This window comes from Odocoileus virginianus, chromosome 21, assembly GCF_023699985.2.
Source record: "Odocoileus virginianus isolate 20LAN1187 ecotype Illinois chromosome 21, Ovbor_1.2, whole genome shotgun sequence".
Classification (NCBI taxonomy): domain Eukaryota; kingdom Metazoa; phylum Chordata; class Mammalia; order Artiodactyla; family Cervidae; genus Odocoileus; species Odocoileus virginianus.
In genome coordinates this window covers 31,324,792-31,396,880 of record NC_069694.1, presented here as the reverse complement: position 1 = coordinate 31,396,880, position 72,089 = coordinate 31,324,792, and positions in this window count along the sequence as shown.

The following is a 72,089-nucleotide window of genomic DNA, read 5'->3' as shown; positions in this document are numbered from 1 at the left end:
ACAGTGGTTTAGAGGCAGGGAACACTAAATTTCAGCTCGGCTTTTTCAATAACTCGAAGGGAAACGCTGAGTAAAATGCATTCTCTATGAGCCTGGGTTTACTAAATTACTAAGTGAGGGCATTCACAGATGATCACTTAGGTCCCTTCCATCCCTAACACTGTGTGATTAATATCTCTCAGGATATTATTTGGCTGATCAGTTTGACTTTTGCTCACCATCGTGGAAGTTGAATACAGGTCATCAATCAGACGAACACTCACAGTTTGCTTTTTTTCTGCCATTGTTGTCTTCACAAATAGATCAGATCAAACATTGAGGAATCCAATTTGATTTGTACTGCCCTGAATATAGTTCAGCAAAATGAACGTCATGATACCACCTCTGTCTATTCCTAAGCATACTGTTTGCAATGATTCCCATCCTGATTAGTGGTAAGCACATCCCTGATGGCCTGTGGAGGATTTGGATGAAATAAAGGTTTGAAAAATACATCTGAATGACATTCAAGTTAAAAAGCATTTCCTTAAGCTCAGGTGGTCACTAACATTAATGAAATATAATGTGCCACACCTGCTCATCTAATCTTGGCAAATATTATAGTAAATCTTTAGTAAATTCCACCAGCATTTAAGCAAGCAAGAAGGAAATTTGTTCCTTAAATCATATGACTGGATTTTCCCCTGAAATATCTCATTAGTCTTGAAAATATTCTCTCAAAAGATTTAATTTCTTAGTTTTCTGTGATTCAAATAAGCTGATTTAATACAAATTATTTTTTCAACAATAAATTGAAACTAGTCCCAATAAGTACATTTAAAAACAGTCAAACAATACATGTAAGACTTTTACAATAATGTGCTGTACTTTTATTGTTGTTTATTTAAAGTGCTTTGGCATGGAAATGAATTGGCTTATCTATTCCAGTTCACTATGGGGAACTACTTATTTGAAAAGCAGGATAATCTCAAAACTTTTGAATATAGCTGTTTTAGCATAGTCAAAAAAGGCCAATCTAAATATAAAAACAGTTCCAGTATTTCTCTGGAAATGTGGTATTATACCATATTTACAAAGTAAAGATTGAAATTACCTGTTTTTTTTTAAATTTTCTTTAACATTTCATTTAATTCATTTAATCTATTTGCTTACCTGCTCTGTTCATGACACTGAGCTAATTGTTTCAAGAGATTAAAAACAAAAACAAAAAAACACAACTCTCTCTGAGGGAAGTGGTGACAAGACAAATACAGAATAAAAACGTAGCTCCCTGTTAGCACATGACCTCTGGAAAATTAATTGAATATTTGAAACTTTATTTCCTATCCATAAAATGAGCATAATATTTATACTTAAATCACATGTTTGATATGAGAATTATTTGATGGATGTATCAAGAATATAGTCTAGCATTTCTTGGAACATAATGTTGTCAAATACATAAGAAGTTGTTGGTTTATATTTGGAGAAGATAATGAGCATACATTTATATAGATCTAGTATCCCAGTGAATCCCAGAATTCCCTTCACTCTCTTGCTTCTTTCTCAATAAGTTTTCTGTTTGAGCTCTCAGAATTTCAGGTGAGAAAACAGGGGCTTATTATTTTTTTTTTTTTATTAGTTGGAGGCTAATTACTTTACATCATTACAGTAGTTTTTGTCATACATTGAAATTAGCCATGGATTTACATGTATTCCCCATCCCAGTCCCCCCTCCCACCTCCCTCTCTACCCGATCCCCCCGGGTCTTCCCAGTGCACCAGGCCCGAGCACTTGTCTCATGTACCCAACCTGCGCAGGTTATCTGTTTCACCCTAGATAATATACATGTTTCAGTGCTGTTCTCTTGAAACATCCCACCCTCACCTTCTCCGAGAGTCCACAAGTCTGTTCTATACATCTGAGTCTCTTTTTCTGTTTTGCATATAGGGTTATCGTTATCATCTTTCTAAAGTCCATATATATGTGTTAGTATACTGTAATGGTCAATCCTGCTTTTTGGCCCACAGTTGAGGTAGACACCTGGTCCAAGCTCGATTAACCTAATGCCTTCTCACAGAACTTTGAAACGATAATAAAGAATTTCCAGTGACTTTCGGCAGTGCGCTGGAATGCAGGGAGAACTGGAGCTACAGAGAACCAGAAAGAGGCAGTCCGCAGGCAGAGGGATAGGTAAGCATTACAGCACCAAGACAGCAATCCCGGCTTCTGAACCCAGTTCTTCACCTCAGACCTTAGTGAGGGCCTCCTTTTTCCCCTACCCTCTGTGTTCTTCCGTAAATTTCGTTTTTTCTTTAGGTTTGTGAAGAGAATTTTGCTTATTTACCTAGACAATTCCCTACAATCCCTATGGCAAACGATAGCGCCATGACTTGGAGTTGGTGTGTGCTAAGTCACTTCAGTCATGTCTGACGCTTTGAGGCCTCAGGCACTGTAGCCCATCAGACTCCTCTGTCATGGGATTCTCCAGGTAGGGTGCCAGGCTCTCGCCAGGGCATCTTCCCGACCCAGGGGTTGAATCTGTAGCTCTTAAACGTCTCCTACATCAGAAGGTGGGTTCTTTCCCTCTAGGGCCACCTGGTTTGGTGTTTAAAGGCCTTTAAATTGTGGTACATTAATTTCAGGGAGGCTGTTTCAGCTTACACAGACAGCCGTGCCTCTTCAATGAGGTGATATTCCTAAGATCAAGTGTGATGAGCAGCCTGTGGAAATATGCTCTGAAGCAGTCACTGTAGATGGTCTTGCTCCCTACAACCGAAAATCTTTGTCCACTGGAACTTATACAACTTTATTTTGTTTCTGGGAGTAGGGAATTCGGAATGCAAAAAGGATCAGATCTATATCAGCCAGTATTTATTAATGACCTCATGTATCCAGGGCATAAGGGCTTCCCTGGGGGCTCAGATGGTAGAGTCTGCCTTATGTGGGAGACCTGGGTTCCGTCCCTGGGCTGGGAAGATCCCCTGGAGGAGAGTGTGGCAACCCATTCCAGTATTCTTGCCTGGAGAATTTCGTGGACAGAGGAGGCTGGCAGGCTGCAGTCTATAATGTTGCAAAGAGTTGGACACAACTGAGCAACTAACTTTTACTTTCATATGCAGGGCATGATGTTAGGCCCTGGGTGAAAAGTAGTGAATAATGAGTGTCTTTCCTCAAATTACTTTGTGTACATTTTGAAAAGCAGTGATCCTGGAAGAAATGGGAATGAATAGGAAGGGTGATATAAAAATGACTTTCAATGTTTATAAGGAAATTAAAGAAATATAGGTTCCAATGAGTCATCACACTGAAGAGCTCCAAACATCTAAGGGGTATTCTGATTCTATGAATTTGAGAGGAAGTGCCCAGTGACACAGGGAGAATAAACAGAGGGCTAGTGCATTTAGAATTCAGTAATTTATAATTATATCTACAGCTTGTTCTTATTAGCAATATCTCTCTTCTCCCTCCTGTAGGAATGCTCATTTCAAAACATTCTTTGCTAAAACATTTGACTTAATTTTTGCTTTTTAGCCCAACTCCAGGACAGATTGTGAATTATCAGAAGCCTAAAAAGGTAACAATGATACACAAACACTTGCATTCCACAGAGAAATATAGCTAGGGAAATAGGAAGACGTGTACAAGTTTAATCTCTTTTTATTGAATTCCATGAGAAACCGAGATTCCCACAGTGGTTTTAATCCATCAGAATAAAAACCTACTGCTATATTATAAATAAGACCTTTAAAAAAAAACACCAAAACACAAACTTTTAAACAAGGTAAAATATTTTCAAGCAATAACTTGGGGAAGGGATGAAGAACCTAAGAAAGGAAGGAAAAATATGGGAAAGAACTAATATTAAATATTCAGAATCATGCCTTCATTTGAGTAGCTGTGGCTGCAAGGAGAAAGATAAAAAACTATGGGAAGCAGACACTCTGTGGTTCTCTTCTTCTGATTTTAAGTGACCTCAGGTCCTGACATAACTTTGTATGACTGCAAAGAGGGATCTGTGTGAGGTTTTGTGTAGAGAAGAACATGACCAGGAGAAATCAGAATCTATTTTTTGTGGAATATAATTTTAAAACTTGTAAAAAACAAACAGAAAAAAACCTCCAGAATTCACTGGTGGTCCAGTGGGTAGGACTTGGTGTTTTCACTGCCAGGATCCCAGTTCAATCCCTGGTGTCAGAAAATTAAGATTCTGCAAGCCACACTGAATGGGCTAAATATAAAGGTAAAACAGATTGCCAGTTTTTCTTCCTTATAAAGTCTATTTCCTCCTATAGCCATTCTTGTTCTGCTCAATGTCCACTTTAAGAGGACTGAGTAGGTGAGGATGATGTTCTCATCCTTGGATCAGTCTCCTACTGCAGCAACTGGCTTCCCAGGTGGCACAGTGGTAAAGAAACTCTCTGCCAAGCAGGAGACACGGGTTCAATCCCTGGGTCAGAAAGATCCCCTGGAGGTGGAGATGGCAACCTGCTCCAGTATTCTTCCCTGGGAAATTCCTTGGCCAGAGGAACCTGGCAGACTACAGTCCAGGTGAACTACAGTCCATAGGGATGCAAAGAGTGGGACATGACCGAGGACACACACATGTCTACTGCAGCAGGTAAATAGTGGGCAGGCAGGGAGAAGTGGAAGGAGGGTTAAGTATACTTGTAGGTCATAGATATAATTTTTTGAAAAGCAATGCTTATCATTTAAAAATCACTCATAATGATTCCTAAAAATTATCTTTCCCTAAAATCTGTGAAGAATATTTTTAAAATATAGAAAATTATTTGTGCATGTATTTTTAATATATATAAAATATATATTGATGGACAAAACTGTTTTCAGAAGCGAAAAGATAAATGAATGCAATTTGCTTCATAGTCTTTAAAACCTGAAGTTGGGAGATCCTGGTCCTTGGGAACTGAAACACACTGAAAAAATTCATTAATAACATAGTCCTCATCACCCACTCCACCCATCATATCCCAAGCAGCTTGAAGGGAAGTGTGTTTATTCTTATACCCAAGGGCTTAGCACAATGCCTGGAAAAGAATTCATATTCCTGTAATCCTGAGAAAGAAGAATGGAACTGGAGGAATCAATCTGCCTGACTTCAGACTCTACTACAAATCCACAGTCATCAAGACAGTATGGTACTGGCACAAAGACAGAAATATAGATCAATGGAACAGAATAGAAAGCCCAGAGATAAGTCCACGAACCTATGGTCACCTTATCTTCGACAAAGGAGGCAAGGATATACAATGGAAAAAAGATAACCTCTTTAACAAGTGGTGCTGGGAAAACTGGTCAACCACCTGTAAAAGAATGAAACTAGAACACTTTCTAACACCATACACAAAAATAAACTCAAAATGGATTAAAGATCTAAATGTAAGACCAGAAACTATAAGACTCCTAGAGGAGAACATAGGCAAAACACTCTCCGACATAAATCACAGCAGGATCCTCTATGACCCACATCCCAGAATTTCAGAAATAAAAGCAAAAATAAACAAATGGGACCTAATGAAACTTAAAAGCTTTTGCACAACAAAGGAAACTATAAGCAAGGTGAAAAGACAGCCCTCAGATTGGGAGAAAATAATAGCAAATGAAGCAACAGACAAAGGATTAATCTCAAAAATATACAAGCAACTCCTCCAGCTCAACTCCAGAAAAATAAATGACCCAATCCAAAAATGGGCCAAAGAACTCAACAGAAATTTCTCCAAGGAAGACATACAGATGGCTAACAAACACATGAAAAGATGCTCAACATCACTCATTGTCAGAGAAATGCAAATCAAAACCACAATGAGGTACCATTACACGCCAGTCAGGATGGCTGCTATCCAAAAGTCTACAAGCAATAAATGCTGGAGAGGGTGTGGAGAAAAGGGAACCCTCTTACACTGTTGGTGGGAATGCAAATTAGTACAGCCACTATGGAAAACAGTGTGGAGATTTCTTAAAAAGCTGGAAATAGAACTGCCATATGACCCAGCAATCCCACTTCTGGGCATACACACCAAGGAAACCAGATCTGAAAGAGCCACATGCACCCCAATGTTCATCGCAGCACTGTTTATAATAGCCAGGACATGGAAGCAACCCAGATGCCCATCAGCAGACGAATGGATGAGGAAGCTGTGGTACATATACACCGTGGAATACTACTCAGCCATTAAAAAGAATTCATTTGAATCAGTTCTAATGAGATGGATGAAACTGGAGCCCATTATACAGAGCGAAGTAAGCCAGAAAGATAAAGACCATTACAGTATACTAACACATATATATGGACTTTAGAAAGATGGTAACGATAACCCTATATGCAAAACAGAAAAAGAGACTCAGATGTATGGAACAGACTTGTGGACTCTGGGAGAAGGAGAGGGTGGGATGTTTCAGGAGAACAGCATTGAAACATGTATATTATCTAGGGTGAAACGGATAACCAGCTCAGGTTGGGTGCATGAGACAAGTGCTCGGGCCTGGTGCACTGGGAAGACCCAGAGGGATCGGGTGGAGAGGGAGGTGGGAGGGGGGACTGGGATGGGGAATACATGTAAATCCATGGCTAATTCATATCAATGTATAACAAAAACTACTGTAATGATGTAAAGTAATTAGCCTCCAACTAATAAAAATTAAAAAAAAAAAAAAGAAAAAAAAAAAAGAATTCATATTCCTTATTTTATTTTTCTAGGATCAGAATTAAAATGAATTAAATTACTTAGCAGTTTTTCTTGTTATTGTTATGTTTACTACCTTAGGATTCAGGGATCTAAACAATTTTTTTTTTCATGAAATACTTAACTTTTATGTCAGATACTTGTTCCCCACACATTTCTCCTCTTTCAATCAGTATTAGTCAGCTTTTGCTCTATAGCAAGCCATCACAAAACCTAGTGATTTAAAATAGTAAACACTATATTTCACATGGTTCTGTGCATTGTCTGGGTGGTTCTTTTTGGCTAGGATAGTTCAAGGGGAAACTGCCGTGGGCAGGTGGCTTGATCTGGGTGGCCTCAGCTGGGCCTCTTTGCTCTAAGTGATCCCTTAACTTTTAGTAGCCTAGCTGGACTTCTCCACATAGTGTCTCTGATTTCCAAAAATGGGAAGAGAAAGTAAGCTCTGATGTGCAAGAAGTTTTAAAATCTTTGATTACATCACATTTACTTGGATAAAGTAAACTGTATGACCAAGATCAGATTCATTGTTAGTGAAAAATGCTTAAGAGTATGGATACAAGAGGCTATGAACCAAGTAGTTGCAAATAACTTCCTCTCATACTTGAACGTGGAGAAGGACATGGCAACCCACTCCAGTACTCTTGCCTGGAAAATCCCATGGATGGAGGGGCCAGTAGGCTACAGTCCCATGGGGTCGCGAAGAGTGGGACAGCACTGAGAGACTTCACTTTCACTTTTCACTTTCATGCATTGGAGAAGGAAGTGGCAACCCACTCCAGTGTTCTTGCCTGGAGAATCCCAGGGACAGGGGAGACTGGTGGGCTACCGTCTATGGGGTCCCACAGAGTCGGACACGACTGATAACGACTTAGCAGCAGCAGCAGCATACTTGAACATAGTCACACTTCAGAAGGTTCTCACTTGGCACCTTGAAAAACAGACATCTGATACATATACAGTTCTTTAATTTTAGGCCTATTTTATATTGTAATTAATGAACCATCATTGAGAAATTAGAGTTTGCCTTCTATGGTGTTTTATATTTTTAGTAAACACTTCCATAGTGTTTTATATTTTTAATCACATTTTAAGATTCATTTCCTAAGCTCATTCCTGTTGACAGCCCTCCTTCTGCTCCTGGCTCTTTCTCATTTTTCACTATGGCATCTTTATTATATAATATCTTCATATTAATTGCTAAATGTTTAGGAACATATGAGTACATATGCTTGAGTGCTTTCATTTAAGTCAAACAATGTACTTTCTGGTCACATTCCCAAGAACAGTCTTCCCAACATTTTCCAGTGCACATTCCTTCTCATGGTTCAGATTTCAGTTCAAGTGTCACCAGCTGAGAGCCTCAAACCTAAAGTAGTTCTTTTTGTTTTTTTTTTTTCATTTATTTTTATTAGTTTGAGGCTAATTACTTAACAACATTGCAGTGGGTTTTGTCATACATTGACATGAATCAACCATGGAGTAATTCTTGATCAGTCTCCCTTATGCCATTTTTGATGTTATGTTTTTGTTAAAGCAGCATGTTATCTTATTTATTCTGTATTCTGTATTACCTTTCTTCAACTGGTACACATTAGTAGGAGCAAACCAGTTCATAAAATAGTGAAATAATTTCATATAGTTTGGTAAATAGCCATTGCTCTGAAATCCTAAAACTCCCAGTTCACCCAGCTAATCCACTGTGGCACCCACTGTGCATCCCTTCCATTCAGAATCAAAGGGTTAATTCTGACTTAGCGGGGACTCTAAGCCTGCTCCTGCACTATGGCCAATGCCTTCTCTGAATGACCTGAGCCTGTGTTGTAACAGCTATTGAATATCTATAATGATTACTGCTTATACTATAGTTTCTAACTTGCCTCCAGCAATGAGCAGTGAACTTCCTTGATTTATTTTTAGAAGCAAACGGGTTATTTTTCTAGAACTCTGTGAACTAGATCATTTGGGCTTGGGCTTTGGTAAGCTGAAAAAATAGACAGAGGGTGGTTAGGCCTTACTTTCTCAAGATAATATTCTATTTTGTGCTTCAAGATCTTGCTTTCATATGCCAGAAGTAGAATATTACCTCATCTTTTTCTGTGTGTTAGCTCTGGTACAACTTCTAATCTCCCCCCTGACAGATGAATGTGTCAGAGCACTTATAAAAAGGTCAAATACTTAGCTGAAAAAAAAAAAAAAAAGACAGAGGGGAGGGAGGGAAGGGGGGAGAGAGAGAATCACAGATTTCCCCCCCCAAATATTGCGGCTTTAAGAATGTTGAATAAGTTGGATCTTAACATTAAAATGGCATCAAAATCATACTTTTAGTTGTAGAATTACAACTAAATTGTGACTAAGACACCTAACTTATCACTGTAAAAACCTTTTATGGGCACAAGATGTATGATATGTATGCTACTATTGTATTAAGGCTTATTAAAATTTATAATGCATTTTCATCAATAAAATAGATTTATGGAACTTGATGTCAGGCTAAATGGAAATGGTATCCACATCACTGGATACCTATAAGCATCAAATGAGATATCACACTTAAAAATGATTTGCAAGTATCTGTGCAGGGTGCAAAAATAGTCTTATTATATCAAGGAAAGGAAGCCTTATCCATTCTGGTAGCCCTCATTCCTGGTGCATTTTAGGTACATAGTAAATTGGTTCATTCTGAATTGAAGAAATGAAGATTGAAACTAATTTAATCTTCCAGTAATCTTGGTTCCCTTTCTTTACCTAGATGATTCAAACATCCTCATATATGCCAGCCACATAGTTTTTCATTTTTCATTTCTTCATAAGGGGATTTGCCTTCTATAATACCCAAAAGAGCAAATATCACTCTGGATAATTTTTAATGAGTTGAAAAAATTATTGGACTTAAAGTATCAGGCATTAACTAAGTATTTTTATTAAAAATAAACACTGACCGTAATATTAGCTGAAGTACTCACACATTCAAAAACATTATAAAGAAAAGAATAACTCTCAAAGCATTATGGAAAGGTTTTTGGATCATGGTACTTGTGAATGGCCCATGTGGGCAGTTCTTGATCAGGCTAGTGTTCTTAGCTCAGATTTCCCTGAACTTTTTATTTAAGTAGTTACCTTCACCATAACTTAAGAGAAGAATCCAAAGTGCTAAAGTCTCCAAGATATTCAGATTATTATTGAACTACATGGTATTTAGTGAAGGAAAGTCTCGCAGTAAGAAGTTTACAAAAGCTGGTATACATTTTAAGCTCCCATACATTATTATAAGGGTTTTCAAAAGGAATCTGATACTGATCTCCACTGTACTGAACATTAACAACATGGCTATTTTGCTTTTAATAATTCCGTACTTATTGTATTTACCTCTAAAACTCAAGGGAATTATCAAATCTAGAAATAGCATATGTCTCTGTTGTTAATATAAGTTTCTTAACAATAATGATATTATATTTTATTTCTGTAACAATTCTAGAAGAATAAAAAGTTGTGTGGGAATTAAGCTTACAAAATATCAGTTTTGAGGATATAGATGACATAAGAGACTAGGTTTATCTTTTGGGATTTAATCGAGGAAGGAAAGGGCAAGTGGGGCACTTGATCCCTGAATTGTTTTGGGTTAGGGTTAGATCAGATAGTGCCTTTGTAATGAGAGAGGAATAGGAATAGTTTACTCAAGATAACGTTGCTTGCTGCATAATTTTGGATTTGCCAAAACATCAGAACAGTGTTTTCAAAGAGTATTACAGGGGAATACATGTAAATCCATGGCTAATTCATTTCAATGTATGACAAAAACTACTGTAATGATGTAAAGTAATTAGCCTCCAACTAATAAAAATAAATGGGAAAAAATAAATAAAAAAAAAACAAAGAGTATTACAGAATTCACTTCAGTTCTGTGCAGTGGCTTATCGTTTACCTTTGGTGCATCACATGTCAATTCAGAAACAAGTAATCGCCTCCACTCTAACGTAGTTGCGTATTATGACAGTGAGGAAACAGTTCACTGCGCATTTAGCAGATCTGTTTGACATTGCTGTGATCATTCTTCCCTTTCACCCTGTGTCCTTCAGCTTCTCCCTTCAAACTAACCGCTGTGGCCACATACTTGGCAGCTGGTAGCCTAACCCCTCCAGGAGCCAAGCTCTTAAACAGACTTTCTAGGAGCAGGCTTGGGCTCTGTGATGTCTGCCTGCACACTCCCTCCTTGCTAGCTGGTTCCTTGGCAAGTTCTTTGATTCATGTGATTTTTGGCAGAGGAACTCCCCTGCTGACTATGAAGTCTCTGATTCTGTCAAATGCTTTAGTCAAGCTGATTGTTTATTTGACTGCCCCTTCCTATCACACCTAAAGATTTAAGTTTTCTAAGATCTATGTTTAATGTCATACAGAGCTAAATAAAAGAGGGTTCTGCATAGTTGAGTTGTATTGATATGAAGGATGAGAGCAATCCTTCACCCTGGGGCCAAACCCTCATTGATTCTAGCCTCTTTCCAACAAGAAGCTTATAACATAACACTGTGACCATTTCTTGGCAGAGATTACTTTTCCCACCTTATGGAGTGGCAAGTTACCAAGAGTCTCGAAGCAAATGCTTGGCCCAGATACAAGACACTCTCTTTCTTCCTCTCAATGGCGAAAATCTGGTCCATTATTTCCCTTTAATTTCTCTCTTTTATGGGTAAGGTTGCTGAAAGGATTCTGGAAAAGTTTGCTCTAGGTACTAATTGGAATTGGCCTTCTATCACTCAAAGACCTGAATTCTGATATGGTTAAAATTTTCAGCAGCATCTCATCTGATTAATTCTCTGTTATTCCACATGCATTTGAAAAATAACACAGGCAGAGATCTGTATGTAGTAGGAATTTTACAGAAGAAATTGAGAAGATTTTTTTATTTCTTTCAGAAAGTGTCTTTTTAAAAATCAATGCTTGTCATCATGCTATGCATGCTATAATTCACCTAGACCAGAAGAAGGATAGAATATACATCTCAGATAATAGCTATTAAATAATGACTTTACAAGTCAAGAGGATATGGACTCATTTCCTGCTTTGAGAGATGAATTGAAGCAAAGAGCTGCAACCCCTTTTCATCCTTGTATGAAATACATATACCAGTGCTACTCAAAATCTATTCTTTAAATACAGCTTGTTTTTATGGCATATTCAGCTAATTGTTTTAACCTTCCTATTTAGCTTTATTATTGAATGGTCTGTTATGAAGAAAAACATAATTGTGTCATAAATACAGCCTGAGCCTGAAATATGTATTCAGTGCTTATTATGTGTGATACATACCAATGGATGCTTGAGCTGTTTTCATATTATGGCTATTGGAAATAATGCTGCAACGAACATTTAGGTGCATACATCTTTTGGAGTTACTGTTTTCATTTTCTTCAGATAAATACCTAGAAGGAGAACTGCTAGATCCTATGGTAGTTCTATTTTTAATCTGTTTTGTGGAAATTCATACTGTTTTCCACAGTGACTGCATTGTTACATTCTCACCAATAGGGCACAAGGGTTTCCTTTTCTCTACATCCTCACCATCATTTGTTATTTCTTATCTTTTAATTGTATCCATTCTAACAGGTGTGAGGTGATATTTCATTGTGGGTTTGATTTGCATTTCCCTGATGATTAGTGACATTACGTATCTTTTCATGAACCTGTTAGCTATGAGTATGTCTTCTTTGGAAAAATGTCTATTCAGATCTGACCATTTTTAAATTGGATTATTTTTTTCCTTTGATCTATATGAGTTATTTATGTATCTTTCTTATCAACCCCTTATAAGATATATAATTTGCAAGCATTTCTCCCTTCCGTAGGGTGCCTTTTCATTTTGTTGATCATTTCCTTTGTTTTGCAGAAGTTTCTAAGTTTGATGTAGTCCCACTTGTTTAGTTTTGCATTTTTGCTTTTGGTACCAGGTTCAAAAAATCATCACGAAGACATATGTCTAGGAGCTAACTGCCTGTGTTTTATTCTAGGAGTGTTATGGTTTCAGGTCTTATGTTCAAATATTTAATCCATTTTGGTTTGATTTTTGTGTGTGGTGTAAGATAATCATTGAGTTTCATTCTTTTGTATGTGGCTGACCAGTTTTCCCAAAACCATTTCTTAAAGAAACTGTCCTTTTCCCATGATATATTCTTGGTTCCTTTGTTATAAATTATTTGACCATATAGGGCTTCTCTTGTGGTCCAGTAGTTAAGACTCTGTACTTCCACTGCAGGGGCATGGGTTTGATTTTTGGGAAATTAAGATCCTGCATGCCCCATGGTATGGTCAAAAATGAGAAAAAAAAATCCGTCACTGGAGTGGTAACAGAGATGGGTGAGTTGGAAGCTAAAAGAAAAAATTGACCATATATACATGAACTTATTCTTGGGCTTCTAATCTCTTCCAAAAATCCATGTGTCAGTTTTTCTGCCATTACCAAGCTGTTTTAAATACTATAACATTATAAAGTGGTTTGAAACCAGGTAGCATGGTTCTTCCAGCTTTGCTTTTCTTTCTCAAATTATTTTCACTATTCAAGGTCTTTTGTGATTCCACACAAATTTTAGTATTTTTTTCTATTTCTATCAAAAAAAAACATTGGAATTTTGACAGAGAAACCTTAGTTTAAATTGAATCCTCCACTATACATGCAATTTTAAACTCTCAATATGATCTATATTGAACTCACACACTGAATTGTAGTTTTGCAATTTGAAGTTCTGTAGTATATTTTGGTCTAAAATGGTATATCTGTTTGTATTTTTAAAAGGGGATTTTAAATTTGACAATAAAATATCCAGGTGCAATGGTGTGTGTGATTGAACACACAGACACTCATCACCCTTAAGTAACAGGCACTAGTTTTCTTACTGTAAATATACTTTTTCTTAACATTTATAGGTATTTAAACACAAGCAAGATCAAGCTTTTCACAAAGCACATTTTTAAAGAATAGTGCTTTTCCCTTCTTCATAGGACATTACTTTATTAAATAATCTACTCTTTAATAAAGTATAACATATAGTATTATCATCTCTTGTTGATACATATAGGAAGGTATTACTGACTTCTGTCATTTGAATGATTAGGATAAGCTAACTATAAATAAACTATCCATGTGTTTCCTACTCTCACATACACAGAGCTGTCATATGTAAGATCTAACTAATTAAAATCACACCTACAAACTGGCAGTACTTTAGTTTCTAAAAAGTATGCATGTGCATAATTTGTGAAATAGGAAATCCAGGTGCCGTGATTCAATATATGGCATTTTTAAGATATGTACAAATTGCTTTGGGGTAAATATTAGGCAATGATCCATTTTTAGGAGATGGTGGTAAAATGGACTGAATAAATAACTCATCAATAGAAAAAGGGAAGGCTAAGTAATAAGGATAGAATTTTTAGATATTTTTGAGAAAATTAAAATAGTAGAAATTTATCAATTATTGTGTACATTTTACAAAGTCTTGCAAAGCTTTTCATCTCAGGAGATCCAAAACTGCTAAGTAAAAAGCTGGCTAGAATTAGATGAGAAGATGAGATAGAGTTTATTTTTTTAATATTTTAAATTTAAAAGAGACAGATGGAATGATAAACTGATAACTCTGTGCTGGTGGTATAAAGCATACACTGCTGCAATTGTAAGTTACTAGGATCTGATACACTAGATTTATGTTATAATTAGTTCATCTGAATCCAAAACAGAGTCTATATATTCTAAGCAAACATACCTGAGCCAAGTGATACCACTACGACGCCTAGTACATTAAAGTGCCCTAATGAAGAACATTGATTGCTTAAGGTCAGTAACTCAGAATCACTGAATATTTGTGCCAGAGTGTTCATTAAAAAAATGAATTCAGCTTGAAGCCAAACTAAATAGAAGGGTGTCAGACTATCATTATGTATGGAGATATTTATTACTAGACATTTAATAGAAAACTCTGAACTTTTGGTGATTTTATTGGCCATGTTGCCATTCAGTTCAGTTCAGTTGCTCAGTCATGTCCGACTCTGCGACCCCAAGAATTGCAGCACGCCAAGCCTCCCTGTCCATCACAAACTACTGGAGTTTAATCAAACTCATGCCCATCAAGTCAGTGATGCCATCCAGCCATCTCATCCTCTGTCGTCCCCTTCTCCTCCTGCCCTCAATCCCTCCCAGCATCAGGGTCTTTTCCAATGAGTCAACTCTTCCCATGAGGTGGCCAAAGTATTGGAGTTTCAGCTTCAGCATCAGTCCTTCCAGTGTACACCCAGGACTGATCTCCTTTAGGATGGACTGGTTGGATCTCCTTGTCAGTTCAAGGGACTCTCAAGAGTCTTCTCCAACACCACAGTTCAAAAGCATCAATTCTTCGGCACTCAGCTTTCTTGACAGTCCAACTCTCACATCCACACATGACCACTGGAAAAACCATAGCCTTGACCAGACGGACCTTTGTTGGCAAAGTAATGTCTCTGCTTTTTAATATACTGTCTAGGTTGGCCATAACTTTCCTCCCAAGGAGTAAGCGTCTTTTAGTTTCATGGCTGCCATTACAGAAACGTAAATTTACATCTTCTTCTGTTGCAGTGAGGGCTGTTTTGGGTAAGAGAACAAAAGCAGAGGGGCATGGCATTTCTGAATCTTCTGTCCAACATTAGCACTTACTGCTTCCAATTCAGCAGCCAAGTCACTTAATAGCCAGACAAAGTGATTCCTCCATTCACACTCCATAGCCCTAAGAAGCAGTGACCTTTGGGGAAATCTGCCATACTCGACTTCCTTTTCTACGCCCATCCATCAAGCAAATGAGCAGTTTATTTCTGCCATGGTACACTGCCACCTCAGTGAGTTCCTGAAAGACATCTACTGCTGTCAATTTCAGTTTTAGCAGACAAAACCACAAATAGGTCCATTTTGTTCAATTTTATAAGAGATTTTAAAGTACTGTCTGATATACCTGTTCAGTTGATTGTGGGAAAGGGACTGACTTCTGAAAGAGCTTTAGAATAGTATTGGTTGCTTAGGGTACCCTAAAAGGATTTATGAAATACTCTAGACCATACATTATGGATTGTTGTAATTCAGTTAGGAAAAAATGATTGTTATAAGCAATGGGCAAGTAATTGCATTTAATATGAGGCTTAACTTATTTATGTAGTAGCTCATGGAAACGTCTCACAAATAAAAATGTATATCATAGAAGGAAAAACATGACCCTTAGCTTTATGAGGTATACTTATACATCATACTTAATTGAATAATTTGATATATTAGCCAGTATAAGCAATTCAGATAGATAAAAATTGAAAATAAGTAATTAAGCTTAAAACATCACCTTATTTATCTTAACCTTGGAATTTTAAGGGTATATTTAACAAAGTTATTCAATTGATTTTTAAATTTAAACAATAGGTGGCTCAGCTGGTAAAAAAGCCACCTGCAATGCAAGAGATCCTGGTTGGATTCCTGGGTCAGGAAGATCCGCTGGAGAAGAGATATGCTACCCACTCGAGTATTCTTGGGCTTCCCTGGTGGCTCAGCTGGCAAAGAATATGCTTGTAATGCGGGAGACCTGGGTTCAATCCCTGGGTTGGAAAGATTCCATGGAGAAGGGAAAGGCTACCCTCTCCAGTATTCTGGCCTGGAGAATTCCATGACTGTATAGTCCATGGGGTTGCAAATAGTCAGACATGACTGAGAAACTTTCACTTCACTTCGAGTATATTTCAACCAATATGCCTAGTTGGAGCTTTGTTTATAAAGATAAAATATTTCTAAAAGGCAGAATTTCTTGGTGCAGAGGTAGCATTACAGTAAAGGTACGCTCATATGTGTAAGAAAAGGTTTCCAATGCTCTGTAATTTTAATAGTTCACTATGATTCCTGAAATGACCAATGCAGTTACAATTATGCCGTGATAGAAGCATGTTATGTATAATATTTTAAATTTAAAATCTGTAAGTGTTATTTAATGCAGAAGTACTAACATAGCAGAATTTAAGCAAAAGCTATCTTTAGTCATAAAAGATTTTAATTTTTATTCTGTCAACTGCATCATAGAAATTGATCATGATGTGATGTAAAGGAAATTTGTAGTGCATTTAGAGAAAAAAAAAGATGAGAGAAAGTAAAAATGAATATGCTCCACATCACAATGGAAGCTTAGCTTGTATTTTGTTACCTGTGTAACAATTTCTACAGGCAATATCTTTGGTATTAAAAATTATTAGAGTACCTCCTGAGGCTAACTGTAAACAGCTTTTACAAAGAGATAGTCTTTTCCATGATACAGAAAAAGGGGAGGAGTATACCTGGAATCATAATTATCTTGAAACAAGGAAGCAATCATATCACCAATTCTAATCTTATATAAAAATTTTTGTATGCTGTACTTCTTTACAGCAGTTACCTGTTAAGTTGGGAACTGTCTGTCCCTAAGGGAAAAGAATTTGGTAAACACAATGTTAAAAAATATGTTTCTCATCTACAGCACTTGGGAAACAGTTGGAAGAATTCTGAAGAGTCAAAAGAGTCTGTGCTAAAATTTAGTTGAATTTGAATGAATTTACATCAGGTGGACTTATCATACAAAAAAGGGGCCTATAAGAAAGTGAATACTAATGACCTTTCCTTCTTAGAGATGAGGGTTAGACTTAGTGTTATAGAAAACCAATGGTTTACAGAAAATGTTATCTATTTATTACTTTTTTTTTACTCCATTTGTAAAGAGAAATAACTTCCAACACATATTCTTAAAAATAAATAATGGAAGACATACTCTACTCAGTAAGGACATCCAAGTGTATATATATACTTTTTTCCCTTAGGATTTCAATTAAGGAAGAATAGAAGCAAATGGAGAAATGAAAGAAAAATAATGAGTGAGAGTGAGAAAGTAGGGACATAAACAAAAAATAGAAAACTATATAGTGAGTTAGATAAGATTATTTATGACAGAACAGTGAGCTTTAGAATGCCAGTATCTCTTTAAAAGCACTTCTGACAGTTAGTCAATTAGCTACTATCCATACTTTCCAATTACTCAAAATATTAAATTGCAAAATCATAAAAATATTAAATCTAGTAATATTGAGTAATTTAAAATGGCTTCTTAAAACACCAACAGGAAAACTGCTATTTAAGAAAAACAGAGTATTTTTGAAGAGTTGTTAAAATTAAGCCGAAGGCTGAACTCTTTACTCTCGGATTTATAACTTTAGATTCATATGGATTTATAGTAGTTAAAAAACTAAGGTGAAAAATAAATACTAAAATTAGTCAGCCCACAATATCAATATTGTTTTTTTCAGGGTGAGATTATCTATTAAAATTTTCTAGTTCCATATTTGAAAAAGATAAAATATAAAATTAGCAGCTACTACATATTTTTCTCTTTTTTCTGAGCCACAATTTTTATTGCTAGACTATGGATGATTATAAATATCCTATTCAAAATCATGGAACTAGTGCACATGACTACTCATGATACTTAATTTTATTCTACTATACTACCTTTTGATATTAAATTATATTTCTATTACATATAAGATTACAGAATATGTTGTCAGACATACTTGGGATAATATCTTATACTTATTAATTACTAGTTTCTATAAGTTATGGTTACTCCCCTTGTGAAATAATGATTATTTAATATGGATTTCAGAGTGTTGTTAGGAAAAATATATGTAGTGATTAGAAAAGCCTGTGACAAAATGTCAAGGCACAGAACCTACAGCTATTTATTATTTTTATCTTTTACACTAGTATGAAGAGGTCATGGGTTTATTTGTCATGTGATGGAGAGTAGTACAGTTTGCAATGACCATTTCCTGTGTAAGTTTATAAAAGGCCACTTAAAGCAGGTAAGATTAGGTTAAAAATGGTGAAACTTCCTTCAGAGGAAGAAGACATAAAGATAAGGAAATTTATTAGAATTGTCCTATTGTTCTAGTCTCAAATTCAAAGGATTCTTAGAAAGATGACAAATGAACTAGGTTTCAGAACACAATTTTAAATTTAATATTAAAAATTTTTTTAAAGCATTTAAAATATATGTTTGTAGACAGAAGATTAGAAAATAACTGATTCTATTATATAATAGCTCAATACATTTTCAAAAATTGATGCTATAGGCAAAAGCTGATAAGTATCCAATAAAATCTGATATAACAAGTGATTTTTTAAAATGATAAAATTAAAAAGTTATGATTCTATATATCTCTTCTTACAGAAAGAAAATTAAAACTGAAATTAAAACTAAATCCTGAAATTCCAGTTTATTTATGATAATGCTATTGAGAATTCTTCATATCTAAACATATGAATTGCCCAAATAATTGTATTTTGAAAAATAAAAATTGGAGCTTTAAATGTTTTAATGTAAAAAGTAATTATAATGAATTATGTGTTCGATAGACTGGGGAAAAAAATGATACACTGTAAGCCCAAAGAAAATAAGTAAAAAGGTTTAAAAGCTAAACATCTAAAAATAAGTATATTATTCATGTATTCTACATTTATAGGTATATATGATTTTACATGTAGCATGCATATATAAACATATAATTATATATCTACATATATATATAATTGGTATTATTGTTCAGTCACTGAGTCATGTCTGACTCTTTGTGACCCCATGGACTGCAACACGCCAGTCCTTAACTATATAATGGAGTTTGCTCCAATTCATGTACATTGAATTGGTGATGCTCTCTAACCATTTTATCTTTCTGCCTCCTTCTCCTTTTGCCTTCAATCTTTCCCAACATAAGGGTTCTTTCCAATGAGTCGGCTTTTTCATCAGGTGACTTCAGCTTCAGCATCAGTCCCTCCAATGAATATTCAGGGTTGATTTCCTTTAGGACCAACTGGCTTGATCTCCTTGCTGTCCAAGGGACTCTCAATAGTCTTCGCCACAGTTAGAAGACATCAGTTCTTCGGTGCTCAGCCTTCTTTATGGTCTAACTCTCACATCCATATATGACTACTGGAAAACTATAACTTTGACTATACAGACCTTTGTCAGCAAAGGGATGTCTGTGCTTTTTAATATTCTTAAATATTAATATAAAGTCATAGAGTTCCTTAAAGAGAAAGTGTCTTTTATGACTGCAGTCACCATCTATAGTGACTCTGGAGCCCAAGAAAATAAAATTTGTCTCTGCTTCCACTTTTTGCCCTTCTATATGCCATGAAGGGATGGGACCTGATGCTATAATTTTAGTTTTTCTGAATGTTCAGTTTTAAGCCAGCTTTTCCACTCTCCTCTTATGGCATATAGAATATATTTTATTTAAAAGCTGGTAGAGTATGGCTATAATATCAGCCATTAGGTTGATTTGTGATCTTTATCATCTGGACATATTGATGAGCATCTTACCAAAGCTGCCTCAACATTTAGTTTCAGAGATGTTTAGTGTTGTTTGTGATGGCAAATAGAAGAAAAAACATTTAACAAGATTGTCTTAATTATATGACACATCTTACATATATAGCCATTAAGAACATTAGAGAAGAATATTTTACAACCCTTACAAATGCTTAACATATTGTTTCATGACAAAAAAAAAATGTTTAAAACAGTAGCTACAACTTGAATCCTATAGAAGGGACTAGGAAAAAGACAAAATATGTTTCCAGTGTGGTCAGGGAAATCCGTAGAACATAAGAACAATGAAATGAGAGCTGGACAAGGAAGCCTGGGTGTCAAATGACTCAAAACATTTGAGTAAGTGAAGGATGAGCATCAAAAGAATGCACTACCCAGCGTGAATCCAGGACACAGACAAACAGTGAATATGAGCAAAATTCATACTATAAGGCAGCAAATGGAATGTGGAAAGTGCAAATTTTTTTTTAAAGGAAATATATTGAATGTAGACCACAGAAGCACAGTAGCAGCAATTCAGGAGAACATGTAGAAATGTCTTTGATAGTAAAGTTGAAATAGAATGAACATCCTCTGGCTCTTCTTGAGTTTTTATAAAAATATAATGAGTAGGTAGTGAGAAAATCTATAAATCTCTGCAATGTAATCATAAAAAGAAAATAAGTGAATAAAATAGACAAGAGCAGAGTTCAGGAATGGACTGGAACTAATATTTGAGTGTTTAATTTTTGCATAGAATTTTAAGAATGGCTTTTTATTTATACCTCAGAAAATTCATTCCACATGGAATATTAAGTATGTTAAAGATGAAGGAACTGAAGCTCAGAGAAAACAAACTCAGAAAAGCTCAGTGACTTACTAGGAGTACACAACAGTAAAGGAAGGAGTTGAATTTGAAATCCAAGTCTATCTGACTAAAAATTCCAGGTTCTTTCCTCCACACACCTGTGCACCCTGAACAGTGCCTGGACCACAGTGGTGCTTAATAAGTATTAGCTGTGTCACTGTTGTCATAATACCAGTAAATAGCTTCCTAATCAGCGATGACAACACAATTTCCATACTAACTAAGGCTGCATTAAAAATGGATGTCATTATTTGGCATCAATATTTATAGTTTTTTTTTTAGGCAAAATATTTAAGGGAATGGTGGATTTAGGCAGGGATAGCTGGAGATGAAATTTGTAACCATTTTTGCTCATGAGATCATCAGTCTAGAATTCAATAGTGATTTATACACTGAAAATCCAAAATAAAGTTTTGAAGGTGACACTCTTTCCTTTTTTGAGGCTTATAAACAGCTTTTTTTACTCTTCACTTAATAATCTGTTTTCTTTTAAAATAAAAGTTATCTAAAATCCATTTTTAAGACATTTGTCAAACAAATGTCGAATGTTGCTTTATTTTCATGCTTCATTGGAACTCAAATCATATACTTTGCTCATTTTGCGCATCTTAATTGATTCTATTTACACTCTTAAAAAAAATTGTACCTCACTGAGAGTTACTTATTAGGCTACTAAAAATGAGAAATTTATTTTATAAAGTGCTCTTCCAAAGTATGCACTCAGAAAATCTGGAGACTTTTGCAGAATGAAGTGATTATTAAATAAGTGTTGCAAGTATTCATACCTAGATTGCAAATATCTCTATTAATATCAAATGCTAATTACCTATCTTAATGACTCAAGAACCCTTGAAAATTATATTACTGGAAGAAATGTTAATTGCTGTTACAGTAGTTTTAAAGCACATGTCAGCCAAACTGTTGATATAAATTCATTTTTTTATGGTGAAATATTCTAGCTTTTTTCATAGTGCTAAATGCAAAAGTATGAAAGGTAGTTTTACCATCAACTAATCATGTTTTCACTCTCTTTTTTTTCCTTCCATCCTTCCTTCTTTTTTGATTAGAAATTTGTCTAAATGCTTTCTAAACGAAATATTTTGGCATGTATATTGAGAGTAATTTTATGGTCCAAATTTGTCAGCTATTAAATGAGGAACATATCTATGGTTGTAACTGGAGAATTATTTTTGAGTGTGTTACATAGGAAACCACTGGTAATATTATTATTACCATGCAGAATATGATCTCTCTCTTCTTAGGTAGCTATTAAGGACCATTAAACTATTTTGGATTTTCATGCAGTAGTAAAAGAATTGGAATAAAATTTTTTTTCTCCCAGCATAATGCCATAGGAAACTTGTATAAAACTCAGGACATTCAGAAAATTTCTGTTTGTGGTCAGTGAAAACTGCAAAGCTTTTCAGCTTTATTTCATTGTGAGCTGACAGATCTTGGCAAGAATATGGGATGCCTATAAATGTTCACATGTAACCCGTGAGAAAGAAGATAATAATGAAATAAAATGCATTGACCTTAGTGGAATGTTTACTGGGAAATGTATTCTCAATCATGTCATTCACGCATATACTTGAATTCTTATGTGAACTACTTATAAAAGTCATGTGTATAGCCTTGATTACTTTAACAAACTCTTTTATAGAGGCTAAGTTAAATCTTTTAGCCATTATAAGGATTTGAGCAGTGCCTCCCTGAATTCTCTACAGGAGAATTAAAGCAGAAATTTCAGAGTTTGTGAGTTCTTTTATACCAAGGGGTTGGCAACAGAGCTATGGAAGCACTCTGTAGAGGTATAGAAAAAGATAAATGAATTCTTTTGAGTTCAAGTTCTCTTTATATTTTGACTAATTTAAAAAATGAGAGGGTATTTTGTTTCTTAAATCTAGTACATGCAGTGAATGGATTGTTCCATTATAATGAGGGATTCCAAGAAGTGTGAAAAAATCTCAAGGAAAATCTTAAGAATATTTCAACACTGCTTTTACAAGCAAAGTAAAGCCACACTCAATTCAGTTAAGAAGAATCATAGTAACTTAGAGGCCTAGTATAAGTTCTTTATTATGCAGCCTTTTTATTAATTAATATTCATTATATTGATCACACCCATCAAAAACTTTCATTTAGAAAGTGCCTAAGGTATATGTATTTTTGAGTGCATATAAGACTATTAAACAGGTGCCTTGAAATCTATTTTTCTCAGATCAGTTAGAAGTTATATTTTTAAAGGGCACATTTTCAGACAGGTATGCAATTATACTTTATTAAAATGTCTTAAACACCGTTTCAATCATTCTGGTTTAGAGAATGCTAAAGACATATGGTCCATAATCTTGCCAAGTAGCATTCTTGTAGGATTGAAAACATGTTACAAGAACTTTTTTTCCTCTAGAAGCAAGTTGAAATCTTGTTTTTAATTGGTACAGTTGATGTATTCTTTTATGGGAAGGTGTGTGAGGATGGGAATTATCCCCTTTACATTCCTATCTTTGGAATTTTATCCTCATTGATAGGTGACCATATAAATTATTATCTAGTTCAGATTATTTTGAGAAGGAGAGAAAATGCAACTGATAATTTTTTATGAGACAATAGCATCAATTGATGTAGTTCTAGGGAGACCAGAATGTATGTTTACCCAAATCATGCCAGATAATAACCACAGTATCCTGTACAATGCACTACAATGCACTAGAGTACCATTGTATAAAGAATGGCAGAGATTCCTTTTTACACAGAAGAATCTATATTATTCTTTTCTTCTTGTCTACACAGCTAGACCATATTTTCCTTGTTTCTTTATCCTTCTAGCCAATGGACTATGTGTGTGTGTGTGTTCAGTTGTTTCAGTTGTGTCTGACTCTTTGTGACCCATGAACTGTAGCCTGCCAGGTTCCTCTATTCATGGAGTTCTCCAGGCAAGAATACTACAGTGGGTAGCCATTCCCTTCTCCATGGGATTTTCCTGATCCAGGGTTCAAACCTGGCACTCCTACACTGCAGGTAGATTCTTTACCATCTGAGACATCAGGGAAGTGGACCTAAATCCAATACTACTAAGGTGGGAAATTTTCAGGTGAAACTATCACAACATTGTTAATTGGCTATACCCCAATACAAAGTATTTTGGTATTAAAAATTAAAAATAAAATTAAAAAAATATTCACACATGAAAAAAGAAATAGTGGGAAATTTGGACACAGACACACTCAGAGAGGACCTCATGTGAAGACGTAGACAAACACAGAGGGGAGATGGCTATGTGAATATGGAAGCAGAGACTGAACTTAAGCTGCTACCAACTAAGGAGTACCTGTGGCTACTGGTAGCTGAAAGAGTCAAGGAAGGATCCCCCACCTAGAAACTATGGAAGAAGCATTGTCCAGTCAACATCCTGATTTTGAAATTTTATCCTCTAGGACTCTGTGGATCACAACAAACTGTGGAAAATTCTTAAAGAGATAGGAATACCAGACCACCATGCCTGCCTCCTGAGAAACCTTTGTGCAGGTCAAGAAGCAACAGTTAGAACCAGACATAGAACAATGGACTAGTTCAAAATTGGGAAAGGAGTATATTAAAGCTGTATATTGTCACCTTGCTTATTTAACTTATATGCAGAATACATCATGCGAAATACCAGCCTGAATGAAGCACAAGCTGGAATCAAGATTGCGGGGAGAAATATCAATAGTCTCAGATATGTGGATGACACCACCCTTATGGCAGGAAGGGAAGAAGAACTAAAGAGCCTCGTGATGAACAGAATTTTAAGAAAATAAAGTTGTTTGTGCACTCAGTTTGTGGCCCTTTGCTACACCAGCCCTAGGAAACAGATAAAATATTGAAATCATTGTGGACTTTTGTGGTTAGCATCAACTAATACAGAAAAAATGACCATGGTTCTGAAACAGTAGGATTTTAAAAATATGACAGGATGGATAAACCTTGAAATTGGAATAGGGGTCACAATAGGAGTAGATCAATTCCCCAATATCAAAGTTGAAAAAATTTTACTTCCCTTCCCTTCAGTTCAGTTCAGTCACTTAGTCATGTCTGACTCTTTGTGACCCCATGGACTGCAGCACGCCAGGCCTCCCTGTCCATCACCAACTTCCAGAGTTTACTCAAACTCATGTCCATCCAGTCAGTGAAGCCATCCAACCATCTCATCCTCTGTGGTCCCCTTCTCCTCCCACCTTCAATCTTTCCCAGCATCAGGGTCTTTTCAAATGAGTCAGTTTTTCTCATCAGGTGGCCAAAGTATTGGAGTTTCAGCGTCAACATCAGTCCTTCCAATGTATATTCAAGCCTGATTTCCTTTAGGATGGATTAGTTTGATCTCTTTGCAGTCCAAGGGACTCTCAAGAGTTTTCTCCAACACCATGGTTCAAAAGCATCAATTCTTCGGTGCTCAGCTTTCTTTATAGTCCAACTCTCACATCCATGCATGACTACTGGAAAAACCATAGCCTTGACTAAATGGACCTTTGTTGGCAAAGTAATGTCTCTGCTTTTTTGTATGCTCCTTAGAGTTGTAGTTTTAGGTATTTCCAAGGAATAGATAATTTGTGACTAGGTGTTTTATTTCAGAACCAAATAGCTCTGCCAGGAAAGAGTTATATTTGTTAAACAGTCCACACGAATGGATAGCAAATCTTCATCCATGTATGCAAATAGTCTGCTTAGCAACCATCTATGCTTAAATACAAAAATTAAATTTAGCTAATTTGAAATCTCTTTGCCTTCCCAAACATAAGAAATGTAAAATTTAAGCAAACTGCCATATTGGTCAATAACTTTTCCCTGTGCCGACCTTTATGGCATGTATAAGCTTATTTCCCCTGCTGTTACTTATTGTTGTTTAGTTGCTAAGTCATGTCTGTCTCTTTTTGCAACTTCATGGACTGTAGCCACCAGGCTCTACTGTCCATGGAAATTCCCAGAAAAGAATACTGGAGTGGGTTGTCACTTGCTTCTCCAGGGAATCGTTCTCACCTAGGGATCGAACTCGTGTCTCCTGTATTAGCAGGCAGATTCTTTACCAGTGAGCCAGCTGGGAAGCCGGAGTGCTTCTTTGCCTACACCTTAACCTAATACATTCAGAAAGCAGTACCCATGCTGAAGAAGTATTTTAAAAAGCACCACTTATAAAATAGGTTAAATAAGTCAAAAGAAACCCCAAACACACTTAAGTGTGAATCTATGAATGATAAACATGTTTGTAGACAATATCTAAACTGTCTAGGGCTTCTCTGGGGGCGCAGACAGTAAAGAATCTCGGTGCAACGCGGGAGACCTGGGTTCTATCCCTGGGTCAGGAAGACGCCCTGGAGTAGGAAATGCTAACCCACTCCAGTATTCTTGCTTGGAGAATTCCATGGACTGAGGAGCCTGGAGGGCTACAGTCCATGGAGTCTCAAAGAGTCAGACTTCACAGAGCAGCTAGCACACACACACACACACACACACACACACACACACACACACACACAGAATTGTCTATGAAAAAGTCTGTGGCTAGAATGGTTTTACATTGTTATAGAGAAAGGCATATACAGCAAATTTTAGAAAGAACAGAAAAAAAAGCATTGTGGCCATGTCTAGCATTTGAATAGGGGCAAAGTACCAATTGTAAGTAAATATCTGACATAGATCACCAAAATCAATAAGATTTTATTTAACATCAGGAAATACAACAAAAGCATGTGTTATATATTAAGTGAATCACCAACAGCAAAACCAACAAATTCCTGAGACAAATAAATGGGGTCTAAGCTGGTTGCCACATAGGAAGTGCATAAAAGCAGTGGTACCTGATGCAGTAGATGGAGCACCCGTGAGCTGCATTCAGGAACTGCTAACACATGGCAGCCAACGGCAAACGCTCAGCCAGCTCCCAGTCAGAGAAACATGCCTTATCCACGGGTTATGGAATAAACACAGATGCAGCAAAATGAGTCACCAGAGGAAAACACAAATCTAAATTGAAGGTAAATGAAGCTTTGTGCACATGCATGACAAGAAATCCATTGAGCAAAACTAATTTTATATCTGTGCCAGAATGGCTGTCTTATATGCTGGAAATAGGGAACAGGAGGGAAAGGAAATGGTCACATAAAAGCAGACCTTGAAGTGTACTAAAATACAGAAGGACTTCTGTATTGGCAAAAAAAAAAAAGAAAAGAAAAAAATATATTCTAAGAGGTAAAATTCATTCAAAGTGTTATCAAGATGGAAAGAAGAAATGTTGATATATAAAAGAGAGTGGGAAATGTCTAACAAAAGAAAGTACTGGAAATAAAAAAGTGTTCAATGAAAGATGCAACAAAAATAGATAAGATTCTGGAAAAATGCCTTCCTTTATATTAATAGTAGCCATAAAATGATATAAAAATCAATCATTTCCAGAATATATATTCTTATAAATTTACTATTTACTCTCTATTAGTTCAAAAGTTACCATAAAACTGTCTTACTTTATTTGAATCAATTATTAGTGTGGGTAGACATTAACTTCTGAATTACACTGTGTACTAGCACAGGTTTTTCTATGCATTCAAAACAAAAATTCCATGTAACTTCCCTTGTTATTTTAACCTGATTCAGCCTCTGCATTATTGTCTGTGCATTCGTGGCTTAGGATAACACTGGCAAGAATTTCCTGAAGCAGAAGTTTATAGGTTAGGGCCTTGGACAAGTTTTCTAGGGTTTATAATATTTTTCACTTAATATTAATTGCAGATTCTTTTGTCTCAGCTCACTTATAAGAGAAAGGAAGTGGTATTTTCATATTTTGTTATGAGTTAACTTTAGTTAGTATCCTTGATGTGAATTCACTTTCACTGTCTTATCTTTTTAATGAGAGAGTAGACTGAACAAATTTAAATATCCCAAATCTCTTTTGCAGGTGTGTCAATAGCATGTCATGACCCTGGAGAGGATCTCGGCTCACCCCTGTCGGTGTCTTGGTAGAAAGCCATTTGGCCCCAAGTGAGAGCAGTGGGTCAACTCATCCTGCTCGTTTGGCAGGGACCTGCTGTCTTGGGCACATGCTGCTCAGTGGATCACCACATTTATAACCCTGAATGTTGGCTGCTATAAGGTGAGAAGGAAAGAAGAAATTACTCTCTCTCAGAATACTGATTCTCTCTCAGGAAATTTGTCCTTTTTATCCATTTGTTTAGAAGTCTATACAGGTTCAAGAAACAAGTTCAATCAGTAAAGCGATCTGAACTAGAGGTTTGCTAAAATAGCAGATCTCAGTGGAGACCTTACTAGAAACTGGGAAGGATGAAAATGCATTTGATGAAAGAAGTTGGTCTCCTTAGGAATGGAGATAAATTTGGATCCTTATAGGAAAAAAAGTATGATACAGTTAGACCAGACTAATAAATACTAGGTAATAGAAAGATCCTATAGTTTTTGATTTTCCTTTTTTTCTTTTAATTTTTCTTGTGGTAGGAAATGAAAAAAAAAATTAGACATCAATAAGTAAACAAAAGAGGAGAGTTGTCCTTAGATAACATCCAAGGGAAAATTAAAAGACTACGTGTAACTTATTTGCCATATAATAAATGGGCTTCTCTGAATTTTAATTTATTTCTCATAAAAATACCAGCAAACCCATACATTTTAAACTTGATTCACTGATAAAAAAGACAGAAAACAAGAGATTTCTTTCAGTAAAGATAGCAGTTAATAGGTAAAGAAATATTGAACCTGCTCACTTTGTGATTCTGAACCCCAAAGTGCCAGTAAAAGCCTTTGAACTCAATTATAATCAAAGCTACTCATGACCATAAAGGTTATTTATCTCAGAATTGTGATATGAACCCCATAAAAGGTTCCCATTCTCTAAGAAATGAATCAGGCAAGACAGGGCATGTGGATTTTAAGGTGGAAGCTTATTTAGAGAGTTGTAACTCTGTTGGTACTTCTGTTTTGTCAGTATGGTTGGCTTCTAATGTGTTATTTTGGCTAAGCTGAACTATGTTTCCTGGAATCCCTTTCCTAGAATGTTTCTGGTTAAGATTGGTCAGAGGATAGTACATGTGTGTTTTGGAAGCAGTGGCCGTGTTTTTTCTTGGAAGGTTGAATTTAAATCATGTACTTCTTTCTGGATCTGCTTGCTCACCTTGTTGATTTAAGCAGCAGTTGTGTACCTCACTGCTAACTCCCAAGAGATTTTTTTATTTAACTTCTCCAAATCCTGGTATGAGTGTGGAAAGAGCTCAATGGAGACCATCAAGGATTCTAATGAAAGATAGATGTTAATACAAGCCCCACTTGTTCCTTGGGTTCTTCAAGTGTCACTCCTCTCCTCCACATTCCCTTCTGATTGTCCAGGGACTTCCTACTCAACACTAGAAAAGAAGAAACAGTGGAGCTGAGAGTGTTCTACAAGTTCCTACAATCATGTAAGGTTGATTCACTTATTAATCTCTGATTCTACATTATTTCTAGTGGCTCTGAATGAATGTAGACTGACAGGGACTTTTTCTCCTAAATGCTTTTATATATTCTAAGTCTGGAATATATTAAGATCCATTCTTTTAAACTATCATGCTAAAGTCTACAAGCAATAAATGCTGGAGAGGGTGTGGAGAAAAGGGAACCCTCTTACACTGTTGGTGGGAATGCAGATTAGTACAGCCACTATGGAGAACAGAGTGGAGATTTCTTAAAAAGCTGGAAATAGAACTGCCATATGACCCAGCAATCCCACTTCTGGGCATACACACTGAGGAAACCAGATCTGAAAGAGACACGTGCACCCCAATGTTCATCGCAGCACTGTTTATAATAGCCAGGACATGGAAGCAACCTAGATGCCCATCAGCAGACGAATGGATGAGGAAGCTGTGGTACATATACACCATGGAATATTACTCAGCCATTAAAAAGAATTCATTTGAATCAGTTCTAATGAGATGGATGAAACTGGAGCCCATTATACAGAGTGAAGTAAGCCAGAAAGATAAAGACCATTACAGTATACTAACACATATATATGGAATTTAGAAAGATGGTAATGATAACCCTATATGCAAAACAGAAAAAGAGACTCAGATGTATAGAACAGACTTGTGGACTCTGTGGGAGAAGGTGAGGGTGGGATGTTTCAAGAGAACAGCATTGAAACATGCGTATTATCTAGAGTGAAACAGACACCAGCCCAAGTTGGATGCATGAGACAAGTGCTCGGGCCTGGTGCACTGGGAAGACCCAGAGGGATGGGGTGGAGAGGGAGGTGGGAGGGGGGACCGGGATAGGGAATACATGTAAATCCATGGCTAATTCATTTCAATGTATGACAAAAACCACTGCAATGATGTAAAGTAATTAGCCTCCAACTAATAAAAATAAATGAAAAAAAAAATAAATAAAAGATGAGTATGTCAAAAAAAATTAAAAAAAAAAACAAAAAACTATCATGCTATATTTTACAATTATACTGCTAAAGTTTCCTTATTAAGATGAATTTACTTAAGATTTTTAGATTCTTCATAAATATAATAAAAATGGTTCACATAGAAATTCAGAATTCAATTGCCTTCACCATCCAGCAATTCTCTACATTTTTTTTCATTAAACTCATTTCTATTAAGACATTGTTCCATTGTCAAGACCAAATGAGACACCAGAATTATCTCATATACATTTTTTTCTATTCTTAAGGAAAGTAGACACTTGTTGCTGCTGGTTCAATTGCTTATTTTAATTAGGGTGATAAATTTTATAATATGTGAAACTGTAATTAACAATATTTATTAGAAATGCCACACAAAATATAACAGAGTTCTGACATTTAAGAAATGTACAGCTAATAACAATATCTTTGGTTTAGTCAAGGTGGTTATTCCTTTTTTCCCCACCACATCTGTTCTTGTTTTAAACCGCTGTTTCAAAATAATTAATAATAGCACTCCCTTTTTATTTATCTAAGTTAAATAAAATACACAAGAACTCTGATAATTAACTTAAAAATTACCTCCTTGCTTCTGTCTCAATATTTCCCAGTTTAGATTTGACTGGAATAAAATAAGATGGTGTATTTGAAGAGTTGTAGATCCTTTACTTCAAATGTCATTCAATGTCCCAATTCTAGTTTTACTTAGTTGTTTACTGAGATCCTAAAGGGTGCTTGAACAAACTAAGTAGTTTCTAAAGGTAACAACTAACACTGTTTCACAGGGAATTAGACAGTTTGTCATATTTTGAAATAAATTTCAAGTGGGAAAAAAATGCAAACAAATACTCTACCAAAACCACTGTGTAATTTATAGGCAACAGTCATAAATACAAAGTCACTGGCATTAAATTTCTTATCTTCATTTTGCAGTTAAGAGGATAACAGCTGGCAATCTGTATTTGTTGGAAATTAAATATTACTGAATAAGTTTAAAGAAAAAAACCCATCTCTGTGTGATTAGATTCTATTTTTAGCACACACTGTTTAATTTGAAAGTTTCTGGACCTATAATAAGCCCAGCTGCTTTCTTATGTGATAGCTATGTTTAAAAATACAATAAAGGTTAAAATCTAATTTTCTAATTTCAATAGTACATGCATATGGCTTTTTTTTGGTTGCCAGAATGATTCTAGGTGTTCAGTTGCATTATATATATATTTTTAGTTCAGAAATTATGAAATAATTTCTGCATTAAAATGCTTGTGGAAATAGGGATGCCACACCTGAGAATGGTGGAAGATGGTGATACAATTTTTTTAAAATGTAAATGTACAATCAGATTATGTGATTTACTTAAATTCTATTTAATATTTTGTAAAATCGTTATTTTTTCTAATCACAATTATACTATAATTGTGTTCTAATTATAATTATATATAATAATAATTTATGCATTAAAATGCTATGGAAATAACATTATTTAAATTACTAGCAGAATTATTTATTCACTCAGAAGAATATATCTCATGATGCAATTCAACAATACTATCAGTGACTGTTGCTTTTCCAAGGTATAGCTGAATAGTTTTTCCTGTCTACTGTATGCCATTATAGATTTTATAGAATATCTATTAAATTAAAGCCTAACTCTTTCAAAACTACAAATTTGACAGTATGTTTGTGCCTTTCAAAAGGTTAATTTTAATGACCTTAAAATCTCTCTTAGATGAATTGAAATATATCCACAGGCTTGTGAGGCAAGAATGAAAAAAAGAGCTTAAAAAGTTGAATAAAATAGAGCAAAAGACTGGTAGTTTTAACAGAACCTAAATCTTTTCTCTAGGAGGAAGGTTGATGTCAGCTAGCCACGTGAGCATAACAGAAGGTACTGTGGGCAAGGATATCCATGAGTTTGATTTTCCTCACCTTAGGGAAGTGAAGTAGGCTGCTCTACACCAAAAGAAATAGCCTCTTGGGAAGAAAGTAGTCTACTTTTACCCACTTTGTCCCACCCAGGGCACCAAATAAGCGAGGATGCACTTACTCTCCTCGTGCGGATCTGTGACGTCACAGTTGGAAATTCTGCCGCCAATGGAGCTAACTGTGGGCAAGCTCCCTGAGAAAACTTTTTGGCCAAGCAGAAATAGCCCTTCCTTGACTCACCGTAGCCCCAGGCATGAATGATGGCGTCAGTGCTGCTCTAGCTCTGGTGAGAGAAGTTAAGTCCGGTAAGCAGATCATAGGGATTCTTGGCCTCAATATAAACCCCACTATTTCTCCATGGTTTTTCGTTTGCCCCTTTGAACAGCAGAATTATGCCTCCCTTAGCTACATGGCCAGGTCAACATTCCATTCAATACAGGAGTTCCGCATGCTAGCTCCGTGCACAAGCAGCAGGAGCACACCTCTAAACCAGGGGTCCCAGAAGCACTCAAGTGAGCCAGAGAGTGTGTACCTTTTGTGCGCCAGAAATATTTTTTCAATGTACAATCAAAGAGTCTTTCAGCTCAGTCTCTCAGTCGTGTCTGACTCTTTGCGACCCCATGGACTGCAGTATGCCAGGCCTCCCTGTCCATCACCAACTCCCAGAGTTTACCCAAACTCATGTCCACTGAGTCGGTGATGCCATCCAACCATCTCATCCTCTGTCGGTCCCTTCTCCTCCTGCCTTCAATCTTTCCCAGCATCAGGGTCTTTTCTAATGAGCTGGCTCTTCACAACAGGTGGCCAAAGTATTGGAACTTTGGTTTCAGTGCCAGTCCTTCCAATGAATATTCAGGGTTGATTTCCTTTAAGATTGACTGATTTGATCTCCTTGCAGTCTAAGGGACTCAGAAGAGTCTTCTCCAACACCACAGTTCAAAAGCATCAATTCTTCAGCAGTCAACTTTCTTTATAGTCCAACTCTCACATCCATACATGACCAGATGGGCCATTGTCAGCAAAGTAATGTCTCTGCTTTTTAATGTGCTGTCTAGGTTAGTCATAGCTTTTCTTCCAAGGAGCAAGTGCCTTGTAATTTCATGGCTGCAGTCACCATCTGCAGTGATTTTGGAGCCCCCCAAAATAATAAAGAGTCTTTACAACAATGTTAAAGGGGATAGAATATAGTGCCATTCAGAATTAACACGTTGGAGGTTAGTAAACAAAAGAACTTTAAAGTGTAAGAAAACTCCAGACACTGATGTTTGCTCTTCTCTGCAGTAATCTCTTTTTACCTCATTGTTCATTGCAGGTTTCTGCTAAAAATACAGAGGAATCTGCGTTCTATGACTGTGATGGGATAGTGTAGGAAAAAAAGGGTTGACTGTTCATATGGTTTTCAAAAGATAAATAATTTACTTGTAGTATTAAAGCAAGATTGATATCCGGGGAAGAAGATCACTGATTTAAGTATCCCTTGTATGGCTTGATGGCAACACCGACTCGATGGGCATGAATTTGAGTAAACTCCGGGAGCTGGTGATGGACAGGGAGGCCTGGCATGCTGCGATTCATGGGGTCACAAAGAGTCAGACATGACTGAGCAACTGAACTGAACTGAACTGTATTTCTTTGCACATGGCATTAAGTTTAGTCAAACAGACAAATGAAAACAAATAAAAGTCTTCGTGAATTACTATAGCGTTTGAAGATGGGATGAATTTTTCTCTCCACAGAATAATGTATCCACTCATTCAATAAATATTTATTGAGACCATATAGTGTACCAGGTTCTAATCTAGAATAATGTTATTTTGCCATGAACAAATCAAAGTCCCTCCCCTCAATGGAGTATATATTCCAGTGTGGGCAGTAGAGAGAGGGGACAGAAAATAAACACTGAAAAATGGTGATGTACACTATGGGTCAAAATAAGGAGGAAGGAAGGATGTGGATAACAGCCATAGGGAAATAGGTTGTGATTTTAAATATATATCTCAAGAAAGGCTTTGGTGAGAAGGTCACGTTGGAACAAAGATTTGAAGGGTTTGAGAGGGCAAAATATGCATATATTTGAGTATTTGGGTGGAGGGAACAGTGAGAACAAAAGTATTGAATTGAATGTGTAGAGTGTGCTCAGAGTGGCTGAGGAACAGGAAAGGGGAACACCGCAGAGATGAGCAATGGTAAGAGTGGAAAAGCTGCGTCAGAAATAACCACTGTGATTGCTCTGAAGATATCCAAGTGGAAGTTATATGAGCAGAGGAAAAATATGATCTAATATTTTAAAAGGTTTGCTGTGTTATACTACTCAAAGTTGTAGGTAGCAGGAACAGAAATAGGTAGAAACATTAAAAACATGAATTTTTTATTCAGGTGAGAGATGATGCAGGGTGGTAGCAATGAAAGCAGTGTGGAGTTATGGAATTTTTCTCATATTAGGAAAATGAAACCAAGAGGGGTTTTCTAATGAATTAGATGTGGAATATGAGAGGTGTCACTAAAGACAACCCCAATGTTTTTAGCTTGAGAACTTGAAGTATTGCAGCTATTGACCCAGGGATGACCTCATTAAAATTGATTGGCAACAGATAACAGGTTTGTGAAATCTGAAATGGCAATTAGACATTAAGTAATAGATGCTGAGTTAGGAATAGAACATAAAAGTCAAAATTTTAAGGTTGTTTAGGTTGGAGGTACAGATTAGATATTTAACTTATAAATATGCTTTGCATTCTGAAATTAAGCCAAAATGAAGATTGCCTCAATTGTTTCTGGTCCTCAAAATATTAAAACCTTGAATATTGCTCATAAACCTGGATTTTATAACAAAAAGAAACCATCCCTGAATTATAATATACTGATATCTGAAGATATTGCATGACTTTTATAAATATAATAATTTGAGAAAGTTATCTTCCTGCCATGAACAGACTAATATAACCACATACTTCTGAAAAATTTGTGTTTTTGTTTTCCTCTGTTCAAATATGTGTTGTGTTTTCTATTTGGTGAATCAATACTCCTGATGTCTGACTCCTTTTCACACTTGAATAAAAAAGTTTTTCTTTTTGCCAAATGCTATCACCTAGGAATGAATCCAGATGGAGAAGAGGTATAGACTGAGGGTGGACAGTGATTCTCAATTCACTGGGAGATGCAAAAACTAACAACGTGCTGGTTCCATGCCAAAAAAATCATATTAGATTACTTGGAGGTAAGGTTCAGGTATCTGTTTCAAATAATCTTTATGTAATTCTGGTGGTGGTTTGGTCACTAAGTCGTGTCCTACTCTTGTGACCCTATGGACTCTAGCCTGCCAGGCCCCTCTGTCTGTGGGATTCTCCAAGCAAGAATACTGGAGTGGGTTGCCATTTCCTTCTCCGAAAAAACATCGGTGGTGGTGGTGGTTTAGTCCCTAAGTTGTTAGGTAATTCTAGTGAGTACCCAATGTTGAGAATCATTGATTTGTAGATTGCAGTGGTGAGAAGGAACCTGAAAGAAAGACCAAGAAGAAATAGCTAGTGAGAAGGAGAAAGAAAACAGAGTGTTGACCTGAAACAAACAGACTGCCAGGTATTTCTCCTGCAAAGATGGCTTTATCGTGAATCAGGAGAGAATTGCAATTCAGGGTCTTCCACCTTGATGGACACATGTGAGTCCCCAAACAGCAGGGAAGGAGAACATTTTTATACAGAGGAAAAGAAGTTGGGAGGACTAGACTAAACAAAGGGTCCATGGCTTTTCACTGGATGAGTCTTTGTCATGAAAGAAAGTCTATCTTCTTTCTGCTGGACTTTGCTATTAATTATCTCAGGGCATGAGAGCTTTCCCTTCTGGTCTACCAACCCTGTTTAATTGAGGCTTCTGTTTATTAGTTTTACATGTTTTCCCCTTTTTATCAATATCTGTCTCTGAAAGCATTCCTGATCTAGACAGATTTTTCCAGTTTCAGGGACTTTTTGTCCCTCTGTGTCAGGAAGGAACTTTCCTGGGTGTACTGTCTCACATTGAAGGTAAAATGCACCACTGGAAATCTTTTAAGGTCACATTCAAGTAACAAGGAGGGGTAGGAGGGAGAACTCTCACTCATTTTTAATCTAAAGTTCATATGTTATCAAGATCATAGACATTAACATTCATAATCTGAAGTGTTATGTGGTTGTTTCATCAGATCCCATCTGCTTCAGTTTGGGGAAATCTTTACTTTCAGGTCACCAGATGATGTGCAGGTCCAGTCAGGATTTGGTGCTTGCTTTAGGTGTTTCACCTGAATCCAAGAGTCTATTCCTTGGAGTTTGGTGAAACAGTTTACTTAGCAGAACTTGATAGGAATCTTTCCAGAGAGTTTGGAAAGAGTTCTTCTGGAGTGTCTTTTCTGATAGATGAAATTTCCAAGTTGGAAGGTGTGATGTTTAAGGTCTTCATCTTCTGAAGATGTACTGTGAAAAGATTGCCCTGTCAAAAAAACATGATTATTTTTAATAGACACAATATTGGAGTATCTCTCCTTTTATCAGCTGTGGGTCAAAGGATCTGGATTTAGAAGGACCAGCAGCAATGCCTTTGGACAGGGTAGTTGGGAGGCCTCTATAAATTTTGCAAATTGAGTCTTAACAATACTGTTAGTGTGTTCAATTAAACCAGAGGATTGAGGGTGATATGCAAAGTGAACGTGTGTGAAACCCACCAAAGAACACAGACTTGTTTCAGCGCCTGGTCAGTAAAATGTGGTTCCTTGATCACCATGAAGTTTGAGAGGACTTCCCTAGGTAAGGGTTTTCTTTTCCAAAAGGACCTTAGCCAGAGAAGAGAGAGTACTCTGTCTGCAAGAGAAGGCTTCAGTTCAGAGTGAACACATACAGATCATGACCAAAATATATTTTTATCTACTAGTTGGAGGAATCTGTACAAAATCCACTTGTGTACACTTTAATTGTTCATTGTATGTTTATGTGTTCAGTTCCGTCCAACTCTTTGCGATCCCATGGACTGTAGCCCACCAGGATCCTCTGTCCATGGGGTTCTCCAAGCAAGAATACTGGAGTGAGTTATCGTTGCCTACTCCAGGGGATCTTCCTGACCGAGAGGGCTCGATCCCACATCTCTTGCATCTCCTGCATTGGCAGGTGGCTTCTTTACCACTAGTGCCACCTGGAATAGGCAGTCTAAATGTCTGGGAACAGTATGAGCGGCTGTCAGTGGGTATACTTAGGGTGAAAGTGACAAAGCTGTGCTTTTTGCAGCCTTGTTAATATTTCCCCACCAATATTGATTGATGAAGGCTATTATTTTGTCAATAGGCCAATGGTTTAATGCATATACAGTGGTGAGGAGTGGAAATTTTAGAGTATCCTGTAGGACTGAGTTGTTATTTGGTCAAAATAAGAGCTTTCTCTTTTTATAAAACCAACAATTACTGAGTTTTTCAATCTTGCTCTTTTTCCTTTCTGAGGTCAATTACTGGGCTTATCCAGCCAGTTTTTCTAAGTTATCCTTTGGGGAAATACTCCTTTAGGCCACGACAGAGATTTGGTTTCTATTGGTCTCTTTAAGGGCAGTATTCCTTGCAGAGCTATTGGCAGGGTAATTCCCCTTAGCTTCCAAGTCAAAGTTGAGAATGCCCTAGAATCTTTACGATGGCTAAAGCAGTAGTTAATAGTACATGTACGAGGGCTCAGTCGTTTCAGTTGTGTCTGACTCTTTGTGACCATGTGGACTGTAGCCTGCCAGACTCTGTTCAAGGAATTCTTCAGGAAAGAATACTGTAGTGGGTTTTCATGCCCTCCTCCAGGGGATCTTCCAGATCCAGGGATTGAACTCACGTCTCCTGCATTGTAGGCTGAGCCACTTTACTGCTGAGCCACTGGGGAAGCCCTAGGTAATAGTACTGCATTCAATAAATCCTGAATGTTGGGCCATTTTAAATTTTATTTCCACTGGACTTAAGTCACATCACTCCCACGACATTCCAAAATCATGGGCTACTCTGAAAGCACATCTACTGTCAGTATAAATGTTGGCAGTTTTGACCTTGATTAAAGTACACGCCCCTAAAGAATGTATAATTTAGTCTGTAGGGCTGAAGTGGGCATAGTAAAGATGCTACCTCGACAACATCAAAAGAAGTTGTAATAGCACAGTATTTGCCATTGTCACTTTTTAAATAAGAACCATCAGTGAACCATGAATAGTCAGTGATACCCGATGGAATTTCCTATAAATCTCACAAGGAGTCAGGAGGTGGTCTGTCAGCATTAAGCAGTCATCAGGGACTTCACTGATGATGGAAAGAAGAGCAGCAGAATTAAGGTTATTACCTTGTGAAAGAGTCCTATGAAGACAGCTAACAAAAAGACCACGGGAGGTGAGGCAGCTGCCTGAGAAGTGCTGAGTTTAATGGGGATTCAGGAAAGCCTCTACAGCATGAGGTATAAAAATAGTCAAAGGGATCCCACAATGATTTTTTTGGGTGACCTTAAATAAAAGAGGTGTGACTGAATAATGACTAAGGCAAGGAGGGTATCCCCATGCCCCAGGGTCAGTTGCTGGCTATAAGACCCTACGGGTCAATTGAGGTTCCTGTGTTTGGGGGTAAGAACCCCCAGGGTATTTCTACCCTGTTTTCTGTACAAAAAGGAAAAGAGGAATCTGATAATTTGGATACAGGTGGGTTTATCAAATAGCTCTTTAAGATTTTGAGGGCTATGTTGTCGGGTCCTGCACATAAACCACCTATAAACTGGGTTGGGTTTGTTATCCTTGTGTAAAACATACAGTACAGGTTTGGACACAGAGAGAAATTTGGAGTTTAATTTCAGCAGTAACCAACTAGCCTAGGAAAACCTCACAGTTGGCCCTCAGTTTTGTGTTTGGGGAAACTTAAAACCCCGTGAAATCTGTATGTATCTAGTTGTAGCCCTTGTTCTGATATCAGATGCCCTAACTATTGAACCTATATTTGGGCAAACTGCAATTTTTATTTGGTAAATTTATGTCCCTTTAAGGTGAAATGCTTTAGCAAGTGAATGCTGTCCTCTGGTGAGGAGGCTTGAAAGGAGAGCAAAGAAGCAAATCATCCACAAGCTGCAACAAAGTAGAACCTCTAGGGAACTTTATATCTTCCAGATCAACCTTCAGAATTTGCAAGAAATAAGAAATCTCAGTATAACCCTGATGTGTTACTGTGTAGGTAAATTGTTTTTCTCCCCAAATGAAGGCAGAAAGGTATTGAGCAGTTTCATCAACGAAAGAATGCACTGAGTAAATCAATTACAGTAAAGAATTTGCTTCTGGCGGAATGGATATTGGTAGTGCATGAAGTTTACAGATATCAATGCTGTTTATTGCTTATAGATCCTAGACAAAATTCCACCCTTAGCCCTTAGGTTTTATCACTGGTAAAATGGGAGTGTTACAGTTGCTATCAGCCTTCTTGATGTGCCTCAGATGGTAAAGAATCTGCCCGCAATGCAAGAGGCCCGGGTTCAATCTCTGGGTTGGGAAGATCCCCTAGAAAGGGAATGGCTACCCACTCCAGTATTCTTGCCTGGAGAATCCTATGGACAGACGAACCTGGTGGCCTACGCTCCATGGTGCTGCATAGAGTTGGATACAATTGCATGACGAACACAGGTGCTAGTACAAGGGATAAAGAGGCCTTGAGCCCTGTAATCTTTTATTACAGTCTTTATGTCTGGAAGGGCTTCTTTATTTACAGAGTATTGATTAACTCTGGGAAGAGTTTCTGAGGGGTCTATTTGAGTTTTGATGGGGAGTGCACTGTAAATTTCACCATCAGTTGGCGATTCTGTCCAAAGGAAAGATGTAGTTAATTTAATTGTGGCAAATTATCAATGTTTCCAGCATCAGCTCTAGTACTGTCAGACTTGGAACAAATAAAAGCTATCAAATAAATAAAAGGATCATTTAATTCACCTGATGTGTTACTTTGAAGACTGTCAATTTCTAAAATTATTTCCCTCTTTTGGGAGAAAGAAATTTTGGTGTGATACTTCCCTAAGAAGTCTCAGGCTAGTAAATGTATAACGGTGGAGAAACTAATGGGGAAAAGATTCGTATTTCTCAAAGGGCCTAAACAAAGGGAATAGGTTCTGTATGGCCAGGTCACTCAAGATGGTTGCTCTTTGTTCTGGATATCCCCAGCCCAGCCAGTGCCTGGCTTACCTACACCTAACTCATATGACGGACCATTGTGTACTTGCCCCAGAACCCAGCTAGTGATTGTTCTCATCAAGGGGCCATGAGAAGCATGTCCCTATTCTCGTTTCTCTGGTAACTAATGAGCCCACCTGATGTCAATTTCTGTAACTGGTTAACCTTGTCCACACCCGCCCCCACCCCCCTCCTTGGGGGTGAAGGCTGCCGCCATTTCCTGCCTGCCATTCACCTCACCTCTGGCTGTCTCTCCAGAATTTTGCTTCAGACATGTAAGCTTCCTGACCCCCTACCTGACTGCAGGCTCTTTTCTGGGCCTTGAAGTTGGGCAGTCACAAACCTTGTGGGCCTGTGGAGTGTGACCCAACAGTTCCGAGACAGGAACCTCTTGGGACTCATTAGAGATCGCCACTATTTGAGCTGTTTCAATTCTCCGAGGCAGGGCTTGTACTACAGTAGTGAGGCTGAGTACCAAGAGTGTGGCTCCAGTGACATTAGGGAGTGGAAGAGATTTATTTCCAATCTGGAGAAATGTTTCTCCAAGTCCATTAAGGGGGAGAGTTGGGAAGGGCCCTGCAGCTCTTTGGAGCTCCATTATTGAGAACTGGGAGGAGTTCGGAAAGCCTGGTTAGAAGGCTGAAGGACCCTAAAGTGCTTACATTTGTAACAGTCTCTTTTCCAGTGTCCTGACTTTTTATAGAAATAGAGGACTAATATTACCAAAAGTTTGGCCTGTCTACACACCAGTGCCAAATCAAATCCTGGTGATAGAGTTTTGGGTGAAGCAGAAGATAGCTTTATTTGCAAGGCAAAAGGAGGCACTCCAGGCTTCTGCCTATGTGTCACAACCCCAGAGGATCTGATGAAGGGTTTTATAACAGTGGCTCAAAGGTGGGGTCTCTGACAAGATCAGGGTGAGAGCAGGGTTTGCATTCCTTTCATCTTGTCTTGGGTGGTTCCATGGCTGCTACTCTCTTGATTAGCAACTGTTCAAATCTGCCCTTTGGAATCAGGGAAGGTCACGGAGGCTGGTGTCTTGCCTGTAAGCAAAGAGGGACAAAAGGCCTCTACCTGGGAACCCCACAGGGTTCTGCTGTTTCACTAGGAGGCTTTGGTTTCATTTATGAGCCTTTCATTTAGGAACTGGAGGTAAAAATTGAGAATTTTGCCCTGGAGGTGATTCATCTAGAGTATAAGAGAACTAGTCTGTCAGATAAAAAGTAGTTGCGAAATGTTTACATCTGAAGAAAGACCAGAATTTTCTTTAAAAATATTGTGAAGTTGATTGTAATATTTATAAACAGCTTCCTCAGATTTTTGTGGATAAGCCTGAATTTTGTTCACATAAACTGGCATTGCAAGAGCACTAAAAATTGCTGGATAAAGTTGCCTGCTGATTGCCTGAACCAAATCTTATACAGTTGACCTTTTAACAATGAGGGGGTTAGGGGTACAACCCTCGAAAATCCATATAAAATTCGTATTGGCCCTTTGTATATGTGGTTGCATTCCCTCTGTATCACCTCCAAAATGGGTTTATTTTCTGGTGGGTATCAAGTGAAAGACACAACCCAGTCAAAGTTCAAGAGAAGGAAGGATTTATTACTTGCAGCAAGTAAGGAGAACACCAGGGATCTTCCCCAAAGCAGTGTCTCTCTGAACAGCAAAGCTGGAAGTTTTAAGCTAAAGATACATGCATTTTCATGAAGGGGCTTTGGTGGTCCACCCAGTCTAAGCTTTATTAATTGAGGGACAGAAAAGATCAATATCATCAACCTTTGGGTTTCAGTAGACCTGGTGGTTGAGTGTTTCAGGCTAATATTTACCATTGAAACAGAACTGGGAGTCTTTCCATCTGGTATTTGCTATTGTTACTTCTCTTGCCTAATAATAGGTAATGTTTCTGCATTCTTTTGTTCCCTTAGGATCCTAATAACTAAGACCTGTTCAAGGACTGGCATCATGGCCAAGCTTAGATCACAATGCAGCTTGGGCCAAAAATGCCTTTTATGTCTAGAAAGCCATCCCTGTTTGTCTTTCTCTGGGGGACCCTATCCTATCTGCTCATATTTTGCAGTCCCACATCCTCAGATTCAACAGCCAAGGATTGTGTAGTACTGTAATGTTTACTGTTGTAAAAAATCTGCATATAAGTGGACCTGTGCAGTTCAAACAAGTGTTGTTCAAGGACCAGCTGTAATAAGCTAGTGGGTAGGTTGCCCATTTTTAATTCTAGAGACCTTTCAGGATTTTCTCATTAAGCAGGTTTCACCCAATGCTAAACCTGCCCTTCACTGACAAACATATGAAGCAGCTGATATAATTTACAGAAACCAGGTTGATAAATTTTAATGCCTATATTAAATTCTTTAGCAACTTTGTGAGGATTTTCAGTTAACTTTGGAAAAAATCTTTGACTATGGCTCACAGTTCATTTTTATTTCAGAGAGGATAAGTTATTAAGAGGTAAGCTTCTGGATCCTCAAAGCTTATTTTATTTTTTCAAATTTTTATTTGTCTGTGCTGGGTTTTAGTTGCGGCACCTGGAGTCTCCATTGCTAATGCCAAATCTTTAGTTGCTGCACCTGGTATCTAGTGCCCTGATCAGGGATCAAACAGGCCCCCTGCATTGGGAGCAGAGAGTCTTAACCACTGGACCACCAGGAAGTTCCAGAAAACTTAATTTTAAAGGGACAGGTTCTGACAAGTTGAGAGGAAAAGAGAATAAGCGTTTCAGAGAAAAGGGAAAGTTTAGTGAGGGAATTTGAGGGTATAGCGTAGATGCAGTCAGTGTAGAAGAAAGGTCTGAAGATGGTACAGGAGGTGAAGTTGGGCCACAATGAGCGGGAGGAGAGAGGAGAGAGGCAAGACCACCCAAAGGTAATGTGTGAGGCAAAGAAGCGAAGGAAGAAAAGCCTGATAGCTTGGGGACCATCTTATATTGTTTTGTTTGTTTTCTTCAGTTCCTCTTAAAATCATGTTTTTTGAAGGGGCAGGTTTAGTTTCCTGATAAAGTTGGAAAGCCTGAAAATACCAAATGAAATAAATACTCCATTCAGTTCTGGAAATTTTAGTTATTGTAATCCAATTTGGTTTTAGGAAAATTAGGTATGTACATTTCTAAATTTCCCCATAATGGCCATTGATATTCTAAATTGCCTAGAAAGTCACAAGAGGAAGGGCTATTTTTTAAAAATATTGGATAGGCTGGAATCCTGGGGAAGGAAAAAGGGTGAGGGGAGGTGTCCTCAAAACACTTAGAAAACTGGGACCCCATTTCCTAGAGGTTTTTGCACTAGACTAGAGAATAATTTTCAAACAACTTACAGCACAAATGACTCAGTTCAAACAACTGGCAAATCAATCCCTGTCAATTCAAAGGAAACTACTTAGTCCCAGAGGAGCCGGGCCAAAGGCTTTTTCTGCCCATTTCTAGAGAATAGCCCTTCCAAAGAAATAGGCTGAAGAGGGAACAATACAGTTTCATTTGAAGCAACTCCTTCCTAAGGAATTGTGCTGAAGGCATTTTCAGCTAGCTTCAGATGAAACAGTATGATATCAATATCAGAACAATGTGTCAAATGAGTACTTATAAACTGAACAAGGCCTTAAGGAGAAAGAGAAAGGCTTTAAATAAACCCTGAATGAGTTCTGGATGGGCTTTGCTTGTGGCTCAGCTGGTAAAGAATCCACCTGCAATGCGGGAGACCTGGGTTTGATTCCTGGGTTGGAAGGGTCCCCTGGAGGAGGGCATGACAATCTACTCCAGTATTCTTGCCTGGAGAAATCCCTCGGGCAGAGGAACCTGGTGGGCTACAGTCCATAGGCTAGCAAAGAGTCAGACAAGGCTGAAGTGACATGCAGTGGACAACAAGGTGCTCCATTGTGAACACTGCCCCTGTTTTCTCTCCAGCTTCAGAGCCTTCGGGAGTCTTCCCTGGTCCCAGTATGGGCCACCAAGTGTTGACCTGAAACAAATAGACGGCCAGATATTTCTCTAGCAAAGATGAATTTATTCCAGACCAACAGAGAATTGAAATTCTGGATCTGCAGCATTGGTGAGTCATTTGAGCAAGCCCCCGTATGGTGAGGGAGGGAGAACACTTTTTATAGAGGAGAAGGAAGCTGGGAGGGCTACAGTAAACAGGGTCAGACTTTTCATTGTCTGAGTCCTTGCCAGGAAAGAAGAGGGTGTTTCTTCTTCCTGCTGGGCTCTGCTACTGTCAAAAGGTGTGAGTACTTTCTCTTTAAGTCTCCCAGGTCTGTTTAACAAAGGTTGTTGTTAGTTAATTTTGGGAGAGAGTTGGAGTGGGAGAAGGGAGCAGGAGACAAGTGTGGTTCCCAAAGCTACCTGAATAAATTGAAGGAGGGTGTTATCAGTTACATCATGTGCTACTGACAGGCTAAGTAAGATAAGTACTAAAACTTGGTCACTGGCTATAGCAATACAGCCATCCTTTGTAAACTTATAGAAGATGATTCTGTGTGCTCAAGAGAAAAAGAAAATGTGGGATAATTAGAAAACAATTATATAGACAACCCTTTAAAGGAGTTTTTCTCTAAAGGAGGGAGCAGAAGAATGTGTAGTCAGTGGTAAAGCTATGGTTTTCCCCTAAATATTACAAAGCATCTATAACTCTTGGTTTTAAATGATGAAATGGGGGTTAACTTTATTTAAAAAAAAAACAAAAAACAACTGTCCAGAGAATGGTTTAAGTAGCTTGAAAGCCAGGCTGAGACAAATGTTATTAAAAAGACAAAAGGTATGCCAGGAAGAATTCATGGAGCAAAGACCAAAGTCCTTTTCAAATTCAAGCAGAAATGAAACTGTTTCCCATTCCGTGACAAAATTAATGCCACTCCAATCTCACACTATGCTTAACAGTTTTAATGATGCCATCTTAAAATGAAAACCTGGGAGTATGTTGGTATGAATCAAATTACCATAAATTTCTAAATGCTTGAAATCTGAAAATAGACAAAAATCTTCATTGGTAAATGAAAATGAATCAAACAATGAAATGCTAGTTGGAGATGAAAATCTTGTACCAAAGCAGGAGCAAAGCAGACAGTAATTAAATGTAGAGACATCTAGTTTATCTGATATTGTCAGAGAAAGAGTTCTTCCACCTAAAGGTAATATTCAGATGATTGACATTTACCCTGTTAAGTGCTGCAATTATTTTTGGTTTTAACTATTTTGATGGATATCACTCTTAAATGAATTACATAGTTCTATGCCTTATTAAACAAGAGATACTGAGTACAATCTATTCTTTGATGACCTGGATTAATAATGGCAGATAGATGTAATGGAAAAAATACAGAGCTGATGTTGAGATAGGTTTAACCAGCTCCTCCAGTTACTGACTTTGTGATCTTGGATAAGTTGTTCTCTGACCTCTCATTTATTTCTATAATTGGAGAAAAAATTATATACCTTGTAAGGTTATTGTTAGGATTAAAATATTAAGATACTTGTAGATAGTGAGCATTCAAAATGTAAGTAATCATTTTACTATGATATGATATACAACTGGTTCCCTTGCAAGTTACTGCAGTTACTGCAAAGATGATCAAGACAGGGTGAATAGAAAAAGATACAAAGTAAAGGGTTCATGTTTGAAGGAACACATTATTTGCATACTAGGTGAATCTGGAACAAAAAAATGGTAGGAAATTTACCGGAGGAAACTATGAGATTAGGGAAAAGCATATAAAGGGAGTATATAAAGGCACATAAGGGATGTTCCATCTAAGAATATATTAAAAAATCACATAAAGACCTTCACATTTTGAAAAGTAAATCTCTTGTATGTATATATACCTCTGTAAAATTTGCCACAAACATAAAAATACTGTGCATAAATGTCATAGGGTATGTTTTGCTTGTGTGGTATGTGTTTGAAGCATCTAGAATGTTATCAGATGTTGATGTTGTCACTCTGCGCTTTTAAAAACTACACTTGTGGGGAGAAAAAAGCATCCATTTGCTACAGTTGCTTAAAGAGATTGTACATTTTCTCAGAAGGTGCCTTCCTATTGTCTACACTTAAATAATTTGGCAGGTAATATCAGAGATTCCTGTTTGGTGTTAAAATCACAAAAAGATAGCTTGTTTTCTTTTCTCTTCTTTTTCATTTTTTTTTTTTTTTTTTTTTTTGGTTTGGTGACTTTCAGAGAACAGAATCAAAATAAAATTGAAATCTAGCATTGTTAATTTCTGCAAAGGAAAAAAGTAGTAGAAGAAAAGCTGCCTTATTTTTTCCTTAAAATTGCCAGAAAGGGTTAAGTGAAAGTGTCAGTTAGTGATGGCCGACTCTGCGACCCCATGGACTGTAGCCTCTGGGCTCCTCTGTCCCAGGGATTTCGCAAGCAGGAATCCTGGGGTCGGTTGCCATTTCCTTCTCCAGGGAATCTGCCCAGTCCAGGGGTTGAATCCATGTATATTGCATCTCCTGCATTGGCAGAGGGATTCTTTACCACTAGCACCACCTGGGAAGATAAAATTGCATAGCTAATGTTATTCAGGATTATCTTTCCTTTCTATAGCTGATACGTAAGTTAAAATTCAGAGGAAAAAGCAAGAAATCCAAAAACTTGGATTCAGATCAAACAGTATTATCCATGAGGAATAAGCATATTCTTTGAGTTTTTATATCAATGATTTTTCTGTCAATGGTCACAAACATATTATATTTGCTTCAGTACAATAATTCCACAGAAAATTATATAAATATAGTGACAAATACCTGTATATAGCAAACTTATACAAATGTAAAGAGATAAATTCAAGTCATATGTTTAGAGGGACCCTAAAAAATTTAAAAAAGGACAATGAAGATTAGAGAATGATGACAAATCAATAAATAAGACACTTTTGAGGAAATAATTTTAAAAGAACAAATGCCACTGATTGTGTGTATAAGTTTTATTTTCTTTTATGTAATGTTTGACTTTTAAAATGGGGAGTTCCAAAATTTAGATGAGTCTTATTAGGCTTCCAAATCCATGGAGACTGAAGTTAATGACATTTTAAGTTTCCATAATTACTTCATAATTATGTTTTCAATAGGGTACAAATTAGTCAAGATGTATGCTAATTGGATATTAAAGGTCTGAAACAATTTCTAAGTGATCAATATAATAATCAAACTATGTTTAAAATTTGTGTGATGCCTTTTTTAAATAATCTTATTTAACAAGGCTTTTAAAATATAAGTAAAATGCTCTATGTGTTTGGTTAGAAGAGATGACTAAACTGCCCTTACTAAGCATTGTTTAGAAATTGAAGAAATTTCTTCTTTAGAAGCTGTTTTTAATTAAAAAGATTTACTTTACATTCAAGTATAGCTGATTTAAAGTGTTGTGTTAGTTTCAGATGTGCAGCAAAGTGATTTAGTTATACATATATCTATCCTTTTTCAGATTCTTTTCTCATATAGGTTATTATAGAGTGTTGAGTAGAGTTCCCTGTGCTATATAGTAGTTCCTTGTTGATTATCTATTTTATATATAGTCGTGTGTACATGTTCTACCCAAATTCCTGCTGTATGCCATCCCCTCACCTTTCCCTTCTGGATTAATTTTCTAAGTCTGAGTTTGCTTCTGTTTTGTAAACAAGTTAATTTGTATCACTTTAGAGTCCACATATAACTGATGTCAAATGATATTTATCTTTCTCTCTCATTCCACTTAGCATGAATTTCTAGGCTCATCCATGTTGCTGCAAGTGGTATTATTTCATTCTTTCTTGTGATTGAGGAATATTGCATTGTATATATACCACATCTTCTTTATTCATTCCTCTGTCAATGGAGATTTAGGTTTTTCCATGTCTTAGATACTGTGAATAGTGCTGCTGCCATGAACATAGGGGTGCGTGTATCTTTTTGAATTATGGTCTGTCTGGATATATGCCAGGATTGGAATTTCTGGATCATATAATAGCTCTATTTTTGTTTTTTTGAGGAACCTCCATACTATTCTCCATAGTGGCTGTATCAATTTACATTCCTTTTTTTCCCCCCACACCTTCTCCAGCGTTTATTGTTTGTAGATGACTTTTGGGGGAAGGCCATTCTGACAGGTGTGAGTTGATACTTCATTGAAGTTTTGATTTGCATTTCTCTGACAGTGATATTGAGCATCTTTTTATGTTACTTTTAGCCATCTGTATTAGATACCTTCTTTTAATTGTGCATGTCAAATAATCTTCACTGTATCCCAGAGTGAATGTGTTCTTTCAGGAGAGTTACATTTGCAAAAGCACCTTGTGAAAGATCTCTTAGTAGGGGAACGTGTTGTGGAAAGGAACTCACAGGATAAAACTTTCAAAATCAAAACAAGGCAAATTATAAATAACTGATGAAGTAAAGGAAATATGTCTTCACTGTTGACATTTTATAGATACCAGTAGGTAGTCACAACACCAGAGTTTAGGTCATAGTTGGAAAGTCTTTCTGTAAATGACTTAAAAAATATTTATTTTTGGTTGTGCTGGGTCTTTGTTGCTGCCCTGACTTTTCTCTAGCTGAGGTGCATGGGCATCTTCTTATGGTGGCTTCTCCTGTTGCAGAATGCAGGCTCTAGGGCAAGTGGACTTCAGCAGTTGCAGCACATAGGCTCAGTAGTTGTGGCCCTCAGGTTCTAGGGCATAGGCTCAATGTTTGTGGCATATCAGATTAGTTGCTCTGTGGCATGTGGAATCTTCCTGCCTCAGGCATCAAACCCATGTTTCCTGTGTTGGCAGGAAGATTCTTTACCACTAAGCAACCAGGGAAGCCCTTCGTGTTTTTATGTGTACTGTAAATATAAATGTATACAGTTTGTTATTGCCTTGAATAACTACCTTTTAGAGCAATTACAATAAAAAAATTATGTTTATGTTTGTTCATTCAATTTTTGATGCTTTTTATTTTTGGTGCATAACAAATTTATGATCTTATGATTACTTCTGCTTGAGTATGACACAGTTTTTATTGCGTTAGTATATATTCTCCTTGTAGTACTGTGTTTTGGTGTCTGTCACCACTAATTTTGGAAGCTTTAAAGCTATTGTATAATTTCTATTTCTATATTTTCATGTTTATTCATACTTTTCTTGGCTATTTGAATCTACTAATGAGCCCATCAAAGGCATACTCATTTCTGTTAACTGTGCTTTTAATTTCTAATTTTTATTTGATTATTTCTGATAGTGTCAACTCTGTATTGAAATTATCCACCCGATTTAGATCTAGCGTATTTGACTATCTTTCCATTAGAGCTGTCAACATGTTAGTTCTTTTAACATCTATCTGAAAATAACAATATCTATATCATATCTGAATTTGGCAATTGTTTTATATTTTCAGACTTTTTCCTCTTTGCCATCTGTCATCCTTTGTAAATTTTGTTGAAAGCTGATCATGTTATATAGGAAAATAGACTGAGGAGACAGGACTATAAAGTGAGGATTTGTATGAATCTAGTTATGTTACTTTTGCAGTATGCTCTTGCCGTGGGCATCAGAGGGCTCCTCTAGTGACCTTTTATTCTTCTCTGCTCTTGGCTTCAGGTCTTCCTCTTCTAAATGTTCCTCAGAGAGAATCTGTCTCTTGCAGACCTCCAGCTGTAATTCACTGGCATTTTTACTGGAGGCTGGTGGGGTGTAGGTCAGAGGAGCACATGCTAATGTGCTAAGTAAGTCTCAGTCTTTGGAGTGTACAGTTGCCTGTGTCATTGGAGGCCGTTGACCTTGTCCACTGTGCCTGTTCTTCCTCCATAGGCACAGGTTTTCTTCTTTTCTTCTCTTTCTTCCTTATTTGTTTTCTCAACTCCAGTGGTGTCCTCCAGTGTTCCCAGTCTATGTCCTTGAGGTGCTCTTCCTTACAAATTGAAACTTTTGTTTGTTTTATTTTTAACCTCACATGAGATAGTATTATGGGCTAAATTGTGCTCGCCCCCACAAAATTCCTATGTTGAAGGCCTAAACTCTAGTATCTCAGAGTATGCCTATATTAGGAAGTAAAGCCATTAGAGTAAGATAAGGTTCTTAAGGTGGTCTTTAATCCAGTCTCTCTAGTGCCTATGAAGAGGAAATTGGACATGCAAAGAGGCACCAGTATACATATGTATATTAAACATCACTGTTACAGACAGATAAAAAAAATCTTTGTCCAGGTGGAGTGTAATACTGAAAATAAAAGTACACATTGTATGTAGTGAATATTTGATTTTTTTCAATGTCTAGAATTCACTTTTTACCACACCTACTCTTATTTAGAGAAATTACCTTTTCCCCCTCTATATCCACTAATCAGTGGCATGTTACCGAGGCTAGATTTCCTAAAAATTTGATCATGAACAGAAGGACAATGGAACTGAAAATGATTGCATTTCCAGTCTCCCCAAGGCTAAAACTTTGACCATATTGATTCTACTATTGGAATGTTATTTTGTTTCTGTTCTCAAAGACAGGTTAGTTTCTACAATTAGGTCTGACTTTCTAGAATCCCTCAGATTCTGTTTCAAATATCTTCCAATAAATTCCATTTTGCTTGATTAGATGAGTTTCTGCTGCTTGCAATGAAATAACCCCAACTATTAATCATAATAGAAGATGCTGCTCTATGGCTTATTTATTTACAAATGAAACTTTAGTTTTTCAATGCATTTGTTCATATGTTTTTGTTACCTCAATATAGCATTAGAATATATGTTTTAAGTTTGCATTATTCTTAAAGCTTGCTTTTGGAAACAAACATTAAAAAATTGCAATAATCTGTGAAGCGATTCAAGGATGGACACACTCAGCAGGGGTCCCTGAAACTGGGACAGGTGTTGAACAGTTCAACCAAATGTACAATTGGCTAGAACACAACAATCATCTGAGTTGATTGTGAGAGTTAGGCACACATACGTTGTTAACTTTCCCTGTAGGAGTTATCTTACTTTCTTAGTGTGTCCTAGGTTATTTGACTCCATGAACCACTGTTATCTCAAGGGTAGCATTGATGACACACAGTAGAAGTTGGTTGCAATAACTCAAGGATGCAGCTAGTGCATATTTAAACAGGAGGCAGATACAATTTTATGCTAAGTAAATAGTTCCTACTGGTTATACATACGGGCTTCCCCAGTGGCTCAGTGGTAAAGAATCTGCCTGCAATGCAGGGAACACAGGTTTGATTCCTGGAACTTGGGAAGATTCCCTGGAAGGAGGGCATGACAATCCACTTCCAGTACTCTTGCTGGGAAATCCCTTGGACAGGGGGGCCTGGCAGGCTATGGTCCACACTGAGTCTGACATACAAAAAATTAACGGTATAGTCTTGAGGAATGGATACTAGAATAATGCTGCAGGCTAAAGAAAAAATACTCAGTCTATTCCTGTACTTTTACTTCCCTTTTTAAATAAGAGTCAGGTTTTTGGTACAAATCTAACAATGAAGAATAGTGGAAAACTGCGTCATTAAGCTTTCCCTTCATATCTGCTTTGGGTCTCTAGATGTCAGCCTCTGAGAATAATAGAGATAGAAAGGTAAAAGAGTAGACAGTTTGCCAATTTAACAAATTTTATAATACTTCCAAAACTGGCTGTAAATGTAATTTTAAAAAATTATAGTAGGCTGAACAATGCCCTCCTCCCAAGATGTCCACATTCTAATCCCAGCCTCTGAATATGTACACTTACATGACAGAAGGAACTTTGTAAGGGTGATTAAATGAAATATCTTTTTAAAAATGTTTTAATTTATTTATAAGTGAGTAAATCATGTTCCATGATTTGAAATTCAGACGGTGAAATATTCTTTAAATTATTTTTGGCTGCACGGGGTCTTCGTTGCTTTGTGCAAGCTTTCTCCAGTTGTGGTAGGCGGGCTTCTCATTGGGGCAGCCCCTCTGATTGCATAGCACAGGCTGTAGCATACAGGCTCAGTAATTGTGGCACACAGGCTTAGTTGCCCCATGGCATGTGGAACCTTCCTAGACCATGGATCAAACTCATGTCCCCTGCACTGGCAGGCTGATTCCTAACCACTGGACCACCAGGGAAGTCCCTAAATGAAATATGTTTAAGTGGGATGATTATCCTGGATCCTCCAGATAGGCCCAAATGAATCACAAAGGTCCTTGTAAAAGGGAGGCAGGAAGGTTGGAGAAGGTGGAAGAAAGAGTGATGAAGGAAGCAGAGTTTGGAATTATCCACTTCGCAGAGGAAGTAAGGGAACCATGAGCCCAATTCTAGAATCCAGAAAAAAAAGGCAAGGAGATGGATTTTACACTGTACTTTCAGAAGAATCTAGCTTTACTGACACTTTGAGTTTTAGCTTTAATAATGTTAGCTTGGGATATCTGGGCTCTAGAACTGTAAATAAATATTTTAAACCACTAAATCTGTGGTAATTTGTTATAGCACCAGTAGGAAACTGATATAAAAATAATATTTTCATTTTTGGTTCTGAGTTGATAACCTACCTGTGCAAAACAGGACTATTATTTACTTTAGGATATTGAAATAATGTCAATATTTAATTGTAATTTTATAATTTTTTTTTATATAGTAGACTTCCCAGTCTTTAAGGTAAAACTATATTAAATAACAGTTTTGATCACTGCAATAAGGGAAGACCTTAGAAGTTTCTTTAAAAAATGCTGCTTATGCTATTCAAATAAGTTACATATTAAACAACCTATGGAAAATTATATTGCTTGCATTTTTGATCTTTCATTCAATTCAGTATTATGTGAGACAACTCAAAAATGTGTATTTCAGAAACCTAAAAATGATATGAACAACTACAGAAAAAAATATACTTTCACGAGGAATCCTAAATTTTTTCATATGTAGGCAAATTATTACAACATGTGATGTCTTCACTGATAGATATGTAAATAATTTAAATGGGACAAGAGAAAATGTTTATATCTTTTTAACGAGGCTGACAATTTTCTGAAGGAGGGGTATCATTGTCCCCATTCTAATAAGGCTTATCTGGATGTTTCTAGTTCACATTGTTTCTTCTTTTTATCCACTTTTAAACATGTGCACTTGGATGTTCCAAAGGGACTCAAATTCACCTTGCCCAAACCTGAACTGATACTCTGTTAAAAGAAATCCTTTTCCTAATCATTGTTTTTTTTGAAAGATAACTGCATTCACCTTTTCACCCAGGCACTAAATCTGGGAATCACATCAGACTTCCAAGGCATAAATATGTTATGGCTTAGTCTGTTTAGGCTGCCATAACAAAAATATCGTAGACTGGGAGGCTTATAAACAAAACCGGAAATTATTTCTCACAGTTCTGGAGGTTAGGAAGTTGAAGATCAAGTTGCTGGCATGTATGGTGAGGCTCAGCTTCCTGGTTTATAGATAGTGGTTTTACTGGGTCCCCACATGGTATAAGGGACAAGTAAGCTCTCTGGGGTCTCTCTTATAAGGGCGATTCCTTTCATAAGGGCTCTACCTTCATTGTCTAGTCACCTCCCAAAGGCCTCACCTCCATATACCATCACCTGGGCCTTAGGATTTAACATACAAATTTTGGAGGGACACAAATACTCAGTTTATAGCGAAGTACCATTTATGTTTATGCCTCCAAAATCTGTATCCCAATTGAGAGTTTTTATTTCAGTTTCAGATGCATGTATCCTATTTCCTGTAAATAACACCATTAAATTGTCAGAACCCTTTCAAGTTCATCCTTCCCTGTGGTAAAATAGGCACATACTCATGGTACCTATAGAGTCTTTTAATATCTTGTGGTGCCTCTTTTATGCAGTTATAAATTTTCTATATTAATTTATGCATAATTTCTATCTCCTGATTGGACTTAGATTGCTGCACCAGCTTAAACTAGCAATCAAGTGTGAGGGTAAAGTAAAGGCATATTTAGCTATTCAAATTCTCAAAAATCTCTCAAATGCAATTCAATCTTTATTTTGGGAGCTTCTAGAATATGTAAATGAAGAAATAAACCATGAGAGAGGAAAACTTGAGCTTCAGTAGATAATAGATCCAAAGCCGGAACAAGATGAAGAGAATTTCCAGGTTGATTGTGAAAGAATGTCCTATAATCTATGCTGGCATGTCTAGAGAACAACCATCTAGAATGGAGTAGGAGGATGAATGGTTCCAGGAGGGATATTTGAAGATTAGCAGAAACAAAGTTTGTTATATTGGCTCCTGTGTTTAACTGCAACAAAAAGAGTTGTTAGGATTTAGTCCCAGGGTTAAGGTAAGAATTAATGATAGGCACATATAATATTAACAGAAAGTCAATTATTAACTCTAGATGAAATTAATGAAACATACTAAATAATATACTCTATGGCAGAGCTGTAAACAATATTTATGTACCATTTATAATAAAAATGTCAAATATATATTTAATTAAAAGTCATAGATTCACTGGGAAATGGGGATCTGTGTCTGAGTTAGACTTGTGGGAAGTTCAGGGAGAGAACTAGACACTCCGCTTCCACTGTAGATAGTGAATGACATTTAAAAATCGAGAAAGCAATAAATATATGAATTTTAGAAGCAAGGAAGAAAAAAGAGCTAATAAGTTTAAAATCAGCTACAGGAATTGGAGTTAATTAAGGGTAGATTGAAAATACCTATTTCTTATTTCACACCTTATATTTTAAGCTAGGTACGTGAATTGCTCTGTTTGGAAAGAATATCAATCCAATTTTGAAAAGTCTTTGGGCTATTAGACATTAAAGTTAAAGATACCCACATACAGATCTGTTCCATACCACCTATCCTTATCCCCATCCTTAGATAGTCACTTAAATATCAGTAGTATATTAAATTTTATGTGTAGTATTTTACAAAGTATCTTCAAATGAATTATCAAATTTCATTTTGCTAAAGATCTTATGAAGTCCAGGGAGCAAAGGTCACTATGTCTGGATGAGGATTATGTATATGGTTAAATTATTTTATAAAATATATATATATTTATATTTTTATATTTAATATGCACAGTTTACTATATCTACTTGTATATTTATATAAAGATCTAGAAAAAGCTGTGCATTTTGAAATCATGAAGTTTTTAAGGAAAAACTAGTGTTTTTCAAATAATTAAATGAGTAACAAACAGGATGTTGCATATGTTATGTGAGCATACTGAACAAGGGTAGACACAATATAATGTTCAGTAGGAATTATAAAGAAATTGTGTGCTGTGACTCGAATGGGTCTAATTATTCTGATTTTAATAAAAAGTATTAAGCATATAGTAAGTTCAGGTTGCTATGTTGTAAATGGGATATAAAGAGCAATATAAATTCTTCACTAAGCTCAAAGAGTTTTCAGTGAAATGTAGGGTTTAATAAAGTAATGCTAGTGATAAAGGACTTTATATGTTCCAAGCACTGCAAAGAGTGCTTTGCATGCATTATCTCCCTCAGTATAGCATCTACTCCAGGTGTTGGGCCCTATTGTAATCCCCAGTTTACAGAGGATGGAACCAAGATTTAAGAGTGACTAATATGCCGAAGGGTGGCTAATATGAAGAGACTAGAGATCTCTTCAAGAAAATCAGAGATACCAAGGGAACATTTCGTGCAAAGATGGGCTAGATAAAGAACAGAAATGGTATGGACCTAACAGAAGCAGAAGATATTAAGAAGAGGTGTCAAGAATACACAGAAGAACTGTACAAAAAAGATCTTCATGACCCAGATAATCACAATGGTGTGATCACTCACCTAGAGCCAGGCATCCTGGAATGTGAAGTCAAGTGGGTCTTAGGAAGCATCACTACGAACAAAGCTAGTGGAGGTGATGGAGTTCCAGTTGAACTATTTCAAATCCTGAAAGATGATGCTGTGGAAGTGCTGCGCTCAATATGCCAGCAAATTTGGAAAACTCAGCAGTGGCCACAGGACTGGAAAAGGCCCGTTTTCATTCCAGTCCCAAAGAAAGGCAGTACCAAAGAATGCTCAAACTGCATCACAATTGTACTCATCTCACCTGCTAGCAAAGTAATGCTCAAAATTCTCCAAGTCAGGCTTCAGCGATACGTGAACCAAGAACTTCCAGATGTTCAAGCTGGGTTTACAAAAGGCAGAGGAATGAGAGATCAAATTGCCAACATCTGCTGGATCACCAAAAATCAAGAGAGTTCCAGAAAAACATCTATTTCTGCTTTGTTGACTATACCAAATCCTTTGATTGTGTGGATCACAATAAACTGTGGAAAATTCTGAAAGAGATGAGAATACCAGACCACCTGACCTGCCTCTTGAGAAACCTGTATGCAGGTCGGGAAGCAACAGTTAGAACTGGACATAGAACAACAGACTGGTTTCAAATAGGGAAAGGAGTATGTCAAGGCTGTATATTGTCACCCTGCTTATTTAACTTATATACAGAGTACATCATGAGAAATGCTGGGCTGGAAGAAGCACAAGCTGGAATCAAGATTGCCAGGAGAAATATCAATAACCTCAGAGATGCAGATGACACTACCCTTATGGCAGAAAGTGAAGAGGAACTAAAAAGCTTCTTGATGAAAGTGAAAGAGGAGAGTGAAAAAGTTGGCCTAAAGCTCAACATTCAGAAAACTAAGATCATGGCATGGGTCCCATCACTTCATGGCAAATAGATGAGGAAAGAGTGGAAACAATGGCTGACTTTATTTTTCTGGGCTCCCAAATCACTGCAGATGGTGATTACAGCCATGAAATTAAAAGACGCTTACTCCTTGGAAGGAAAGTTATGACCAACCTAGATAGCATATTAAAAAGCAGAGACATTACTTTGCCAACAAAGGTCCATCTAGTCAAAGCTATGGTTTTTCCATTGGTCATATATGGATGTGAGAGTTGGACTATGAAGAAAGCTAAATGCCGAAGAATTAATGCTTTTGAACTGTGGTGTTGAAGAAGACTCTTGAGAGTCCCTTGGACTGCAAGAAGATCCGCCAGTCCATCCTAAAGGAGATCAGTCCTGGATGTTCATTGGAAGGACTGATGTTGGAGCTGAAACTCCAATAAGTTTGCTACCTAATGTGAAGAGCTGACTCTTTTGAAAAGACCCTGATGCTGGGAAAGATTGAGGGCAGGAGAGGAAGGGGACAACAGAGGATGAGATGGTTGTATGGCATCACTAACTCAATGGACATGAGTTTGGGTAAACTCCGGGAGTTGGTGATGGACAGGGAGGCCTGGCATGCTGCCATCCATGGGGTCACAGAGAGTCGGACATGATTGAGCGACAGGACTGAATTGAACTAAGGCATCTGTATGAAAGTGAAAGTCTCTCAGTTGTGTCTGACTCTTTGTGACCCCATGGACTATATAGTCTGTGGAAGTCTCCAGTCCAGAATACTGGAGTGGGCAGCCTTTCCCTTCTAAAGGGATCTTCCCAACCTAGAGATCAAACCCATGTCTCCTGCATTGCAGGTTGATTCTTTACCAGCTAAGCCACAGGAGAAGCCCAACAATACTGGAGTGGGTAGCCTATCCCTTCTCCAGTGGATCTTCCTGACCAAGGAATTGACCAGGGTCTCCTGCATTGGAGGCCGATTCTTTACCAACTCTGCTATCCTGGAAGGCATCTGTATAACTCCACTACAAAAAAGTAGAGGTGATAACAGCACAGAGTCAGAGTCAGAACCATGTGGAAGGAGTCTTCTAGATGAAAAAATGAAGTTATCTTTAGAAGCTTAACAGTAAGATGGTTGATATAAGTGTTAAGAACACAGACCTTGGAACCAGATGGCCTGTGTTTGAAGCCTGGCTTTACAATTTACTAACTCTGGGACTTTGGGCTAGTTGTTTAACATCTTTTCTTGGGTTTTCTCATTAATTAAAGAGAGATACTGATAGTATCTACTCCATGGACTTGTAATGAAGAACAAATCTTTGCTATATGTGTTATGTGGAGAGTGCTGCTGCTGCTGCTAAGTCACTTCAGTCGTGTCCAACTCTGTGCGACCCCATAGACGGCAGCCCACCAGGCTCCCCCATCCCTGGGATTCTCCAGGCAAGAACACTGGAGTGGGTTGCTGTTTCCTGCTCCAATGTGTGAAAGTGAAAAGTGAAAGTTAAGTCGCTCGGTCATGCCCGACTCTTAGCGACCCGATGGACTGCAGCCCACAGGCTCCTCTGTCCATGGGATTTTCCAGGCAAGAATACTGGAGTGGGTTGCCATTGCCTTCTATGTGGAGAATAGTGTCTGGAAAATCTGGAAAATAAGTAGCACAATTATAGGTGTTAGATACTGTCATCATCATCATCATCATCATTTTCATTGTAAATACCACTTTTATCATTACATAATAATGAATGCATTGGTATAAAAGTGTACTTTAAAGAGCTGTGATTGTGAAAGACAAGCAAAACAAAGATTAGATAATAACTCATTACAAGAATAATGCAACTGAAAGGGAATTTGATTGTTTCTATGGTACGTAAAACAAAAGTTCAACCACCAAAAGTTTTTGGCCAAAATGCATATAAAGATAATAAATTTACATCTATTTTCAAAACTGGTACATTTTAAATTTAATATACACAAATGAAAAAACATTTACAGTAAGAAAACTTCAGATATAAAAAATTGACATGGACCATGAATATACCAATCGTATCACTGAAATATAGTAAGAGTATATGAAGACTATAAAGAAGTCTGAAGAAGTCCTAAATATCTGTATATTAAGACAAACTCCATAGTTAAATGATGTAAATCTTCAATTGAAGGCCAGTGGTTGAGAAGATGCTGTTTTAAAGAAGTAAAGTTACAGCCAAGTTAACACCTTAAAATGAAACAAGTTTATGAATTGAAAACACTATGTCTAATATATGAGGCAAAGCAGCCACAAGATACTAACAGGGGAACATGTAATGAGCAACAAGGACAATGACCTCCCATATAGCATACATTTTTTGTAATAAATATATCAGTAAGACCTTATCAATACAAATTTAACAGAAGGAAATCTGCCTATTCTGACTTGACACTTCTTTCCATGCAACTCATCATTGGTAAAATATGTCAAATAATCCTAGTTATTCCTAGTACCCTTATTTTTACAAAATGAAAGAACAAATCCTTTGTGATTTTCCAGGTGTCCTTTGGAAAATTACAAAGATGACTTTAAGTGGAAAGGTCATTTATGATTTAATTTTTCAAAGTAATAGGCTATTTTTTAGAGCAGTTACAGAAAACTTGAGCAGAATGTACGGAGTTCTCATATATTCCCTCTCCCCAATTCTGTTTTTTCTATAATAAACATTTTCATTGGTGTGGTATATTTGTTGACAAACCAGTTGAATAATGAACATTGTTCAATTTTGTTCAACATTGAACAAATGAACAATTGATGTGCCAATATCAGTAAATTATGATTAACATCCATCGTTTACTTTGTTTTACTCTTTATGTCATAAAATTCCACAGGGTTTGCTAAATGCATAGTGTCATGTATCAACCATTATAGTATCATACAGTATAGTTTCTGGAGAAGGACATGACAACCCACTCCAGTTTTCTTGCCTGGAGAATCCCCATGGACAGTGGAGCTGGCAGGCCAGTCCATGGGGTCCCAAAGAGTCAGACACAACTGAGTGACTAAGCGCAGTGTAGTTTCACTGTCTTAAAATGCCTCCTGCCATACCTATTCATAGTTCTTCTCTACTCCCTGCCAACCCCAGCCCAGGATAACTACTTTTTTTTTTTCTTTACTATCTCTATAGTTTTCCCATTTCTAGAATATCATATAGCTGGAATTAAACAGTATGCAGTCATTTAGACTCGCTTCCTTCACTAAACAATGCAGTCAAGTGTCCTCCATTTCTTTTTGTGGCTTGACAACACCTCATTTCTTCTTGTTGCTGAATAACAGTATTCCATTCACTTATTGAAAGACATCTGGGGAGCTTCCAATCTTTATCAGTTTTTCTTGTGCATGTTTTTTTGTGAATATGTTTTCAACTTCTTTGGATAAGTACCAGGAAATGGGATTGCAAATAATGTGGTGAGAGTTTGTTTAGTTTTGAAAAAAAAACTTAGAAACTATTTCCAAAGTAGCTTTACCATTTTGAATTCCCATTGGCAGTTATTTCCTGTTGCTCCCAACATCTTCACCAACATTTGATCTTGTCTGTGTTTTAGATTTTAACCATTCTAATATGTATATAGTGGATATTAATTTATTTGAATTCTCTTAATGATATGTAATGTTGAGCATATTTTTCTGTGCATATTTTCTATTCATATATCTTTTTTGTTGAGGTGTCTCTTAGGGTCTTCTGCCCTCCTTTACATTGAGTTGTTTGATTTCTTAATGTTGAGTTTTAGGAGTTCATTGTGAACTAAAGAATACAAGTCTTTTATCAGATATTTGTTATACAAATGTATTCTCCAGGGCTATGGCTTGTCTTTTCATTTTTTGAATAGTACTTCCCTAAGAGAAGAAGTTTTTAATTTTAATTAAGTCCAGTTTTGATCCCTGGGTCTGGAATATCCCCTGGAGAAGGAAATGGCAACCTACTCTAGTATTCTTGCCTAAAGAATCCCATGGACAGCTAAGCCTGGCACGCTAGAGTTCATGGGGTTGCAAAGAACTGGATATGACTTAGCAACTGAATACCACCACCATGATCCATTTTTGAGTTAAGTTTTGTGGAAGTAGCAGGTCAATGTTTAGATTTATTTTCTTGTACCAAATATCCAGTTGTCTCAACTAAATGTCAATTATTCCATTTGTTTAAAAGACTTTGTTTCTGCATTTGATTGTTTTTGCTTTTTTTTCTTTAATAAAAAATTGGTGGTGGTTTAATCGCTAAGTCATGTCCAACTCTTGCAACCCCATGGACTATAGCATACTAGACTCCTTTGTCCCTGGGATTTCCCAGGTGATAATACTGGTATGGGTTGCCATTTCCTTTTCCAGGAGATCTTCCTGACCCAGGGATCAAATCCAGGTCTCCTGCATTTCAGGTGAATTCTTTACCAACTGAGCCACCAGGGGAGCCCCGAATTTAGTTGAGTGTATTTGCTTGGGTCTATTTCAGGTCCTATATTCTGTTCTATTGATCTATTAATATTTGTCTATTCTTTCACCAATTTTATGCTTTTTGGACTACTGTAGTTATTTTTCTTGACTGATTTGTGTTTACATACTGTCTCTTTTTTTCACAACTAAAAAAGGAAGAGTGCCCAGAGAACTAAGAACATGTACTGACAGAACATATTTGTGTAAACTTGATTGGCACTTGTGGAGTATGGAAAGAGAACAAAAGAACTTTGTAAAAATGGAGAAATTGACCAAGCAAAGAGTCAGCATATCTATTTCATTCAAAATTAACTTCAGTATCAGATAATTTTTGAATTTACATAGTGAATTTTCATAGGACCTTTATATATGAATCTCTTAGACCCTATGAAGTTCTAAGTTGTCTACTATAAACAATGTGAAGAGCCAAGCACTAAATGTCCAACATTAACTAATTGGTTTGGCAAATTACAAAATGTTTAATTCATGAAATATTAAGTAAATAACGTTATTTTAACAAAATTTCCTCAGGTGGAAACTGTATAGTCTGTAATGTGAAATTAGAATACAAAATTTACAGAATGAATGTGAACAAAATGTGATTAAAAGGAAATATATAAATAAACACGGGTGCTATATTTGTATAAGGGAATATGCAATGGACTCTGCAACTTTATATTCTTCATTTTTTATAAGAAACACATTTACTTTTAAAAGAGTTTGAGAAATAAATACTTCACATACCATAAAATTTACCTGTTTAGAGTCTACAATTCAATGGGTTTTAGCATATTCATAAAGTTGTGCAACCATCGTTACAATCTAATTTTAGAATACTTTGACCACACATCAAACAAACCCTGTACCCATTAGTGGTCCGTTGCTGTGTCCTCTATACAACACAGACAGCCTTGCACTCAGACTCTGTCTCTGTAGATTTGCCTGTTTCACATATTTCAAATAAATGGATTCATGTAGTATGTGGTCTTTTTGTGACAATTTTTTCTACTTAGAATGATTTCCTCAAGGTCATTCATGTTTGTGTAACCCTGCTTCCACTTTATGGTCTGGTAATATTTTACATTTAATTATCCATTCATCAGTTGGTGAATATTGACTCTGCCATTCCAGAAGTGATTCTTCTCCATATTTTTCTTGAAAAAGAGAAGAAAATTATCTTTAAAGCTTTATATTTTGAGAAGACATCAAATGTTATATGTACATTTGCACACATGTCTACCATTGTATGTGAATGAAGGTGGGAGCCTTGAAGAGGATTCCCTGGGTTTGATATTAAAATAAGGAGAGAAGAAAAGTAGCATTTATAATAGTGGTCATGTGGCTTATAGTTATTGTAGGGTCTCTAGATCCTCTCTATAGACTCGTTGTTGTTTTAGTCACTAAGTCACATATGACTCTTTTGCAATCCCATGGAGTATAGCCTGCTGGGCTACTATGTCCATGGGATTTCCCAGGTAGTACTGCCGTGGGTTGCCAGTTTGTTCTTCAGGGGATCTTCCTGACCCTGGAAGTTCCCCTCCTGGGCAGGAAGACATTCCCAACTGCATGTCTTATGTCTCCTGAAGACAGATTCTTGGCAGATAGGCAGATTCTTACTGGTGAGCCACTGGAGAAGCCCATATTATAATTATATATTGTTGTGGCTCAGTCACTCAGCTGTGTCTGACTCTTTGTGACCCCATTGACTGCAGCATGCCAGGTTTCTCTGTCCTTCACTATCTCCTGGAGTTTGCTCAAACTCATGTCCATTGAGTCATTGATGCCATCCAACCATCTCATCCTCTGTCTCCCCCTTCTCCTTTTGCCCTCGATTTTTCCCAGAATCAGGGCCTTTTCTAATGAGCTGGCTCTTCACATCAGGTGGCCAAAGTATTGGAGCTTCAGTTTCAGTGCCAGTCCTTCCAATGAATATTCAGGGTTGATTTCCTTTAAGATTGACTGATTTGATTTCCTTGCAGTCTAAGGGACTCAGAAGAGTCTTCTCCAACACCACAGTTCAAAAGCATCCATTCCTCAGTGCCCAGCCTTTTTTATCATCCAACTCTCTTATCCGTACATGACAACTGGCAAAACCATAGCTTTGACTATACAGACCTTTGTCGGCAAAGTAATATCTCTGCTTTTTAATACGCTGTCTGGGTTTGTCATAGCTTTTGATCCAAGAAGCAAGACCTCTTTTAATTTCACGACTACAGTCACCATCTGCAGTGATTTTGGTGCCCCCCAAAATAAAGTCTGTCACTGTTTCCATCGTTTCCCCATCTATTTGCTATGAAGTGATGGGACCAGATGCCATGATCTTAGTTTTTTGAATGTTGTATTTTAAGCCAGCTTTTTCACTCTCCTCTTTCACCTTCATCAAGAGGCTCTTCTGTTCCTTTTTGCTTTCTGCCACTAGGGTGATGTCATTTGCATATCTGAGGTTATTGATATTTCTCCTGGTAATCTTGACTCCAGTTTGAACTTCATCCAGCCTGGCATTTCACATGATGTGCTCTGCATAAAAATTAAAAAAGCAGGATGACAATATACAGCCTTGACATATTCCTTTCCCAGTTTTGAACAAGTCTGTCGTTCCATGTCCAGATCTAACTGTTGCTTCTTGACCTTCATACAGGTTTCTTAGGAGGCATTTTAGGTGGTTTGGTGTTTCCATCTCTTTAGATTTCCAGTTTGTTGTGGTCCATACAGTCAAAGGCTTTATTTAGCATAGCCAATGAAGTAGAAGTAGATATTTCTCTGGAACTCTCTTGCTCTCTCCATGATTCAATGAATGTTGGCAGTTTGATTTCTGTTTCCTCTGCCTTTTCTAACATTGTATACCTGGAAGCTCTTGGTTCATGTGTTGTTGAAGCATAGCTTGAAGAATATTGAGCATTACCTTGCTACCATGTTAAATGAGTGCAATTGTGCAATAGTTTGCATTTTCTTTCGCATTGCCTTTGTTTGAGACAGGCCTGTGGCCACTGCTGTTTTCCAAATTTGCTGGCATATTGAGTGCAGCACTTTGACAGCATTTTTAGGATTTGAAATAGCTAAGCTAGAATTCTATCACCTCTACTAGCTTTGTTCATAGTAATGCTTCCTGAGACCCACTTGCTACATATTCATTATCCTGTAATTGCCCTGCCATTTATACATTGTGTGATCGAGGGCAATCATGGAGCCTCCTAAACCATTATATCCTTCCTCTTGTCTGAAATCCAATTTTAATAGCTCATGAGTCTGGGTATGCATGTGTGCTAAGTCACTTCAGTCTTGTTGACCCTTTGTAAACCTATGGATTGTAGCCCACCAGGATCCTCTGTCCATGAAATTCCCCAAGCAAAAATACTGGAGAGAGTTGCCATACCCTCCTCCAGGGGGTCTTTCTGACCCAGGGGTTGAAATGGCATCTATCTTTCCTGCATGAGCAGGAGGATTCTTTACCACTAGTGCCACTTGGGAAGCCTCTATAGACTCATAATTTCTGATAATAAAGATGAACATATATTTAAGTGATAAATTGTTTTCAGTAAAATAAACTCACCTATTTGATGTTTTAAAATTTATTCATAAGAAAAATCAATGTTTTTGTGGTGTTTATGTGCAAAGTATACATGGCCAAATATTAGGTATGGGTATATTTTATAGTAAGCTAATATAAAAAATTACCTAGACTGCAATTAAATTGGTACACATTAAGACAAACCATGAAATCATACAGAATCATCGAAACCTAAATACCAAGGTAGTATATACATAAAGTATTTTCTTTAAAATTCTAATATATGAAAGTCAACTGAAATTTTCAGGAGGATCAGCAGAAATATGTTGAGACATAGCTCAAGAAAAACAATGAAAGAGATAAAATTAGAGTGCTCATCTGGGAAGGACTATAAAAATAGCTCTACAAAGATGTAAAAAAAATAGTTTAAAACTTATGAGTAAATAATAAAATATGTTTCCAGAATTAAAGGTCTCATGTAATGATTAGTTAATGAAAAAAAAAAACCTTACAATTTATGCTCATAATGAAATTTCAGAAGAGACAAAAATGATTCTTAAAATCACTGAGGAAGAAAAGCACATCAAAAAAAGGTTTGAAATTATTTTCCTCTATAAGACTAGACACTAGTCTTCAAAATTTCTGGCCCAAAATTTCTAGTCTAGAATTCTATGGTCAGTAAAAATGAGTATGGGGAGAGAATGATGATATTTTCATGCATGAAATATCTTTAAAATTCATTCAACATACCATTTCTCAAGAAACTACTAGAAGATAATAACACAAAATGATGACTAAACCAAGAAATAGGATCATATTGAATTCAGAAAGGAGAAGATTAAAAAACATCTCAGAGGTAACAGTGATGCACTGGATAAACAACAGGAGAAATACTGGGATAACTAAGCAACACACCTCAGGAATAACCAGCCAGATTGAAATATTGGAACAGGAGGAAAATTACACAAGCTTCCATTGATGATGATGAAGAAGTGGAAAATCAGACCCCCACTCCCATTAATTGTTCCAATAAAATAAGAATTTATGCAGCAATTGATATTTATCAACTGACCATTTAATTCTCAGTGGTGACAAGTTACAATATTATATGCCCTGAGTACCAATCCTTGAAATTCCAATGCTTCTGTATTAGAAGGGAATGAGGAAGGAAAGTGTGAATAGAGAACACAATATCCTATGGACTGAGTCTGCCTGTAATGCAGGAGACCTGGGTTCAATCCCTGGTTGGGAACATCCCCTGGAGAGTGTAAATGGCAACCCACTTCAGTATTCTTGCTTGGAGAATTCCATGGACAGAGGAGCCTGGTGGGCTACAGTTCACACAGTCAGACATGACTTGACGAGTCAGACATGACTGAGTGACTTTCATTTTACTTTATCACTTTACACTATAAGAGATTTAAATCCTTATCCTCCAGTTGTGGAGTGTTATATTCAAAACTCAAACATCAGAAAATGGCATCAAATGCAGAAGCAAAAGGAGAATGAGCTTAAAGAGTTGCAAATGGTTATTTCCTGAAATTGATAACCTCAGAAACTGAAGGAGAAATGGGGCATATAACTACTGTGCTTTGTAATTATTATGAAACTACTTGAATATGAGACTGACATGGATTTATTCAGCTTAAACTGAATGTTTAAAAATAACCATAGCAAAATATATAATTTATTTAGTTCTATCACCCAAAAGTGGTGAAAGGAGAAGAGAAGAAAAAATGGCAAGTACTTCTGCTATCACTCTTTTGTACTCCAGGAGGAAGCCCAAAGGAAGAAGACCAAAACTGAGGGCAGTTTGGTTAGGGGACTCTCACTGAAACAATTTCATTATTCTCCCTTTTTATTTTTCCAAAATCAAGCGATCATGCACTGTTTATCATGAAATGACTGAAGAGCCCCTTTAAAGAGTATACAAGGATGCCTTTCCTGATTGTTGACATTCTGTTTCCAATGCAGCCAACATCCTTAATATAACCCTATCTATCTGCTTCTTATAAATTTGTTCCATATGTTTCTGTTTAGTACTTTGTAAAAATTAATTTCTGTATGAGTAATAGGGGTATACATAGGAGTATACTCAGCATGTATGAATCTATCTCCATCATCATTATACTACTGGCAGTTGTCTGCTTGCAGTGAAAAGAATTACATTTTGCAGCATCTTTACTTGACAAATTTAAATGTTTTAGCTAATATATTTTCCATAGAGCCAGTTATAGGATGCAGAGATGTCTATTATAGTAATGCTTTTACACAACAGGTGTTAGTAGTGGGTCATGAAAACCACTAGTCTCCTTCTTGTTACTAATAACATAGTGCCAATCAAATTCTATACATGTGGGTAGTGGCTTTTGAGGGAGGTGATAAAAATGAACAAATTATTGCTATTAAAAGCATACCTTGAGCACACAAGACAGTTATATTAGGTCATGTTTCAAGAAAAGTGAGAACAGGAACCCAGCACTGATAGTCTCTCTTCCCAACCTTTACAAAGATACCATAAACAGAACCTGGCATTAATGTTTACAGAGAAGAGACAGCTTGTTAGAAATATTTGGATATTACTTTGCAGAGTGATACCAGATAATGCTCAAATCACTGTGAGCATTCCTGGAAGAAGAATATGCAAAAGAACTCTTTAAGGTGAGAGTTTATGCTTCTCTTAGAGAGATTCTTAACCTGAGGCCCATGGGCTCCCAAGGGTCTGTAGATGGATTCAGGGTTTCAACACAAAAATTCATGCATTATGAGAGGCAAAAGCTTGTGTTTATATCACTGTAGTGCCAGAAGTACATGTGACTTTGTCACTAATAAAAACGAGAGACTTTATACATCATGAAGCAGTTACTGCAGATATTTTGATCAGTAGTTCATGCTCGTTAACACTTCAAGATTATTGTAATTATTGAGTATACTATTAGAACTTATTACTTGAGTCATTAATAAGAAAATAATGTAAGTTTTTAAAAACTATATTTCAATATATTTTTTATGTCTAATGCATTATATTCATTTAAAAACATTATTATGAAAAGGAAGCCAGGCTTTACAAGACTACCAAAGTGACCTATAGATCAAAAAGTGGTTGCAAATATTTGGTTAAATTCAGAGACAAAAATATTCTGCTTTTGAATTTGAGGTTGAGTGGTGCTAGTGGTAAACAGCCCACCTGCCAGTGCAGGAAACAGAAGACACACGTTCGATTCCTGGGCCAGAAAGATCCCCTGGAGGAGGGCATGGCAACGCACTCCAGTATTCTTACCTGGAGGAGACGAGGCTAGATTCCATAGCGTCCCAAGAGTGACATGACTGAAGTGACGTAGCACACACACAGAATTGAGTACTCAGGTTAATGTTAGGAAGTCAGGTGTTATTTGGGAACGGCTTTGAAATTTCTTTTTTCTTTTTTTCTCCTTTTTGAAAGAAGGGAGGAGTGCTCGATTGTTTAGAAGTCTGCTAGAGCATATACAGGTCTAATGTAGAAACATGAACCATAAAACTTTAAACACTTTGAAGTACTGTGTTTAGCACCAAGTCAACAGGGGGGAAGAGAGAGATTTCCTGGGAGATGGAGATAATGGATAGAAATTCCAAGTGTTGATGGAGATATTCTGAAATGGCCAGAGCGTGATTTAGCAGTCCATTTTCATGTCATTGATTTCTCACTGTGATTGAACTGAACTTGTTTGTTCATCAGAAATTACCTCTGGTACCTTTTTTTTGCTCCTTTTTCTTTCTTTTTTTTTTTCACTTCATCTAAATTATGTCATATTATTCTTTATTGTTATCAAGCAGCAGAATATGACATTCCAGAGAGGAGAAAGGATTTGGACACTCAAGATCTTTGTCAGCCATAGATGATCACACTACCAACAGTCAATAAGAGATCAGTGCTTTCTATTATTGTTTTAGTTTATTTGATTTTTTATTACAAATTTTATTTTTAACAGTGTAAGAAGTGAAAGTTAAAAATACCAGATATAGGTTGGGAAGCATTTTTCTTTCATTCTAAATTTGGTACCTGGTCAAACATATTCAATGATGATTGTTGTTTTCAAATTATATATTATTACTATGATAAAGAAATTTAGAAGGTATCTCCAGAACTGTTGATTATAATTCATAGTTGATATTATAATTGATATAATTATCCTTCAGAAATCCTTTTTGAGTGTATCTCAGTGATGTTATGCTCTGACTCACTTGAAACATACGTGACATTTTTAAGTTTGATCTTTCTTCACACTGTAAATTGTAAACTAATACAGAGACCAGATATCATGTGCTTTATGTAAACTCTTGCATAGAATATGTATAGCTAAATGCACTATCATTGGTCAACAAATATTAAAGAGATGGTAGCATATGATAGAGATTTGGTTTTTTCAAGTATTATATTTGTGATATTTTACATGATTCTGCAACACAGTGATTTTATTTTGTATCTTGTTTAGAGTCATCATGCATATTTAATAAAGATTTTCAAACCATCATTATAAAATCAAGTGATGATTTTATAATAATGTACCTTTAAAAATATTTGCTTTAAGAATCATATTCAGGATAAAATTCTCTGGCTGGAATAACTTCTCTGAGTGTAAATCTTTTTTTCTTATTATTCTTAATCTTTGTATTTACACTTTCGCTGAAAAACAACCCAAAACTCTTCTTCATTTTTCTACAGTTATTACATTATCCTTCCCCTGTTATCATTGCTTCAGGTCTTATATATTAAATTTCTTCTAGTGGTTTCTTAGTAGTACTTAGATGACTTCCAATCCATTTGATTATCTTGTGCTAATTCTTTTTTTATCAATTTGGTTAGCAGTATTGGAGTTCATTTGTACAGTCCACAATTTCTTACCATAGAGAATAATAACAGACAAATGATAAAAGCTTTTGAAAATCTCATCCTCACATGATGGTGGTGATAATATTTTAACAACTTTGAATTAGACTTGAAAAATCAGACTTTTTTTTCTTTTGGTATATCTTTATTATTTTTTTTTCTTGTGGGAAACTTATATCATCTAGTTTGGATGCTTTATATAATTATTTACTATGTTAACATATAACATATGTTATAAGATACAAAATATCACTACATAACAATATAATATGCTTATTTAGAGCATCAACTTTGGATCTAGACTACCAGGGCTTAAATGCTTCCTGGCTATGTGACTTTAGACAAAATACTTAACCTCCTTTGCTTCCTAATCTCTAAAATGGGCACATTCTATTGTTAATCAAATCAAATGAGGAAGGGCGGCCTATACTGAAGATGTTGGAGAAATAGATTTCACCTTCTCATGAGTAATGACATCACATTGCAAAGGAATCTTGATATTAGGGGCTATAATTCATTGGAGGACATTTCCAGAGGATAAACCACTTGTTGACAAATTAAACACAAAATCTGTGTTCTTACAGGGAAACTGATGTGGGTTAAAGGAGAGATTATCCTTAGATAATTGCATTGTTGTGTTGAGCACATTTAACATTTACTTTCCTGACAACTTTCAAGTATACGATATAGTATTGTTAACTAAAGTCATCATGCTGTACTATAGAGCCCCAGAACTCATAACTACAAGTTTTTGCACTTTGATCAACATCTTCCCCACTCCCCTTTCCCCCCAGTACTTGGAAACCCCAATCTACTCTTTGTTTCTGACTTCAGCTTTTTTCAGATTGCACATGAGGTCATCCAGTATTTGTCTTTCTCTGTCTGACCTATTTCACTAAGCATGATGCCTCAAGGTCAATCATGCTGTCACAAATGGCAGAATCCTTCTTTTCATGGGTAAGTAACATTCCATTTATTTCCTTCATTCATTCATGAATTGACACTTTGGTTATTTCCGTGTCTTGGCTATTGTGTATACTGCTGCAGTGAACATGGAGGGTGCAGGTATTTCTTTGGTGTCTTAGTTGCTCGGTAGTGTCCAACTCTCTGTGACCCCATGGACTGTAGCCAGCCAGGCTCCTCCATCCATGGAGTTCTCCAGGCAAGAACACTGGAGTTGGTTGCCATGCCCTACTCCAGGGGTTCTTCCGGACCCAGGGACTGAACCTGGGTCTCTCACATTGCAGGCAGATTCAGGGTCTCATTTATTTGCATTGGTATCTGCACATTTGATAGTAATGCTGAAGAAGCTGAAGTTGAATGGTTCTATGAAGACCTACAAGACCTTCTAGAACTAACACCCCCAAAAGATGTCCTTTTCATTATAGGGGACTGGAATGCAAAAGTAGGAAATCAAGAAACACCTGGACTAACAGGCAAATTTGGCCTTGGAGTGCAGAATGAGGCAGGGCAAAGGCTAATAGAGTTTTGCTAAGAGAATTCACTTGTCATAGCAAACACATTCTTTCAGCAACACAAGAGAAGACTCTACACATGAATATCACCAGATGGTCAATACTGAAATCAGAATGATCATATTCTTTGCAGCCAAAGATGGATAAGCTCTATACAGTCAGCAAACAAACAAACAAACAAACAAACAAAAAAAACAGGAGATGACTATGGCTCATATCATAATCTCCTTATTGCCAAATTCAGACTTAAAGAAAAGTAGGGAAAACCACTAGACTATTCAGGTATGACCTAAATCAAATCCCTTATGATGATACAGTGGAAGGAACTATGGGTGGAGGTTCATGAAATTGTACAGGAGACAGGGAGCAGACCATCCCCAAGAAAAAGAAATGCAAAAAAGCAAAATGGCTATCTGAAGAGGCCTTACAAATGGCTGTGAAAAGAAGAGAAGCAAAAAACAAGGGAGAAAAGGAAATATATACCCATTTGAATGCAGGGTTCCAAAGAAGAGTAAGGAGAGATAAAAAAAGGCCTTCATCAGTGATCCAAGCAAAGAAATAGAGGAAAACAACAGAATGGGAAAAAAAAACTAGAGATCTCTTCAAGAATATTAGAGATACCAAGGGAACATTTCATACAAAGATGGGCTCAATGAAGGAGAGAAGTGGTATGGAGCTAACAGAAGCAGAAGGTACTAAGAAGTGGCAAGAATACACAGAACTATACAAAAAGGATCTTCACGACCCAGATAACCCAATGGTGTGAT